Source organism: Ambystoma mexicanum, chromosome 7q (genome assembly GCF_040938575.1).
Source record: "Ambystoma mexicanum isolate Mex_15411 chromosome 7q, UKY_AmexF1_1, whole genome shotgun sequence".
Taxonomy (NCBI): Eukaryota; Metazoa; Chordata; class Amphibia; order Caudata; family Ambystomatidae; genus Ambystoma; species Ambystoma mexicanum.
The window spans coordinates 1059342820-1059414908 of record NC_090941.1 but is presented as its reverse complement, the minus strand read 5'-3'; the positions used below and the strand labels follow the sequence as shown (position 1 = coordinate 1059414908).

At 45.4% G+C, this 72089-nt stretch overlaps 1 protein-coding gene across 4 annotated transcripts; it reads right to left on the bottom strand.

The window, feature by feature from the left end:
- Positions 1-23679: 23679 nt before the first annotated feature.
- Positions 23680-51927, bottom strand: LOC138528608 (uncharacterized). 4 transcript variants are annotated; one of them, XM_069640400.1, is made up of 4 exons: positions 51791-51927; positions 47283-49659; positions 45097-45166; positions 23680-24560 (listed from the first exon to the last, which is right to left on the bottom strand). In XM_069640400.1, the coding sequence occupies exon 2, from the start codon at positions 49391-49393 to the stop codon at positions 48398-48400; it is 996 nt and encodes a 331-aa protein (XP_069496501.1). In that variant the 5' UTR covers positions 49394-49659; positions 51791-51927; the 3' UTR covers positions 23680-24560; positions 45097-45166; positions 47283-48397. The 4 variants fall into 4 exon arrangements, with proteins under 4 accessions (XP_069496501.1, XP_069496502.1, XP_069496500.1 ...); XM_069640401.1 differs by having other exon boundaries at positions 23680-24439; XM_069640399.1 differs by lacking the exon at positions 45097-45166.
- Between the last annotated feature and the right edge of the window lie 20162 nt (positions 51928-72089).

The following is a 72089-nucleotide window of genomic DNA, read 5'->3' as shown; positions in this document are numbered from 1 at the left end:
ATAGGCATGTGAGGAAACTAGTTGGCACAGGGGCAGTACGGAGGCGGCAGCGACTGCAGAAGCGTTCACCACTCACAAGGATTTCTACTGCTTCTGACAGGACCAGGGCCGACTAGTGAGCTTCCCTTTTCTAGATGGCGTCTCCCCCTACACAGAGGTCTAACCTTGAAGCAGAAATCAGAGGGGACGAAATTTCTGCAGCCATACTCCACCTTCAGTCTGGGAAGGGCCCCGGGCCCAATGGTTTCCCGATTAAGGTCTGGAAGAGACTCAGAGAGACGACAACCCTGCACATGCATAACCGCTTCACCCACTCGAGGATGTATGTCCTGCTCCCCCAGACCTTAGAATGGCTTGTATTGTTGTCATCACCAAAGCAGGCAAGCCGCCAGAGTCCTGTGCATCCTACAAGTCAATCTCCCTTGGCACAAGTGTTGGCAGAACACCCGATTGGGGTGACTTCCCTAGTTCATCCAGACCATTGTGGATTTATGCTGACAAGTCCACCCGCATGAACATCCGAAGGCTGTGGATGGCCATATCTCAGCTTCCGGATCCATTTGCTCTTCTTTCAGTGGACTTTGAGAAGGCTCGACTCCATGGAGTGTCTTTATGAAGAACCTTCAAATTGTTGGACTAAGACAGTGTCAGAGATTTTTCTTGTTGGTCCAGAAATTAGAGACGCATCCTTCCTTTTACATACTTTACCAGTTTCAGATACTCTAGGATATCCAGTCTCATTCCCCACTTGAGGCCAATCTCCTCCCGGAGCGCATAGAGGCCAGGGTTGTTGCCACCTTATACCAGGTCCTTGCTGCATTTGGGGCCAAAGAATGAGCAACTCTTACGGCCAGGTGGGAAAGGGACATAGGCCCATTGGAATCGGATGACTGGGTGGAGGCCCAGATGTCACCCAGGAAAATAGGGATCTCTGCAAGGATACGATTTACATAAAGTAATCCACAGTGTGTATAATCCTTGCACGATATTATGGTTCTATGTGATTACAGAGAATGTATTTTCAGCAAAAAAAAATGTGAAAAAATATCAACCAGTGGGGGGAAGGGGGTCCCGTTATTCTATGTGCTTAAACCAACCCCATTATCACCCGTTCTACCCCCTTACCCCATATCTATTTTTAGATATATTCGGTTTGTTTCTCCATTATAGCATTCTCTAATTGTATTCTCCATTATCACTGGATTCCGATATTATCTAGGTTGGGTTGCGTGGATTGTGATGACTGTATTAGGTGCGAGGGGATGCAGGCACTTTTGGGGAATGCCCTCAGGTTTGTTTCTGGCAGAAATGTCTTAATGTGGTTCACTTTGTCTCAAGACTGGTCATACCCGAGGACCCACAACCACTGCACCTCAGGGTGTGGGGTGAAACTGTAGTTACTAGATATGAGAAACTTTACCCAATGAAGCAAATTATTGCATCAATGTGGGGGTGGGGTTGGTGGCGTCGCACCCTCGGCTGAGCCGGTGGGTCATGGAAATTGACATATGCATGGCCCTGGAGAAAATGGTGTGAAAACATGGGGGAAGGGGTGAGGGACCAGACTTATTTACATTTATAAAGTACACAAATCGGCCCTTGCGCATCGTGGCGCTGTTACATTAGGCTTACTGTTACGCTCACCTGGCTCCCACAGAGGCGTCGATCTGAACTGGACAGCTGTGGTCTCCACCAATGTGACGCGTAGGGCCGAGATGACGGACTGGACTGGCCCACCTAGCTTCGTTTGCTTGGCCCGTAGGAATATTCTTCTGCAAATGGAGAAAGGGGATTAACCAACCGTGGAGTTGAGCGTAAATCCGCCCACCCCCGCTGTTCTCCCCACAGATCACCTTTGAAGTCCCCTCTTATAGTCTCACCTGATGGTTTGAAAAGATGAGCTCTCCATCCTGCATTGAGCGCAGGGGCGCGTTGATAACCAGTTGCTTCACTGGCTCGAAGGAATTGGTGAGTTCCAGAACAATATTGACTCCAAAAAAAATATGTAGTTCGTAAGAGTTCACATGTCTGACTTTCACTCTTGTCCGATTCCTTGCAGTTTGCAGCTTGACCCCAGCGAAGAGTTCCTCGTGGTAGCTGACGAAGTTCAGGTAAGGATTTGGCTTATCCTACACAGTTCAATAAAATAAGGCCAGAATGTAACCCGTTGCTTGCTCCCTTATTCAGGTGTGGAGAGAAAATATGAAGTTCGGGGAGTAATGCCTCTGGCGGTAAAATTAGGTAAGTCTATTGTGGTGAGAAGAGTTCCACTTGTTTGTCCCTTTGTCTCACCTTGTTGTCCTTTTGTTCCCCATAGGGGTGGGGGGTACGGCGAGGATGCAATGGAGACTGCGCCGACCCGTGAAGAGGAATAGTACCCCCGGCGGTAATCAGGTAAGTCTATGGGGGTAGTTACTATTGCCCCCGTTTATTCCCTTGGCTCACCTTTGCTGTTCTTGTGTTCCCCTTAGGTGCCAGAGTGGGGCGGGAACATGCAGAAGGATGCAGTGGATCGTGGGGATGCTGCGAAGGCCGGTGAGTTCAGCGCGGCGCTGCAGCAGGCGAGGCTGCGCGCATAAAATGCCTCTTTCTTCCAGCTCAAAGGCGCGGTGAATCCGGAATTCAGGTAAGGATCGAAGGTTTTGCTCTTATTCTAACCTCTTCTCCTTCTGTTCCTCCCTTTTTCTAGGAGCTGCAGACTCGAGGCGGGCATGGCAGAAGACTGGATGCAGGCTAACAGACACGGTGAGCGTTACGCTTCCAGATGCAGAACAACAAGAAGCGTGTGCTGCTCTTCGGGCGTGGTTTAAATAGCCACCGAAGTAGTCCAACGTAAGTATTCCTCCCCAGCCCCACCCGAGTAAAAAAAAATAGTCCCTAGGTAAAATAGTCCCTTCCAAGCCTCATTTGGCTTGGAGCTCTGCAGCATGGTCTGCATCTGGTAAGCTTGCAGCATGGTCTGCATCAGGTAAGTTCTACTCTATAAGCCTGGCGCCAAGGCTGACTCGCCATAGGCGCCAGGACCGCACCCAAACAGCCCCTAGCAGGGGGTTTTGCGCTTGCTTAAAATAACGTGATGCCTGCTTCCGGGGTTGCTGGACCTGGTCTGGTTCCCCAGGGGTAGGCATCATGACACTTACTTAGTGGCTAATAACTGCAGAGGGTTAATAATTGCATGGAAAACGGTGAAAAGAGAGTTAGAGTGACAGTTGTATTGTGAAAGGCATGACGGGTCAGTGGTTACAGGTGACCCGAATTAGCCACACAGACAGTTCTTAGAAAATATGCTAATTACCATTCCAATGGAGTGCAGGGGGTCTAGAGCACATGTATTAGTTGAATAGTTTGGTCTTAGGAGCTTTACGGAAGAAGGCGCAAGAGGCCTCATTTCTGAGTGATGTGGGGAAGGCATTCCAGTTTTTGGGTGCTAGATGTTGGAAGCTGGAGCCCCCCCCCCCCCGCTTTAACTCTTTTGAAGGTGGGGACGTGGATCTAGTTGAAGTGGTGCAAACGAATGGGTCTTGAGGAGGTGATAGGTATAATTTTTTCATATAAGTAGGGGGTACAGTGCGCGAGAGCCACTTGTGTGTGATGGCCATTGTTTTAAATAGAGTGCGCTCTTTGCCAGCCAGTGAACATCTCTCCTAGCCTGTGAGAGATGTTCCCTTTTAGGGATGCTCAGAACAGCTCTGAGGGCATTGTTCCAAGGAAAAGGGCATTATAGTAATCCAGTTTGGCCCCAATTGTAGCCCTGGCTATAGGGAGGCAGTTTTTAGTTGACAAGTAGGATTTGACTGCATTGATTTTGGTGGAGAGTACTGCAGTGGATGCAATAGCACTGACTTGGCACGTCATGGACAGAGTGGAGTCAAGGTAGACCCCTAGTGTTTTGACTGCTGGTGATACAGTGATAGGAGTGTTAACAATGTTGAAGGTCAAGTTTGCTGAGCGTGTCTTTGGTGCCTACCAAGAGGTTCTGTTTTATCTCTGTTGAGACATAGACCATTCACTGCCATCCATGCCTGTATGGCTGCATATATCTTGGTTAGAGCAGCTGTGTCCTGTTCATAGGAGCCTGTGCGAAGGAGTAGGACTTGAGTGTCATCGGCATAGTTTGTGTATGCTATGCCGCGATCATCTAGGGTAAATATATTTTATAGAGTAGGTGCGGTACAGGATCCTTGCGGGACAACAGGTGGGGGGGGGGGGGGGCGTTGAGCATGCAAGGTCCGAAAAGACTCTCATAAATCTCGAGCGCAGAGTTCAGTCTGCAGCAGGAGGCGAGTGAGTGAGGAGCTGCTGCAACCGTCTGGCAACTTGTTTGTCTTGGATTTTGCTTCATTGAATTCTGCTATTGCGGACTGCTGTTGTGGTCTGCGCCTTTAACTCCGCGAGCTCCACCTCCTTAAGAACTCCAGGCAAGTTCAGTCTGCAGCAGTCCGCAGGTAAGTGGCTACGGCAGATAACGGGCCATTAACCCGATTAAAATCAAAGCAATCCCGGGCCAGACCCTTGACAATAAACATAATGTCCTCACAAGATGAGGCTAACTCTTCAAACTGTGACTGGGGGGGGATAGGATTGGTTGCAACAACACTGCCAGGAGACGTGCCATTCTGAAGATGAACTTGTTTCTTGTCAAGTACCTTGTCTAGCAGTGTTGGCTACAAGACTGGTGAATGCGTTAAAGTCACACAGCTCACCCAAGTTTAATATTGTACACAACGAAATTGCCGCAGATGCTGCTGTTGGAGCACCATGGGCAGCGACGGAGGTCACTGGGCACGGCCAACACGGCCGAAAATGCTGGGAAAAGCAAAAACACTGTCACAAGTTCGGCCGAGTGTGCGGCAATGATCGAGATCAACATAGCATCTTTCCAATCACTTTTCTATGTAACTGACATCGAGCTCCTGGAAATGGAAGTCCCCCGCATAACTGCAGATGCAAATCTGTTCAAATTCACCTTCCCATGTGAGGAAGGAGGCAAAAAGGCTGTAGCAACAGCGAGTCTTTTAGTAGGGAACCTGGCTGTAACACATAATGAAACCAACGGCACGAAGACCTGCTATGAGCAGGAAACGTCCCCATTGAAGAAAATCCATAAAGTGCAGGCTGTTGATTCTGTGAGTCATGGCTTTCAAATTATTGTACATGAACGGGATTCAGAGGAAAAAGAAGCTCAAACACAAAAGCCAGGCAATTTTAAATCAACTTCAACAGCAGACACGGAAACGACAAGGGAACAGAGAACTTCTGAGCTGTCACTAACCGAAGTCAATATGCCATATAAAGTGCTTGATTTGGCAGGTCGTGAGGCCAGATTGAAGGAGCGCCTGAAAGCCGACTTCGAGCTAATGAAGGCCAAACTGACAGATAGTTTCTCAAATACAAACACTGCAAATGACCGATTGCCTGGCTCGCGAATCGAGACAACGCAGCAACATTTACAACCAGCACGTAAAAATATGCAAAAAGATCGAACCAGCACGCCCGCATAAGGAAGCCTTAATGGACGTCCAAAACGGAATGACGTGCCGAATCACTACAAACCGAAAGAATTGCGAAAAACAACTGAAAAGGATCAAATGACGCCCAAAACTATAGGACACCACCCCATAAATGGCCATGAGCACACAAATTCGGGAAATGTGAATCAACAAGGACAAATGGAACAAGACTGCATAAATAAATCTAACCTGTCGGTTGCCGCTGTAATCCAAATTCATAACGTTTTAGCTGCAACTTCGTTGGCACTAATTCCGTTTGTAAAACTATGAATCCTTAAACGAAGCAGTCACAATTTTAGGGTCAATAAATGAAAAAAATAACAAAAATGGAAAGGCTAAACACAGCGCTGCAAATGAGATTGGACAATGAAGCAGAGAAAACCGCTTCTTGGCAAAACAGGCTAAGCGATCTGGCAATGAGAGATAACAACGATTAAACTATCCTAATGGAAGCAGTTTTAGGATGTCTGAAAAAATTAATATCAAAACGCACAAGATATGAATCCCCTGGCAAAGAGACATGAGGTCCAAGGTGCGTCGTCCCAACAGGAGGAAAACATTGCAAGCCGGGTAAACATTGTGACACAATCAATTACTGAGACCTTAACTTTGGAGAAACCGGTTGAAATCAGAAGAAATGACCGCCAGTACAAGCATGATACAGGACGTGACTACAGCTGAACCACGGAACATGCAAACTGAAGCGAATATGAATGGCCAAGACAAAGAAATCATGCATGTCAATCTAGCAGCGACTGAGAAAGAAATATCATCCACAGAAGATGCATGTGCTGGCAAAACAATTACAGTTTTGGTAGCTGATGCCTCTGCTCAATATGGTAACAAAAGCAATACACGGTCTATTTCTAAGATGTCATTTGGGATTTTCAGCAGAGAAGCTAAAACCATTCCCAAACCTATGAACACAAACAAACAAGCAAAAGGGTGAGAAACGAGTGAACAAAAAAGTAAAAAAACAACCTCTTGACAGCAAGAAACAGACAAATAGATCTAGGAAATTCATAAGAAATTTATCTACGCCAACTAAACCAGGTTTATTCACACGAGAGACGCATGAGGTACGGAAACAATCGGTACAAATTGGAAATATGAAGAAAACCACAGACGCAACTGAGACCAATGAGAAAAATCAAAAACCGCCTGCGACTAGAAACAAATGATGTCTCGACTTATTCGACTGATTCATCTGTGGATCTCTGCAATTTGCCAACCTACCTCAGTAGACTCAGACGGTGGCATCAGTCTGGATAGGCATGAAATGGTCTGTGATAGTCCTGCAAACACTGAGGCTAAGAATAATCCTGCTCCGATTGTACATAATCAATCGAACAATCAAGACATTCAAAAAGAAAACAAACCGAGGAAAATCTGAGCCATGGCATATTCAGGAAGGTTATCTGAACAGGTAACCAACAAAGCGTCCGTACAAAAGGCAGCTACTTTAAACAAGATGCAATTTACCTTCAATCCGAAACAAACTTCAGCCCAGAGACAGAAAAAAGTCGACCACTCAACACAACAAAATATGGTCGAGTCTAACGCTTGGGCCTGGAAACTTTGAATCGAAAATGTATTCGATGATGATAATGAAGTTAATCTGAATAGAGGGAACATAATGTGTTTACTGCACACAGTGCCAGCTCTTCGTACTGTGACCACAGATGACATATGCATAGTTGAATATGTAACAGAGGAACGGGTTGACAGGGTCCTTTTGCATATAAAATCACAGGCAGTACAAAAAAACTTTACTGGTAGCGAAGGACGAATTGCTCTTCCTTGGTTTGAAATATCAGAAGAAGTGCACAAGGCAAACCTAACTCAATTCCCTAAAATTGATAATTCTTGCAAAGCTTTAATGAATGAACAGAAAAAGAGATGACTTGTGGAAAAAACTGATTATTGTGCCAACCGATACTTCACACAAACAAAACAAATCAGATAAAAGTCAATCAGCCAAATTCTACTCAAAAGTAGGGGCACTCAGGAATTAGCTAGTCCAAGATGACAAAGAAGTCCTCTCTACTCTGGTTCCATGGAACACGAGAGGTTTCCAACACTTGTTCAATGAATTCCCAGTGGAGTTGACCGACAACTTTCCCATCTGTCTCCAAGAAACTTGGCTGCGCACTCCACCAGTGAAAGATGGCTATCTAACATTATTAAACCCGGCTGAGAAAAGTTCATTTGGATGGCCATTTTCTGGACTAATAACGATGATAAAAAACAGCACAAGCTAGGAGGTGATTAAAAAGGAAAATCCTAATAGCTTTGTCCAAAGCACTGTTATGCAATGTCCCTCCAGAGAAATGCAGAAGTCGCAATACATGCTTTTAATTAATGTATACTGGAATCCAGCAGAGATCTCAACAGAAAGTTTCATAACCTCAGTAATGTCCGTAATCGATAGACATCAAAATAGTTATAATGACCTATTAACCATTGTCTCTGGGGAAATGAATCTCACATGGTTCAATCTAAATAATGATGATGATAACCTGTATAAACAGCATGAAACCCACAAAATAACTTCCAGACGAAGGGGATGGGACATCGCAATCAAATCCCATGATTGCAAGATGGTCAATGGACATGTCAATGGTGATATATCACCAAAACCCACATGGAACAATATGGGCACACTAGAAATAGTTTGGTTGTAGAGGTGCACACTACTATTTCTTATTTTTTAATTAAACTAAATTACTCACAGTGAATGTCAGTCAGCTTTCTGGTGGTCCCTGTTAGGATCTATGCTACTAGATCGAAAAGTACTTAGAAAAGAGGGATGGTACCTCGAGATAACTCGGGGTACAAACAGGGGCACAGCTTAAAACAGCCAAAAGGTTGCAAGACGCTGTTCAATAACGTATTCTTAAGTAAAGGAATTCTTCAATACAATGTAAATTATAAAAAGTAATTGTTATTGATAATGGTCATCAACATAAGAAATCTTACTGAATATTTTGATTCAATCCATTCTGAATAACATAAATCAAAAAAGTGAACAAATTCACATACATTTGTATCAGAAATAGTTAATTAAATAGAAGTGCCACAAATATAAACTTCATTTCATTGAAACAGGTAATCAAACGTAATGACAATACATTCAATCAGTTAAATATGTTTGTTTGGTCACAGGTTGCACCCTTCTTCAGGTATTGATATCAATGGATTAATTCTTTCTGAAAAATGTATATGAAATAACATAATTAATTGGCAATCAATCTCTAATGGATTTTTAACTGAAGGAGAACTAAATTAATGGTTCACTTCACTAACCTGTTGATGCAATCAGATAGCCAATATTCGCAATGTACTTGGTAAGGGATATTCAGATTCTACAAACAAAAAGGTATAGTCCCTGTTAAACCAGTCTGATTTTTATTATGCCCATCTAACGGCGGCGACCTGTCACAGGACCAGTTGCTCAAACAAAAAGCGCTGGGTCCCGCTCTGAAGTCGCGGCCGTTGGTAGCAGTTAGTGGTTATTTGTAAATTGGTATCCATTTACAACTCACCTGCTAATTTAAGCAAATCAAATCTTTTTGCCAATAAACTGGTCTACGTCTCATCAACTACTTTGCATCATCTTGAAAGGTACAATGGCAACTAGAATGAAAAATAGGGGAACGTCACTCACATCTACAGTAAATAACTAGAGTGGATATGTAGTTAGTTTGTTAGCGAATGGGTACCTTAGATGGAATTCCTATTGCATCTCCATATTGTACATTGGGATTCCTCGCATGTTATTCGTAACTATGGAAAGTACGAAATAGGTCAGATGTCGAAAATGTAATAGACAGCATCAATCATATGCCGATATTTGCATGAATGATGTCACTCATGTGTTCGTATGGCTTGTCTGTAAGGCAGCCGAGTGCCTTGGCTTTTGAATATGCGCGGTTTCCAAGAATGTGTATAATACGGTAGGAAAGCGACTGTCTGCAAGGTTCGTTAGCTGTTGGAGACAGAAGAAAAGCATCTCTGTATCAGTTATACTGATCCTAGGTGATCAGGACGTTTGTGATATTCTCTTACTAGCTGAATCATATTCTTGCAAACTAAATAAACAGATTACCTGCATGTAGGTGCAGTTTCGCGTCCTCGCGCCATCTGAAGCGCGGCAGGGCGTTTCCTATTTGATTGGCCGTTGATATGCAACACCTCCTAGTACGCGTGTATAATATAGACTACAGTCTCTCAGTTGTAAAAAAAGAGGAGGAGAGATCCTCCATCTTGGGAGGAAAAAATGGCGACTCGGTTCAGTGAAAAGTGTATGTAAGGAGATACTACAGTCTGCATTCAGACAAATCAAAACGGGGAAATCGGTAGAATAAGTAAATATATCAATAGCCCATAGGCTGTAGCTCATTGTTTGGCTAAATAAATTGCAGAAAGTGTGAAATGACCAAACTATTCCCATCTACCATTACAATATTCCGTAAAGATCTGGACATGATATTTTAAGTCTTGCAAAATTACAATTCATCTCCTATTTTAACAAATAACAAGTCATTAGACTTAGTAGTGATGATACAGTTAACCACATACATTAGTTCTTATAATGGGCATATCGCAGCCGGTGCGTGGTAGTAATGTAGATGGATTAACTCCATATTGTTAGAGTACTTTTGGACATAAAATAAGTATCCATTGGGTGTTGCGCGTATTGGTTTGCCAGTGTATAAATCACAGATTGTCACAAATAGCAATATAAATCCCAAATCGAGATTCATCCCCCGTGGGGTCATTGAGTCCAGTCTGTCGATCCAAAAGGTTTCCCTTTGCTGAAACATTTTTTGCAAGTTTTCTCCACGTCTTGGTAGTTGAACAGGTTCTAAAATGACAAACTGCATTTGAGCAATCGTACGTTTACATTCAATGAAGTGATGCGCTACAAGGGATTTAGTCAATTTCAGCCTAACGTTTGTTTTTTGTTCACACAATAGCTGTTTCGCTTTTCTTCCCGTGAGGCCTACACAGTAGAGCCCACTCGGGCATTTGATGCCATAAATGACATTTCGCTTATCGCAGGTGGAAGTATGGTTAAGCAGAATCTTGTTGCCTTTATATGGGTGATGAATGTAGTTTCCTTTCATCACGATAGGGCAACAGTTGCAATTGTTACACGGAACAGTTAGTAATTTGACTCTTCTTGAAACTGAAATCTGATTTAATCAGATAATCTCAAACTGACTTGCTTTTGTTGTAGGCAGAGAGTGGAGGTGTATGAAAAAGGCTTTCCAATTTTGGATCCAAGGATAGTTTCTCCCAGTTTTTTTTTACAATTTTTTTGATCTTTCTACTCTGTTGTAAGTAGTGACGTACACTAGGTCAGTAGCGTCTTTTTTGACGCTAGGTTGTAGAGCTTGATGCCTAGTTACGTTTTTCACTTTCTCCATGTCTTCCTGTAATCTTATCAGATCATAGCCCCTCGAGAGAAATCTTTTGGCAAGTTCATTTGCTTTTTTGCGAAACTCATCTTCCTCAGATACTATTCTTCTGTATCTTAATAGTTGACTTAGAGGAATACATTTGATTGTAGTTTGTGGATGGAAGGCTGTTTCTATCTGTCTGTCTGTCTGTCTTGTAAACACAGTGGTGGATAATTTACCTAGGTGTAAATACACCATCACGTCTAAGAATTTGAGCGATGTTCTACTGATTTTATGAGTGAATTTTATCCCTTTGTTTCAACGTGTTCATAAAGGTAAAGAAGTCTTATAACTCCTCTTCTGTACCTCTCCAAATTCCAAACAGGTTGTCTATATATCGGACGAAAAATTTCAATTCATCTTTCCACATATGATTGTTAAGCACTTTTGATATGACAAATATATTCACATAGCTCGGAGCCATGGCAGCTCCCATGGAGTCCCTGAGATTTGGATGTAGAATTTGTCTTCAAACATGAAGAAATTGTTGTTTAGGACTATTGTGAGTAGTTGTTGATTAACAATCTGTCACTCTTTATATTTTCTGTTGAATTTAAGAGTGCCCACTCTACTGCTTCAAGGCCTGCCTGATGGGTGATATTCGTATAAAGACTGCTTACATCCATAGTAAACATAATATCTACTGTTGGCTCAAAGTGAATCGTCGTTAATCTTGACAAAAAGCGATTGGTGTCTTTAATGTAAGTAGTGGCCTGTTGGGCTAGGGGTTGAAGGATTTTGTCAATGTACTGTGCAAGTGGTTCTAATCCGTTACTTGCAGCTATTATTGGACGTCCTGGTGGAGATTATTTCTTACAAGACTAAAGCATTCCTTACGAATCTGCACCCAATTATGCCAGTGATATACATCTTACCAAAAATCCACAAGCACTTACAAAACCCACCAGGACGTCCAATAATTCAACAGAAAATATAAAGAGTGACAGATTGTTCTTCATGTAGGCCTCACAGGAAGAAAAGCGAAACAGCAATTGTGTGAACAAAAAACAAATGTTAGGCTGAAATTGACTAAATCCTTTGTAGCACAACACTTCATTGAATATAAAAAATACAATTGCTCAAATGCAGTTTGTCATTTTAGAACATGTTTAATGTTCAGGCGGAAGGAGCCGGCATCAGCCCTTCATGCGGAGGGCCGTAGCAAGGGGCCCTGTTTTGCCCCCGTTCTGCGCACGGGAGCGTGGCACAGCTACCATACTGAGGTTCATAGACTAAAAGTACGTGACTACCCAACCTCCACCAATCCTAAAAGCACCTGAGGAACCACCCTCACTGTGCGTCCATGGAACTTACTCTAAAACACTCTATGGCACACCCTGGCTTAGCCTCTGGCCACTCCTCCCTCGTTACTCTGCTACTGACTGTTTTAAAGCCACTCATGCCATCACGTTATTAGCCTCGTGGTAATTGCTTGATTCACCCCACTGAAGATGACTTTGTTTTTTGCTGTGCATATGACAACTGCACCACGCTCAGCGTATGCCAATTGATTGTTATTATCTTCACTAACCCAAGTGACACACCACTACGGGCTTCCCACCCTATTGCTCTTTAAAATAGTATAAATATATCACATACCACAATTGTTCCAAGCATTGCGCCCTTTCATTTGTTAGCAAACTAACTGGAACGTCATTAGTTGATCCTGCTTTTTAGCTGCTACAATGTTCACGAGTTTAAATACAATGCTAGTGTGTTTCAACATGCTGTATATTGCTTATTGTCCACTATCCATTTTCTGCCCACTTCCATTAGCCTATACTATAGCGCATTACCCTATGACTAATTGTTTACACAACTCGCCTTATGATCAATTGTTCTATAAACTGTCTGATGATCAATTGCTAGCACTTGCCACCCACATACACTAGCCTGCACTAGACCACTGTCTACTGCCCAATGTTTTATGACCAATTGCTCAAACTAGCTTGAGAACCAACTGCTGACATTCGCTGCCCACTGCCTTTAGCTCAACTAGCCTATTGCCCTTTGTCCTGTGTTCAACTCGCCACTGACATAAGCATTGTACCTGCCTTCTATTTCTAACCCAATTTAGCCCAAGTATCGAAACGTGCAGCCCGCCTCCTCCATGTGCAGCGCATTAGAATCATTTATACCCACATTAGCCTATCCACCACCGCGAGTACAACGCAGTCCACACTACAGGACAAACCCCTCAACCCTAGGCTCAACCACGCTTAACATAGCTATGCTAGGTTGGCTATTAATCATGATATTCCCCTTCCACATCGTTCAAGACAGCACGCCATGTACAGGCATCCACTTCCTTGCACTCATAAATGGTCTATCTAGACTAGCATGCCCTAGACATCACCTCATATCTTGCCCTCCACTCCACCATTCCCCGTTATCCATGATAACGATCATAGCCCTAGCCTAAACTCTAGCAGCTATACTCAAGAGCACATCCTTACGGTTCAGAAAGTAGACCCCTCACTCAATACCACCTTAACATCAGGTGCCAAAACCAACCCTATTGAAGGTCTCGATAGGATCCACCGCCTAAGATCCCGGACCAAACTACTACACCACGGCCATACTCCTATTCCGATGACCCCTAACCCACCCAAACCTGCTGACCCCCTGCGCAAAAAAAAAGTACAAACCTCCCACGAATCTGATCTCCATAAGCACACCCAATGCCTCCCAACCTCAGTCACCCTTGATCGCCACCATAGAAGCCAAGCCACTCACCTGCTTCAAAGGCGCTCTCATCAACGCCCGATCTCTAGGAGCTCATGCTATCGAAATACATGACCTAATTACTGAATAAAGCCTATATTTACTAGTAATCACAGAATCCTGGCTTCATCAAGTTTCTGGACCTCTTATCCTATCCTTAGGACCGATAGAACCCACACCACAGGAGGTGGTGTAGCCATCATAGCCAAGACAAACTTACAATTAAGACAATGCACTATCGAAGACATCACAGGGTACAAACTTCTGCTAAATAAACTGGCCATAAATGGTAAAACCAAAATCAACATTGTTGTGATTTACAGAACACCCTGCTCTACTAGTCACCCCGAAATAGACATTCCTTTACTTCTTGCCCCACTCATCAAACCCAATACAAAATGCATTATCCTTGGAGACCTGAATCTAGGCTTCAACGACAACCAACACCACAAAGCCGAAGCCTTACATTCAGCACTCGGTGATATGAAATTCATCCAACTCGTTAATACTCCTACACATATCAAGGGTAGAACACTTGATTGGCTCCCCTCACTCAATACCAGACTCTCCGTCGATACTATTACCTCTCTCAACTGGACAGACCACCACTGCATAGATTTCACCCTCTTGAGCGATGAACCTAGCCCTCCCAAGACTAATGCAGTTGACACCTATGAAGCTAGAAACCAACCCCCACAAACTCCCTGCTGAGAACCTTGACCCCATCCTTAACAAAACAATAGCAATGAACCCAATCACCAGCAAAGATCCGAACACCATCGCCGACTACTATCAAAAATGCCTCACCCTTAACATCAACGAAGTAGCACCAATAATAACCAAAACACGTTGAACTGACAAAGACACATTTATGGTTCAATGAAGAATTAGTCCTGCTTAGAAGAACAAAACGTGCCCTTGAACACACCCATAATAAACATCCTACCTCTGACTCTGCTAACGCATACAAGGAGGCCAACAAAACCTATAAAACAGCCATCATCACCCATAAAGTGAATGCCTATAACAATCACATCAGCAACTCCTCGTCAGATTCTAAAGAACTCTTCTCAATCCTTAGAGAACCCCAGCTACGACCTCAGCCAGATCTAGTAAGGAATGGTGTACCACCTTTCAAAATGCCCTAGCCGCCAAAATTGCACTGCTACAAAACAAAATAACCACCAAAAGACTTGCATTAGCAGAAAAAAAACACGATAATCACCAACCCCTGCATTACCCCTGAAATGATTCCTAACACGCTATTCCACTTTGCCCCAGTCACTGAAGAACTAGTACTGGATACCATATCTAAGCTTAAAGCCTCCAATTGCAAAGGTGATAACGTCCCATCAAAAATAATGAAAGCATGTGCCTCCACCCTCACCCCCACCATCACCAACTTTGTCAACACCGCTTTCAACACTAACACAGTCCCAGCTAGTATCAAAGAAGCCTGGGTCACCCCACTTAGAAACAAAAAACATCATTGGATTCCACTGTGCCTACCAATTATCGCCCAACAACAACGGTCCCGTTCTTACTTAAAATCGACAAAATAGCATACACTCAAATCCAAACTCACCTAGAACAAAACCAGCTACTTGGAACAAGACAATCTGGCTTTAGACCTAATCATAGCACGGAAACTGCCCTCCTGGACCTTAAAATCCAGATGGACACTATCAGAGATCAAGGGAAACTGTATACGGTTGCTTTTAGACCTATCTGCAGCATTTGACCTCGTGGATCACGATAAACTGCGTAATTCTCTAGCTAATGACTTCAACTTCTCCAAAGATGCCACTAAGTGGGTGAAATCCTTCCTAGCAGAACGTACCTCTAGAGTCTCTATAAGCAAAGAAGCCGCTGATCCCATCCCAGTCCCTATAGGGGGTTCCCCAAGGATCATGCCTCTATCCCAACGCTTTACAGTGCCTACACAAAGCTACTCTTCTCGGCATTAGATGATATGGGTGTCATCTACACTAACTTTGCAGATGACACCCAGATCCTAATACCTCTATCAGGCAACTATGATCAGGACACAGGAACCATAAACAAAATGTACGCCATTATCCAAAATTGAATGGCGTTAAATAGTCTCTGCCTTAACGATGAGAAGACAGAACTTCTCATTGTGGGATCTCAACCCAAAATAGCCGCCCTCTACTCGGACTACTCCTCTATTAATATAGACGGTACATTGATCCCAGTGCTCAAGCAAGCAAAAACACTTGGCGTAGACGTAGATGCCAATCTTATCAAGACCAAACACATTAGTACCCTCTCTTCTTCCACGGCGTATACCTCCAAATTAATCTCACTAAGCAGACAATACCTGACTCTGACCAATTGCCTCACACTGGCTAGGGCCCTGGTGCTATCTAAGCTGAGATAGTCGCTTCCCTACCGCATTATACATTCTTGGAAACAGCGCACTCAAATTCAAAAGCCATGGCACTCGGCTGCTTTCCTTACAGACAAGCCATACGAACACGTGAGTGACATCATTCACGCAACTATCGGCATATGATTGATGCAGTCTATTACATTTTCGACATCTGACCAATTCGTACTTCCCACGGGTACGAATCACACGCGAGGAATCCCAATTTACAATATGTAGACGCAATAGGAATTCCATCTAAGGTACCCATTCACTAACAAACGAACTACCTGTGCACGCTCGTTATTTACTGCAGATGTGACATCCCCTATTTTTCATTATAGTTGCCACTGTGCCTTTCAAGATGATGCAAAGGAGTGAGACGTAGACAAGTTTATTGGCAAAGATTAAATTTGCTTAAATTAGCGGGCAGGTTGTAAATCAATTTACAAAATAACCACTAACTGCTACCAACGGCCGCGACTTGGAGCGGGACCCAGCGCTTTTTGTTTGAGCAACTGGTCCCGTGACAGGTCACCGCCCTTGGATAGGCATAATAAAAATCAGACTGGTTCAACAGTGACTATTACCTTTTGTTTGTAGAATCTGAATATCCCTTACCAAGTACATTGCGAATATTGCATGAACAGGTTAGTGAAGTGACCCATTATTTTAGTTCTCCTTCAGTTCACAATCCATTAGAGATTTATTGCCAATTAATAATGTTATTTCATATTTTTTCAGAAATAATTAATCCATTGATATCAATACCTGATAAGGGTGCATGAAGCCCGAAACGCGTAGTATGAGATAGGAGGCAAGATACAGAATATGTTTTTGCAGCAATCCCCTGTCTAGATATCAGGATACAACCTGTGCCCAAACAACATATTTAACTGATTGAATGTATTGTCATTACGTTTGATTACCTGTTTCAATGAAATGAGGTTTATATTTGTGGCACTTGTATTTAATTAACTGTTTCTGATACAAATGTACGTGAATTTGTTCACTTTTTTGATTTATATGTTATTCAGAATGGATTAAAGCAAAATATTCAGTAAGATTTCTTATGTTAATAACCATTATCATTAACATATTAACAATTACTTTGTGTTGAAGAATTCCTTTTCTTAAGAATACGTTATTGAACAACGTCTTGCAACCTTTTGGCTGTTTTAAGCTGCGCCCCTGTTTGTACCCCATGTTATCTCAAGGTACCACCACCCCCCCCCCTTCTCACAATATGGGCACACACAAGACCTTCGATCATATATGGATTTCCAGAAATATGTTGCATAAATTAGAAATACTTAAGATAACTCCGACTGTCAATAGTGACCATGACATCCAGAACTTTCCTGGCACTTATATCAGAAAACCGCCACATGTAACTTTAACCAAATAATTCAGACGAATTGTGGAAGGAACAGACGAATAAATGCGAAACAGATCAACTATCCACAACCTTAAAATCGTTGAAAATTCCGGCTGAAAAAGTGATCAACTATCCATCAATACTACTCTATCAAAAAACTGGGTCAACACAGATGAAACAAATCTCACAAGCACACACTCATGACTGAAGCATGACTGTGAATAAGGAAAAGAATCAACTGCATAAAGATATTCGTGATTTAAAGAACAAACTCGGTGACGTAGCCTCAAGTCCAATTAAAAAAACAAACAAAAATATCACAATTGGTTAAAAGCATACCCCTATCTGCGAGATCAGGAGCGCGGAGAGCTAATCCTGTTGCTAATAAAAACAAACAATGAGAGACATTTGGCACATTTTGAACAAGGGTTATGGAAACCAAAATGCAATTATGGCAAATGGGGTCCCAGAGGGCGATTGGATCAAACATTTTACAGAGGTGTTTGTTGGGACTGCTAACATAACCCCAACCGCATAACAGCAAGCCGCAACGAGTTGGGACATACGCGAGAATGAAGACATAATCCAGGCAATTTTAAAAGCTAAAAAACTCGCGAGCAGCCAGACCAGACGGCATCACCAACGTTATGCTTAAGGCAAATAAACAAGAATGGTCCAAATTCATTGCAATACTTTTTGCAAGAATTGCAGACCATAAATGCATGCCATCTTCTTGGGTCTCAGCGATAATTGTATCAATCTTTAAGAGGGGCAATCGGGCGGGCCGGGCCAACTATCGCCTGATTGCCCTGCTGGACACAATTGGCAAGATTCTAGCAACCTTCTTACAGAAAAAACTAACTGCCTGGGCAAATAAGGTTGGTGTCACAGATTGCCGTCAAACAGGGTTCACCAAGGGAGTTGGAACCGAGATCAACTTAACTATCCTAAATCTGCTAAAACTTACAGCGCTGAAAAATAAGAAATCGCTTTCTGGCATTTGTAGATATGCAACAAGTTCGATACAATAGATCGTGAGATGATATGGCGAAAACAACAAAAATGGGACTGCTCAGAAACAATACTGCAGCCGATAAAGGCACTCCATTTAAACACATCAATTGAAGTCTGGATAAATGATAAAGGTGACTTAGCCGAGGTTATTACAACCAACAAAGGAGTAAAACAGGGCTGTCCCCTCGCCGCGTCCTTATTTAAACTGTTCATCGCGGATGTTCCGAACACCCTAACAAATGTGAAATGTTTTCCTCCAAAAAATAAATGGTAATCAAATCAGCTGCGCAATATACACGGATGACCTAGTCCTATTTGACTCTACCCAAATAGGTCTTCAATGACTTCTCACTAAACTGCAATCTTATATGCAAGATAACTATCTACGAATAAAAGGGGAAAAAAACAATCATGAAGATTGGCACCTCTAAAGGCTTAAAGAACAAGAACTTTAGATGGTTCATTAACAACGAACAAATTGAGGCAATTCCTGAAATGCGATATCTAGGGGTTCTAATAAACAAATAAATATGTGAACGGAGTTGGGTTCAATACCTAAACAAGAGAATGAGAACCTTTTCATTACAAGGTGCAAAAATACATTCTCTATATGGAAAATTCACCTTAATTCCAGCACAAACTTTTTATCTGCAAAAAGTAATTCCAGCCATAACTTTTGGTGCAGAAGCAGGTTGGAACATAGAACATGAAATCTGGCCCTATTTAGAAGGGATCTATTGGCGACGACTGTTGAAAGAACATCTCAATGACCATTATTCGCCATGAATTAGCGCTAGATGCTCTTTATGGAACAGTATTGTGGAAATCATTGGCGCTTTTAAGGAAGATTATATGAAATCCGGAACCGGCCTATGAAATATTGGCTCCAACAGACTGGTTTGCTTATGTTATGGGCCAAGAGGTTGAAGGACCTTCTTCAAGTTGCTGATGTAAAAGTAGACACACTCTTGTTCCAGCCACAAATTGTAAAAAAGAAATCGAAACAATGGTCTTGGATACAAAATTTGGCAAAGTACAATACTCTACCAACAGCACTTGAATAAGGACCAACCATGAACTTATTGGAAAATCTACCAAAATATCTACAACAATTCCCGCCGAGACAGCGAGATGGTTTTCTGCGTTTGTGGTTATACAAAACAAAGGAAATGCTATTCATGAGACACGACCAAGACACAAAAAGACAACGTATGTAGATACTTACTGCCTTTCTAAAATAGAATCAATGAAACAGCTAATAATTGAATGTCCAGCCCTCAAAGAGCAAAGGTCATTACATCTGGGAAAATGTGCACCGATGAAAGATAACATGGACTAGTGGTTCCACATGTTGAGTGCCACTTCAGTACATTTAACATGGACAGTTATAAACTATCTCGACAAAATAATGGGATGAAACTGAATTAAGTTTTTCTACATAATCAAAGAAAGCATCTGATACGTGTGGCGCCGTTTTATTTTTCTTAATTTTCTCATTTCCTTAGAGAAATGACATGTAATACAAAGAAATGGTAACATTGCTAGAGGAAAGTTGAGAATGTGAGAAAACATTTGTAGTAAATGTTTGTAATAAAAAAAGTCTCCGCTTCAGGAAGGAGACCCAGGATGTGGCTTCAGGAGATAAGTGGGCAGCATTTTTTAGTTGTTTACATAAGGTATCATGGTCACAGAGATCAAAAGCGGCCGACAGATCTACTAGAAGTGCTGATTTGCCTTTGTCCATTATGTCACAGAGTTGGATCTTGAGATCAAGTAGTGCACTCTGTCCCAGGACCCTGGCAGAAACCAGATTGCCTCTTGCCGAGGATGCCATTTGCTTCCAAAAATTACTTGCGTATAAGCTACTTTGTCCAGAATTTTCAGAAGGAATGGGACCATGGTGATAGGTCTGTAGTTGTTGGATGTTTCAGGGTCTAGGGAAGGTAGTGTGTGAACCCACGCCTCTTTAATGTAGGTAGGCAGGGACGGTGGTGGAGTTGAAAGAGGCAGTCATTAAAGTTTTCAAGAAAAGGGCTAAGGTGCCCGTACACTGTTTGACAAGATTGTGGGCAAACATCCTTTGCATTTGGACAGTTTGATTTTCCGAATGATGTCCAGACCCCCAGTCTGTTACCTCCCTGAATGAGAAAAGTGTTGTCCCTTTGGTATCTGTGCTGGACATATAGGACGCAGGCATGTATTCCTTGGAAAGGGCCTTGATCTTCTGCACAAGATAATTTTTATTATCATGGCTGTTTGGACACTAGTGCACCAAGATTAGTCTTTCACAATATCATGCGTGCTCGTAACCGGTGTGGCCAATTCTTTAAGAAAGGCAAATGATTCCAATGTGGTGTTAGAGATCCTTTTGTTATATGCAGAAGATTTAGCTAGAACGATAGCTTTTTTTGTATTGTGCCACCAGTGTTTTGTAGGCCGTTAGCGTGGAATCCTAGGAGTCCCTTATCATTTCTTCAGCGCTTTGCACTTAAGGACACGTAGTTCTTTGAGCTCAGTGGAGAACCAATAATTAGCAGGCTTCTTTTTTTGGGCTTTCTTGTTCTCTAGTGGGGCAATGGCATCAACGGCAGTTTTGCGCATGGTGTAGAGCTCAGCCAGCACAGAGGGATCTGATGAGAGTGGGGGATTGAGAGTTGAAATCTCCAAGTAAGGACAGATTCTGTCTTTGGTTAGGTTTTGTGAACTTCTGGCTAATCAGGGGGGACAGGTCTGCATGGAGGGATGGAGAAATGGATAAAGTGGTGGTCAGTCCAAGGGGACGGGGTATTGGAGCGGATGTCCACACTGCAATTGTGGTCAACTACCCAGTCTACATTGCAACATTTGCAGTGGGCAGGATTGAAGACTTTTTGATGGAAGTCAAGGTCTTGGGGAGTGTTGGCTAAGGCCTTGGCTGGTTTATCTTTATGATCATTGAAACCCAAATTGAAGTCCCCCAGGAGAATGGATTTAGTGGTTTTTTAGATTTCCCCGAGATGGATTAAATTGTCTTGCAAGTCAGATAGTGGACATGCTGGGCGGTATGCTGTATGGATAGCAATGGTGGTGTTAGGAGAGATAGTGAGCATGACTGCGAGGGAGTCCACATTCTTAGCAAGAAATGATGTGGTTTGTCTGTGAGAGTATCTTTAACTGTGAGGGCTACTCTCTCCCCCACCCCACTTTGGAGCTGGTCTATCTTCTCGGAATATGGTTTAGCCTGGTGGGAGGGCTAGAGATGGGGCACACTGAAGGGGACAGGGCTCTGGCATTGACTTTATTGCATCTGGGTGGTCATTATGCCCTTTGTCGGACTGACTGCAACATGGGTAGATGGCACCACAGGGTGAAAGTGATGTAAAATGGGTTTGAGATAGTTTGCTTCTGAGGCATGGCAGGAACGCAAACCTAAGTTTGTTTCTGGTGCCAGTCGATCTGGGGTACTTGATGAAATGGAAAGACTTGGTGCGGATGCTAAGCCTATGAAGTCTGATTAGTGTAGATTGTGGTAGAGGAAGGAGGTGGTGCGCTGGGGTCATGTGGTTTGAGGAAAAAAGATGGTAAGGCATGGGTAGGAGGCAATGGCTTCAGATTTAGGTGGTTCCTTAGTAGCCACTATTGGTAAGCAGCTGCTAAGATGGTACATATTCATAGGACACAGCAAAATTCTGGTAAGCAGCTACTATGCTAGTACATAGTCATAAATCAAAGCATATGCTGAGGTAAGAAAAACTGAGTGCAATGTGGAGGCTGAGTTTAGATACACGCATTCTAAATTTGACTAGGATTATGGCCAACTCTCTGCAGGTTTAGCTCATAAAAGTTGACAGACGACCTCATGTTAAGGTTAAGATATTTTGGAAGCCTGGGAACACACAGGAGGTCCAAGCTTGACAGATACCGGGGCGGAGGCCTCATTGAAATCCTTCAAGATTTAAAGGGTAGAAACTTTACCATTACTGGGCTGGGAGGAAAAGAGACACCACTCCCCCCCCCCCACCCCTTGGAGACCAATGTTCTTCCGGATCGCATCCTTTCTAAGGTCACACCCACACTTTATCAGGTTCTCAACTCCTTTCGTACCCAGGCGCTCACTAGGCATGTGCGGGTCCGGTTGGTCCTGGATGCGAGTGGCCGAGTAGCCTCTACTTGCTTTACTTCCTTTTCCTTGGTTGCAATTTTGCCCACTTGCTCTGTGTTATAGTTTCTTTTTCTTTATTTACAAAGCAATAAAAATGTGATAGGACACACCAGGATGACCTGGCAGTAGGGCTCACTGGAACCACCTTAATTGCAATATATCAAAAATTAAAGCCAGGTTAACCTCAGTAAATAGGTTGAAAGGGTTGGGTCAAAAATTCTCAATAAAAAGCTTAGTGGTGTACCTTTCCCACGACATACACCATTCTGCACATACCAGACACAAATGCGTTTTGGCCCATGAAAAGGAATGGGTTTATAAGTTGTAAGACTGAAACGTCCTTCAATTGGCTAACCCACCTACCTCGTTGGTTTCTGAAACTTTCAGAGTGGCTACAACAAACGGCTGACAGGAAAAGAAAAACCATGTAGAAACATTTGTTGAGCACACAGCTCTTTATGTCACATACCAATACTCGACCCTGAGCATGCCTTCAGATCTTTTATGTTTGGCAAACGGAAGTATTAAGGCCAAATCTTCTCTTTTGGTGTAGCTCTAACAATATTGGTGTCAGCAGGTATAATATGGTGCCGAGCTTCTAAAAAATAAATAAATAATTGGTTGCACAATTGGTGTGGGCGTTGGAGTCAGCGACTGTTCCAGGGAAATGTCATTCGACTAGTGTCATATTTTTATTAGCCAGGTTCAACTTGGTCTGATTTACCTTGTATACCTGAAGGCCACAACTTGTGCAGCAAGAACATAGATTAATGGGCAAAAGAAATATCATAAGACCACTTCCACGAGGCGGTTTAGAGTAAGCACAGCAAGTAAGCTAGTCTAGCAAATTGAATCTGGTGGGTCAATGTGTGGTGCTCAAGCTCCAGGAAATCACTTAGCGAAAAAGCACCTAGCTTTTAAACAAAAGGCATTCCTGGGACACTAGGTTGACTTGACATGGCAGGAGTGGCAACACACTTATTTGAACATGCATTAAGCAGAACATGTATAAAATGTTTGCATGCAATTGTGTCTTCTGAAGGACCGCTCACAAATAGCACGATGTGGCCCTGGAGCCCCAGGAGAGAATTTTAATCTTCACACCTTATATCCAATATGCATTAAGCAAGAACAAAAAAAAAACTGGTAGCAAGTGAAAACATACATTCAGGCTCCAAAGTTTGCCAGCCACCAGTACTTTGATGAAACTTGCTAAATGGTTTCTATATACTTTATGCTGCAGCTATTTGACCATGCATTTACTACTAACATTCTGCATACATTCAGATAATGGGGTGGTGGGAGCACATTCAGCTTTAGAAAGTAAAGCAATACATAAAGTTTGTCCTGCAGTGGATATAAAAAAGTCACCCACTTTATTGCCATCAAGTACATTTTAAATCAAATGGGTCAGACAACTTCCATGTGGCTCGGACATGTACAGATTTTGAAAACTCCTCCAGACTTGGTCCTTCCGACAGCTTGCTCCAGTAACAATAAAACATGTTCACTAGTGTGCGTGAATGGGCTGGCACTAAATACTTTGTGAAACACCAATTTGATTGAACAGAAAATTGAGATTCCTCAGGATCAAGGCTTCCGGTAGTAACATTTTCAAGTCCAGTGGCAGGTTTATAAACCAAGCCACAGAATAGTGATGTTTCAGTGTTCGGTTTAATTCTGTAGGTCATGTGGTTTCAAATCTTGAGCATAATGGAACATGACTCACTTCAAGCCACCATTCCCTCGAGTCTTCTTCCACATGTTGCTGAACCATGTCCCCTTTCATCAGTTTTCCAATACAGGTGGGTGCTGCACCTTCCAAAAAATGTGCAGAGGCATTAGGGTCTGCCGTATACCACAAATGTTTCATGCATCAAAACAATCCAATCACCAGGACACTCCCTGCATACACTGCTGTCGTCCATCAAAGAGGCACCTGCAATAGATTGACACATACTTGAACAATAACAAACATGAGAAATCTCCCAAACTACCCCCTCGTGTTCAGAATCCCAACTTTTTTTGTACACAAAATGTTTCATGAACATGGCTGAAATCAATGCCTCACCATTAACCAGGTCAATTCATTCAAGTTGGTGCCTACTCTGATTATTTGGGCAAGTAATTAAGTTGAGTTGGTAATACAATCGAGAAGGGATTTGTGCAAGCCGGCTGGCCTCCCAAGCTAGTGCCGTACAAGCCTCCAACAGATATCGCCACAGTCTTTTAATGGGATGGGCATCAGAAACACTGCTTCAGCAAACGGGAGCCCTGGTGCATGGTTACATTGCAGAATAGATCTACCAGTCAGCCAACAAGTACTATAATTTCCTTATAGTAAATTACACTATGCAAGCTACCACAGTACTCGACTGGTGAAGGGGTGTATTGGGCCCATGCCTGGGTTTACAAGACTTGTGTCTGAGGAGAAAACAGAATGGGAACTGAGTTTGAACCTATAGCAAGGGAATTGGGAAGATTAGAAACTGCTAATTTCTGTCTGGCAGGGGGCACTCTTGGAGCTAGATGAAGCCAGAAGTGTGGAGAAGAGAAGACTGTTCAGTGTTTTATGCAGATTTATTTACTCTGTTACGGTAACATTTATATAAGAGTGGTTGCATAATGGGTTTGAGGTTTGCCTAAGCAGACTCACGAACCACACAAGCTGACGATGTGGGATTTTGTGCATTCCCCAGACCAAACATACAGTGGGCCTGCAGTGCCTGATGCTGCAAAGCACAGCGGAACCGCCTAGCATTATAAAGTACTGAAGTCAAGCAGGTAGAGGTCAACATTTTGTTTAGCAGTTGAAGTGTCAGCATATGCAGTTTGCCATTTTTATGCATCTACAGCTTTAGTGTATTACATACAAGTAGGCTTATGTGTAGCCCTTTAATGAGAATATATTTTTCATTAGCACCTGAAACAGGGGGCACAGCCAATCAGGATCGCAGACTGAAACCTTCTCAGCCCACATTACACGGAACCCGGCGGCTGCCTCACCCACCCCACTATCTTCCTTCCTGACCGTTCCTTTTTTTGGTACTTATTTACCCAGCCCCCTCCCCAATTGCCTTCCTGTTGCTGCAGCAATCGCCCCCGCTCTTGCCGACCGCCATGGTAATGGAAGGGGCCTCTGTGAGGAGCCCACGCTTCCATTACCATGGCGGCCATCTTAGCAAGAGAGTTTAGTTCATTGAACAGGAGACATGCAGCATCCTGTTGAATGAAGGAAAAGCTAGCACCCGTGCTGCCAGCCCCCCCCCCCCCCCCCCCAGCCCTTGGGACATGGGATTAACGCCGCAGGAGCTGTAGTGCACTCGTGGGGTGCCTATAACGGCCCTATTCAAACTCCCTTGAGTGAAGGAGGACTTCATTGCCACAGCTACCACTAAAGCGTGACACCAATCCTCACCAAAAACGCTGTGAAAATATTTACCAACAACCCCCAGAGGCTAAGGGCCACATGGAAATCTAGAGCTTCTGATGACTCCATCTGGATTCTGGCAGCCATGGGGCTTGTGTAGAAGATAGCTGTGTTCTACTAGGCTGTTCAGGTGTTTCAGGAAGAAATGTATATGTGTGCAGCTAGGCCGAAATGATTCAGGGGTGTAAACGCGTTCCGTTTGTTGATGCAAAGTGAAGCGTGAGCATATTGGTAGGTGCGAGTGTCTATGGTTAGCGGTCGGAGGCCCCCGTTCCTGGGTTGCTTTCGGAGCTAAATGTGACATCTGTGTCGGTTCTGGTGGTTCATGGTTTTCTGAGCACTATAGGCTGGTCTGTGAGGGTATAAACACTGAGGACCAGCCGACAGCGCAAAAGCCTCCTTACTACCAGTGTGCCATGTTGAAACCACAAGATCCTACAGGGTAACCCCCCCACTATATCTTGCTACAAGCGCTGCTGTGTTTGTTTTAAAATCTTGATTTTTTTTTAATCTCACCCACATCTGCATTCAGGGCTAAGGCTAAGATGGCCACCGCCGAAACTGCGCTCCCCCGACCAGGCAACTGGGCATATTGTTGCCACACCAATGAATCGAGCCTCCCGATTGGCTTACTAACGCCATTTGTTATCACAGAGGAGACCAGAAGGCTTCAGCCGGCCTGCAGACAGCCAAGGCCTGCTACATAAGGCCAGGGTCTGTCTGTGCCTGTCCGTGACGGTATACAAACAGCCGACCAAGAGTACTGCCAAACCGTTGTATTACTACCCCCTTTAAAGAGTTCAGCATAAACACTAACTAAAACGCTCTGGTGAGCAAATCCCTCTGAGAAAGCCCTGCATCGCCTGTATCCTATACCGAAATTCAACGAGCCAGCACATCTACGGGTGCTTCAGGTACCTTGCTTCGATCCCCACTACACCTCGCTCTCTCTTCCTAAAGTGTATTGCTCTGAAATCTACTCGTCTTCTCATATCTTCCGCCCATCTACCCCACCCTATTCGAGCCTCCAAGCACGGCACACTGTCACGAGCACCGCTCTGCTTGCCACTACTCGACTTACTCATGGCCACAATCACATCACCCTGCACCTACGTCCGGAACCTTTTGCGTAAACTCTCCATGGAGGACGCCAATTTACACCAGCATACCACCTACCTACTGACTGGTAACACCTAATTCTACATACTGCACTATATGAAACAGTACCACCTCATCACTATGTGCCCCGGGACCTAACCGCATATTAGCATTGACGAACCAAGGAACAGTGACTAAATTGAACTGTGACGTGCCACTGCATTACCCTGATATCACGCAAAACGCATGCATCGCTTCCCCTATGTGCGGCACTATTACCATGTTTATCTAATGTTTGACTAATAACACTGCATCTTTTGAACCACCATTGCCATCTTGTACTAGCCAACTTTTGAACTAGACCATCTCACTATAAACAATCCCAGGACCCTAGTAAATTATACTGTTAGTATTGTATTTGTTAAATTGCCATCTTTATTCTTGAACTAGCCTATGTTTGCTCAACAGCCTTATGCAGGCCCTCTGCTTAACTACCTCTATTGATGCAACCTTGAACCAGCCCATTCTTGAGGTCTCTACTGTTGACAATGCTTTGAACTAGCCCACTCTTTCCATAGACATTCCTAGGCGTTAAGTGAATCATACCGCCTATATACACACATTTGTAGAAGTATGAATAATACATTGACCAACTAGGCACTGTTCGCTTCTCACTTGGGTAACTCACTGCAAACAGCATACTCCTGTGCCCTTATCCAACTACTTTTCTCTCTGACCTACACTGTTACTCACCATAATTCAGCCAGCCATCCTTCTAGGAGGCTAACTATTTACCTCTATCCCACAGTGCCCACCTACCATGCACATTGTCTCTCAAACCTCATGCACGTCACTCCCTGGGCCTGTCCAGGGTGTGCCCATAATGCCATGCACTCTATACTTATGTCAGTTGCTACATCATGATTAGTACACTTTGCACCACTTTCCCGATACTCCCCATCATAAGGCCTGACATTAGACCACTTAACCGTGCTAAAATGAAGACCCCAAGGGACCCCTTCCCTAGCTCCATCACTACTCCAACACCCTTGATTAAGCCCACCGTCTTCCTACCGACACAGAGCACCGCTAACTGGGATTCCAGAATTAAGCCAACATCATTCCTACCCACACTACACATCAACATATCCAAGAGTGTGTCACACCAATGCTCTGCCAGTTGCCTAAAGTATGAGTAGGTATACCTACCACTAACCCGGACACCATAGACCGAAACAGACTAGGCACCCCACTTACACTAACCCACAAGCCAAACACAACCCCAAGACTACCAGCAAACTGCATACAGAACGCACCAATCATAAACAAACACGCAAAGGTTCCCACCCTAATCTGAAAGAGCCTTATCAGCAATAGCCCCAGCCCCACTCAGGATTTTCAGAAGCAGCCCATAAAGGGGGCATTACTAAATGCCAGGTCCCTTGTTGCCCACGCAACAGAGGCCGCAGATGTCATCCTGGCTAACAATCTTGACTTCCTTGCTGTGACAGAAACTTGGCTGCATGACGCAGCTGGCCCGTCTCTAGCCTTAGCTCTCCCCGACAACTACTCCATACTTAAGAGTGTATAGACCCAATGCTTGAAGAGGCGGCACTGCCATCATCTTCAAATCTACTCTAGACATGAGATTGGCCACCTCCTATCCTCTTGCATCTTGTGAACTCCTTTCAGTCAAGCTCCAAACGTCACCTAAAAATACCATTACTATCCACCTAATATACAGGCCTCCAGGTCCTGCAGGATCGTTCGAAGAGGACATCTTATCGCTAGTAGCTGACAACACCAAACCCACGGCGCAAAACATTATCCTAGGTGATTTCAACCTTGGCTATAATTACCCTAACGACCTACCCGCCACCGCCCTAGCTCCAGCCCTATCAGAACACGGCTTCTTACAAAAAAGTAACCAACCTACCCATGAGAAAGGTAGGATACTTGACTGGGTAACAGACCTCAATAGCAATATTACCTTAAAGGACTCCTCACACATCTTGTGGTCTGATCTTCGTCTCCTATACTTCGAAATCAATGTTAATAACCGACAGTTGAAAAAGTCCCCAGTTGCACCACCTTGTCTCACTAGAAACAAACGTAATATCACAGCTGAGGCCATCATACCCTTAGTAATCCCCATACTTAATGCACTACCCACCACAAATGACCTGAATTTGTTGGTTGACACTTACAATGACTCCATGGCCAAAGCCATAGACACAATTGCCCAGTGAAAACTGTGCAAAGGTAAACCAAGAGCACATCTGAACTCCTGGTTCAGAAAAAAAGGAACTCTAAACACTCTGGAAAATGATCCCCTCCTTAGAGAACAAAATTAACCTAACAAACATCACTGCCACTTCCGACTATGCCCGCCACCGCATACTATAATTCATGATTCAAATTCACTAATGTATCTATACCCGATGTACAAAAAATCATAGCATCACTGAAACCATCCAATTGTAAAGGAGACAGTTGCCTAGCAAAGATCAAAAGATGCGGCCAGAGATTTAGCCCCTTTTATCACCAAATGAATGAACTCATTCGCCAGCAACGCAGTGCCTACTAATCTGAAGCAATCTTGGGTTCTCCCATTACTTAAGAAACAAACATTAGATCCGCCTATACCAGGGGTGCACAACTGATTTTGACAGAGGGCCGAAAGTACCTTACATGAGGGCTATAGTGGGCCGAAAAGTAAATGTGGGCGGGGCGGTATGCAGGGCAGGAGGCTTTTTCAACCCCCAATTTGTATTAAACACATGGAAAAAGAATGTTTTTGAGGGGTAACGATTTTTATTTGCATTTCAAACTTACATTTTGTACTACACATTTTCCATTGTTATAATTTATTTCTATTTAGTTATTGTATATCGTCTGTTTGATTAAATTATATATATTTCATTGACCCTAGATTGGACATTCCGTTATTTTGGACTGCTAGAGTTTGCTGTTTGGGTTGCCCAAGAGGAGTATGGCCTTCGTTGAGTCAGGTTTCCTCAAAAAGCAAAAGGATGTACATCTCCTAACTGTGCCCATTCTAGCTTTATTATTGGGTTCACTCTTGGAGTGCAACACTATGCCCCATGTCCCTCACCCCCAACCAAACACTATGTCCCATGGCCCCCATCCCTCAACCAAACACTATGCCCCATGGCCCCCACCCCTCAACCAAACACTATGCCCCATGTCCCTCACCCCCAACCAAACACTATGTCCCATGGCCCCCATCCCTCAACCAAACACTATGCCCCATGGCCCCCACCCCTCAACCAAACACTATGCCCCATGTCCCTCACCCCCAACCAAACACTATGCCCCATGGCCCCCTCACCCCCAACCAAACACTATGCCCCATGGCCCCCACCCCTCAACCAAACACTATGCCCCATGTCCCTCACCCCCAACCAAACACTATGCCCCATTGCTCCCTCAACCCCCAACCAAACACTATGCCCCATGGCCCCCTCAACCCCCAACCAAACACTATGCCCCATTCCCCCCTCACCCCCAACCAAACACTATGCCCCATGGCCCTCACCCCCAACCAAACACTATGCCCCATGGCCCCCTCACCCCCAACCAAACATTATGCCCCATGGCCCTGTCACCCCCAACCAAACACTACGCCCCATGGCCCCCTCACCCCCAACCAGGCACTATGCCCCATGCACCCATACAGACCAGAAACCCCCCCACCCCAACGCAACACTCGAGCATGCACCATACAGACCCAAAGACCCCCACCCACCAAACTCAGCGCACTCTCAAGCAAGCACCCATACAAACCCGAACTCCCCCACCCCCAACTCAGCACACACTCAAGCATGCACTCATAAAGAACCCGAACCCCCATCCCCCCAACTCAGCACACACTCAAGCAAGCACCCATACAAACCTGAACTGCCCACCCCCAAATCAGCATACAAACCAGCAAGTATGCACACATACAGACCCTGCATCTCAACATACACTACACTTCCAAAACAAACATTCATGCACATCCGACACCCCCCACCTCAACATACACAACCATTCAAAAACAAACATTCATGCACATCCGACCCCCTGCTGACCCCCCATCTCAACATACACAACACAAACATACAGCAGAACAGACCCGACACACAGACAGACCACTTACCGGATGTGCTGGAAGGCAGGCTAGCTGGAACGCTGGCGAGGTAAGTGGAGTGGTACTACGACTTGCGTGGCAAGCAAGGCTGAAATGCCTTCCGGCATCAAGCCTTATTGGCCACGCCAGCCGTAGTGCTGGCCCTCCATTGGCGCAGCACACACGCACTAAGTGGCTCGTAGTAGCGACGTGGTGCGTGTGTGCTGAGCCAATGACGGCCGGTGTTTTGTCCGGTCCGGAAGACAAAGACTTTCCTAATGGGGGGCGGCCGATGCCGCTTGCGGGCCGCCCTCCATTAGGAAAATCTGTGCGCCTCGCGGGCCGGACAAAACAGCATAGCGGGCCGCAACTGGCCCGCGGGCCGTATAATTGTGCACCCATGGTCTATACCCACTAACTATAGACCGATCACAACAGTCCCTTTCTTACTGAATCTTATAGGGTTGCATACTTGCAAATTCAAGACTACCTTGAGACAAAAAAAACTACTAGGAACACGTCAATCTGGCTTCAGACCCCAACATGGAACGGAAACTGCCCTTGTTGACCTCAAAAGCCTAAAAGATAAGGCAGAGTTGCCATCCTGCACCTAGACTTATCGGTGGCCTTTGATCTGGTTGACCATATAATACTATGTGACCACCTGTCATTGGTAGCTCATTTCTCAAACTCTGCTGTCACGTGGATTCAATCTTTCCTTGCTAACAGAACTATGTGTGTCTTCTCACCCACAGCAGCAGCCGATCCGATTCCCATCACCTGCGGCGTCCCACAAGGCTCATGCGTCTCGCCTACTTTGTACAATATCTTTACAAAGCCCTTGATCGACAAACTGGACCTTCTGGGTGTCACCTACACTAATTATGCAGATTTCACGCAGATACTCCTTATCAGGCACCTACGAGATAGATGTATGTCATAGGTCTATGGTGTAGATGAAGTCTACACCATCATTCAGGCATGATGGCCACACACGGCCTCTGCCACTAGTATCTACATAGATGGGAACATACCTATTGCTAAAGATGTAAAAAAACAGGATTTTACCTTGATGCCAACTCTAAACTAACCAAACAGATAAACATGATTGCCTCAGCGACCGCCTGCACTGGCAAGCTGATTAGGGCATGTAGGCCCCTACTGTCACCCAATAGCTGTCTCACACTGGCCAGAGCACTCATACATTCCATACCAACGCTCTCTGCTTAGGCGCCAATAAAGCTATACTCTGCAGATTTTGCAAAATAATGCACTAAGAGCAGCATTAAACATACCCAAAAGAGAGCATATCTCGGCAACCAGAAAACTTTGTAAATGGCTTTCCATACAAGAAAAAATAAAAACCGATAACAACAAGAACATTTTCTACCAGACCTTACTCTCCCCATTTATGCTCCTATTCCCTTTTGTATGAATGTAATTTATGCCCAGTCTTCTAGCATTAACTATATCTCCTGTTATGTATTATATGCTTCTGTATGTATCTTTGCATATTATTATCCTTAGTTTGTATCTTATGTCCCATTTATTATGATGGCATAAGCTGTATCCTTTAACTGCTATCTTCACCTTGAGCGCCCAGATACGTCAGGCGCGCTATATAAATTAAACAAAGTGATAGCTCGGTTGGGCAGATTATTTCCAGACACTTAGTACAGGCGTCTCCAACCTTTTCATTGGCAAGAGCTACTTGTAGTTAATAACCAACAGACGGGAGCTACTAGGGTGGTGCTATCCATGAGTATGAGAATTTCGACCAAGATGTTTTGGCCAGTTTATTTGCTCTTCATATAAAAAATGAATACTGTATGTATTTACTGTGATATATTAACATCAATAACTTCAAATGTTTATTTTATTATTTTTTACTAGATGCTGTTTCCTAAAAGATGTTTAGCATATCAGAAGTAGGAAACTAACTGGGACATTCATTGTGAAGGCTTAACCTGCATGCTGTCCACCAGTGCACAGTAATCTGGTGTAAAGTTTGAAACAGCAACAGCACTCAGATGCTGTCAGGCAGGATCAAGGTTTTGATTTAAGGAAGTTTGTCTGAAAAAGGCAGATTCACAGAGACGGGCAATCACATTGGTTGATAGTGCAGATACCTTTTTAGCCTTAGTGATTGCACCCCCGACATGGCAGACATACATTCCGGACAGTTAAGCTTGCTTACAACAGACTCTGCCATGGGAGTCACTGTGCCCTTCACAACTGCACCATCTGTAAAAGAGCATTTGTTTTTCATCAAATAGCACCTTTTGAAGAACAGCTCTGTAACAGCATTTGGATTGCAGCAATTAGTTTACCTACTTTTTAGAATCACAGACAAATTCCTTTTGGAAAATTATTTTCATAATTTGTGTATATTACTGCAAAGTTCCTATCAATGTTACCATTTAATTCCCACTTTGACTTGACTGCGCCGTAGATTAAAGAGGTACATTTTCTTTTTGCACTGGAACAAAAAAAATGGTTTCCCATTCTGGATGGAAATTGCACATCTTTTGCCTTTTTTTGGATGGCGAGTCTGCAGTCTGACTAGTTTTTCAATAAATGTGGTATACAGCTTTAAAACAAAATCCAGCATATACCAGATTCTGCTTTGTCAACAAATATAATCCACTGCCGGTTTAGCATATCCCCAATTCAGATACATTGCTCACTAGGTCACAGAAGTCAGCCAGGGAAAAGTAAGCCAAAGCCTACTTTGTTGATTACCCTTAAACGTTTTTATGTCAATAATTGTCAAGATTGAAAAAATGAACATTTGGAAAACCATGTGAGCCAGTTATATGCAAAAAATTGTTGAAATGGCAGGGCTAAAATAACGTTCAGTTTTATAGTGATGACGTGTAGCGTGCACACATGAGACAACATATGAGTCTTTAAATTAACATTTTGAGCAAAGAGTATGGTTGTAACGAGGGGCAACTTATTCAGAATGTTGGCGACATACCACCTGGCTCCCTTTTAAGAAGGAGGCAGTATCAAAGGGACCAGCTCACAGGATTGCTGCCTTTTCCTGCAGGAATCATGTTATTCTGGTGCATGACCAATGGGCCATGCTTGGTTTGCACGTGCAACTCTCCGACATATTGGAATTGTTCACATATTAGACGATTACTTGTAAATTATGTTTTGCTGAATTCTTTGCAAAAACAGTGCTCATAAATTGTGTCATTTCAGCCCAGTATTGAAAAGCTGGAAAACCTTTGCCAGAATTTCAACATGTGTACAGGTTCCCCATAGATCTCTATAGATCTTCCGATTTGTCCACATAGCTAAAGGGGATCAGCCCTGTTAATTGTTCTCCCATCCCAGGTCTCACCTCTATGTTCTCTTGCTGTATTCACCACCCTATTTTGTGCAGTGCTCTGTTACTTAGTAACTACGTTTAAGCTATATTGATCCTATGCATATCAAAATATATATATATGCAAACCACTGCTCACATTTCCCACTTAATTCCAACTATGGTTTTGTAAAACATCTCACATTATGTTTTTTTGAAGTCCTGGCATTGATAGACATGTCACTTTACATTCCTGTTTAGTTTTATAAGTGTAAGTGGACAAGCACCAGAATGCAGTGCAGCTAGTAGTTTTCCATGTTTTCTTAAATGTAAAATTGCAGTTATTGCTTGAATACCTGTTTTGGGATATCCACAGAGGTGGGCTCCTCCATACCACGCCATATTCCATCCTAAGCTTTAATAGAGTTTGGGTACTTTACTAAAGCTTTAAAACCGGGATCTCAATATAAAAAATAAAGGACTACCATAAACACACAAAGCTAGATGTACCTTTTTTCTGGCAAGCTGGGACTGGCACGGATTGTTATTTTTCTATGCACATACACACATGCGCGTGCTGAGAAAACGAGTACAGCTGTATGTTTCTTCCCCCATTCTGATTGAAAGCCTACAATTACTAGCATGCATAGTAATGCTAGCTGAAATAAATCTAAAGAAACACAGTGAGACTGAAACAATCACAGACCCGGCTTTGTTTTACACAGCATGCAGATGTATGCACCCAGGCCCTTTCTAATCCACCATCATTTGCACCTCTTGGTGACAATGGCCACACACATTTCCCATTTACTTTGGTTATTGATAGTTAACCCCATGTTGGGATGCTGGCCAGGCCCTTCAACCCCAGATGCAGCCCCTCCTCTCACTGTTCACATAGCTTTTGACTGTTTATTTTACTGGAAGAGGAGTGGGAGGGGGCAGGGGAAAAGTCCCAGGGACTTCAGACAACTAAATCAACACAGAGTGCTCATTTTGGGGACTGATGAAAGAGCTACTGGCAAGCCTCAGGCGAGCTACCAGTAGCTCACGAGCTACTAGTTGGAGACCACTGCTCTAGTAGGATTCAGATGGCACCTATTTCGGGTCCCTTGTGGTAGTTTACAGTGGGGGTGCTTCCTGGTTTATCGCAGCAGGCGAGCCGAGCATAGTCAATTCTGTGCCTCCGGAGGGCAGTGTTTGGTTCTTTTTTCTAGGTCAACCGATTGACTTGGAAGAGCTTGATTGATGGCAGGGCAAAATTAGATCAAGTTTTTAAGAAAATGGCCCCAGAGATCAACAGTGGTATTAGCACGGCCCACATTCACAGGGTTACACTTCATCACAAGCCATGATGAACGTTGAAAAATAAAAAGCGACTGAGCACTTATAGGCTGGATTGCGAAAAGGACAATTGTTTGCATTGGGCTTCCCGGTCCTGTACCCCTTTCAGGAAATTAACAGCACGGAAATGCAGCAGTAAAGATAAAAAGGGAGGCAAGCCCTGGAACTGTGGCACACTTCCCATAGCATAGATGAAGAACAGCACAGAGGAGACGCAATGAAGTGGGGTGACAGAACAAAGAACCCAGATTGGATAACCAGGAAAGATGATGCACGTACTTAGAGGTGATCGATTGCAAGAGGCAAAGCGAGACAACAAAAAGAGTAGAGGCAATCAGGACTGGCGTGCTCCAAGCGATATAGTACAGCGGCAGTGACGGAGGAAAGGAGGGTCGAGAAAATGGGAGGGGAAAGAAGGGTGCTCCATTGTAAATCACACACTTAACCACTAACTTTTTGATTCTGCCTAGTTGGGGCTCCTTAGTTTAGTTTATTCATTTGTATTGCGCACCAGACCCGAGGGTATGAGGGCGCATGAGCAGCAAGGTGATTCAAAGCTTGGTTACAGGATGCTTATACTTTACATTACATAATTATACATTACATTACATAATTACAGTGTGACGATGAAGGAACATGTGTACAGTTTGGCAGGAGAGAATGCAGTAGATGTATTTAAAGAATTACAAATATATACAAGTTTAGTATTACAAATTTACAGATTCTCTTAAAGCATGCAACGCGGAGAGCAGCCGTGTGGTGTTAGAGGTGTTAGTGGTTCGTGATCTTTAACCAATGGATGTAGTTGCGTCTAAAAAGTGAGTAAGGTTGGGGAGTTCTGAGCGATGGTGGTAGGGAGTTCCAGTGTTGGGGTGCTTTCACCTGGAAGCTGTTGCCACCCATTTTAGTGCGTTTAAACCTGGGGACGGTGAGCAGATTAGCATTGGAGGTTCTGGTGGGTCTGATGGGGCTGTGTTTGCATATTCTGTCTGCCAGATAGCGTGGGGCAGCATTATTCAGGCATTTGTGGGTGAGCGATGCTACTTTAAGCAAGATTTTGTCTGTTGTGCTGAGCCAGTTATGGGATTTCCTGATATTGGAAATGTGTTCCCTCCTGGGAATATTGAGTGCTGCCCTAAGGGCGTTGTTTTGTAGCGTCTGAATTTTGTTGGTGATTTGTTTGGTGGCTCCTATGTAGAGGGCGTTACAATAGTCCAGTTTGGATAATACCAATGCTCTGGCAAGTGTAGTGCAGCTGTGGGTGGAGAGGAAGGGTTTGGCTGCTCTTATGAGCTTACATGTGTAGGCCGTAGAGGATGCCATCGAGCTAACCTGTTTGTGGAAGGTTAGGGAGGAGTCGAGGTATATTCCTAGGGTTTTTACTTCTTTCGAAACCTTGATTAGGTTCCCATCTATGATGAAGTTGGCATAATTGTGGTCGAGTTTGGTTAGGTTGGACGTAGAACCAAGGATGATGAGTTCAGTTTTGTCATCATTCAGGCATAGACTGTGCGAAGCCATCCATGCCTGGATGATGAGATACACCCTGTTCACCAAGGCCAAATCCTGGTTGTAATCTCCCGTCAACGGGATGAGGATCTGTGTATCATCGGCGTAGTTAGTGTAGGTGATACCCAGGCCGTCTAGATCATCAAACAGGGGCTTTGTGAACACGTTGTACAGAGTGGGGGAGACGCACGAGCCCTGTGGGACTCCACATGTAATGGGGATGGGTTCGGCGGCGGCAGAGGAGGAGAAGACTCGCATGGATCTGTTGTTGAGGAATGACTCAATCCAACTGATGGCTTCTTGTGAAAAGTGAGCAGCTGAGTCTAAATGATTACATAGGATTTTATGGTCAACTAGGTCAAACGCCGCAGAGAGGTCTAGCAGGAGTAGTAATGCAGTTTTCCCGTTATCTCTAAGGTCGTCTATTTGGGCTTTCAGATCTATCAGGGCTGTTTCAGTTCCATGTTGGGGTCTGAAGCCGGATTGTCTTATTCCTAGAAGGTGGTTTGTTTCAAGATACTTTTGAATTTGTAGGTATGCTGTCTTGTCTAGTATCTTGAGCAGGAATGGGACGGTGGTAATCGGTCTGTAGTTGGTTGGGATGGACGGGTCAAGGGAGGGTTTTTTGAGGAGAGGGAGGACCCAGGACTCTTTAAGGTTACTGGGGACTGTTCCTGAGGAAAAGGAGGCATTGATGAGTCTGGTGATGAATGGCGAGAGGTCTCGTGCCGCGTCTTTAATGATTTGTGGGGGGCAGAGGTCACCTTTGCAGTTGGAGGGTTTAAGGCCAAGAATTATTTTTTCTACTTCGAGGGAAGAGACTTTGGAAAAGCTGAAGCGAGCAGAGTTAGGTGTGTGGTGTGAGGGTGGAGGGCTCGAGTGGGCGTTGATGGGGTTGGTAAGATTGGTAAGGGAGTCTTTCTTATTTTTAATTTTTGTTTGAAGGCCAGTGACTTTGTTGTTTAGTGCATTTTGGACACTGGTGCACCATTGTTTGTTTTTAACGCAAGTATCTGGGATTGTTACCGGGGTTTCCAATTCTTTCAGGATAGTAAATAATTCTCTGGAGCTGGAGTTGGATTGGGAGATTCTCAGGTTATAGGATTCTTGTTTGGCCGCTATGATTTCTTTTTTATAGTTGGCCGTTATTTTGTTAAGCAATAGTTTGTTGTGGTCAGTCGGAGATTGTCTCCAGACTTGTTCCAGTTTACTCTTTTCCAATCTAAGGGTTTTAAGATGGCTGGAGAACCATTGGTTGAGGTGCTTTTTTGGTTTGGATTTTCTAAGTTTCAATGGTGCAATGGCGTCTAAGGCTATGCGCATGGTGGTGTTATAGCCTTCTACGAGGTCATAGGGATTAGAGTCTTGGAGTTGGCTTAGTGTAGGAAGAATGAGTGGGATCAGTTTTTCTACTGTGATATTTTTTTTGCTTCTCGTGTGGATGGCTGGGGCTAGTGCCATGTTGGTTGTAGGGCTTGAGGCCTCAAGTGAGAAGGAGAGGAGGTGGTGGTCGGTCCAGGATTGGGGAGTGTTGTTAGTGATCGATACGGCACAGTTATAGTCTGCTATCCAATCAAGGGTTCTCCCTTTGTTATGGGTGGGGCTGGTTACTTTTTGTGTGAAGCCTAGTTCAGACAGGGTGTTGCTGGTGAGAGTGGCTTGATTGTCTTTGGGGTCTTTGTAGCCTAAATTGAAGTCTCCTAAGAGAAGGCATTGTGAGGAGTTTTTTAGGTTGTCGGTAAGGATGGCATTGAGGTCTTCCTCGAAAGATCCCGGGGTCCGGGAGGTCTGTATAGTAAGTGAATGGATATTGTTTGGGAGTTAGCGATGGGTAGTTTGGCTGTAAGTGATTCACATGATGGGTGGTGTGTGGCGGAGTTGAGTCTGATGTTAAGGTGGGTCTTGGCAATGATGGCCAAACCACCGCCTTTAGCTTCAGTTCTGTCCGCTCGGATGATGGTGTAGTCAGTGGGGATGGCTAGCGAAAGGGCTGGGCCTGCGGCTGCATGAAGCCAGGACTCTGTTATGGCTAGGAAGTCTAGATCTTCAGCTAAAATGAGATCAGCGATGTCCGTGGCATGGGCAATCATGGAGCGTGCGTTGATGAGGGCACCTTTTATAGGTAGGGTTTTGGCTTTGGCAGGGGTGGGGGTGGTAGCTGTGATGAGCGCTCTATTGTTGGTTGTAGTGGAGTTGACGGGTTTAGGTTCGGGTTTTTTTAGCGTAAGGTTAGCGCAGGAGCTGATGGAGGTTCGGTGTGTGAGTATGGATTGTGAGGAGTCCCTGGCTCTAGGCTCGTGTATTTTTGGAAGTCTGGATCGTAATCTGGTCAGCCTGTCCGAAAGGCATGGGGGAGCGAGTAGGCTAAGCATGATTGTGGTGCTGGGCTCTGTGAGGGTGGGTGATGCGGTGCCTAGGCTGGTCAAGTTAAGGGGTGAGCTGGGCAGGCATGCGGAATTGGTGATGTGGAGAATGGTTCTCAGTAGTATAGAGTAAAGGCCCGGGAGGAACATTGTGTGAGGGGGGTAAGGTGCAGTGTGTGTCCTGTCTAGGGTTGAAATCTAGCAGTGGACAGTGCGGCCTGCTTGGAGTAGCCGAATACTACCTAATCCATGTAGTGCAAGGTTGCAGATTGGCATCTGACTCAGGTACAGGTAAGCAAAGTGGTCATAGTAAGCGTTTGTCAATTAGCACAGCATTAGGTTTAGAATTGTGCCAGTGTACCAATTAACATCTTGGATCAGAGTATCATGTATTCAGAATAGCGGCTGGAATGGGAATAGCACCTAGGTTCAGAGTAACACTTAGTTCAAGATAACACCTAGAATCAGAATAACCCCTAACTTCAGAATAGCACATAGAGCAGATTAAGCACAACATTGAGTTTAGTGGCTATAAAAGTATGTTGAGCGGGGGCACATTGGGCTGCAGGTCAACAGATCTAGAGGCAGTTGGTGAGCAGATCAGCAGAACAGGGCAGATGGTCACAATGTGGTTAAAAATGGCAGCTAGAATTGCATAGGGTAGCCGAGCAGTAGTGAGGCACAGTGCAGTTATATGTGACAGGGATGATTAGCGACACAGTAGTCTAAATACGAATGAGCACCTATGTACTGGAAATGGCAGCAACTTTGGGCACAGATACAGCATGCAATAAGGCCTGAGTGCACGAGAGTGGCAATAAGTAGCTTGTGGTAACAAAGCCTTTTCCAGAGTCTAGGCAGTTCAATTTAAAAGCGAAGTGGTGTTTACCGTTCAGGTTTGTCTGGAATCCGGCAGGGGGTCTGGGCAAACGGCGAGGAAGGCTGAGGACAGGTGAAGACAGGTATTGGCCTTGTTATCCTGGGCCTTGCTGGGAGTGGGCCGGCTTCGCCTACCGGCTGGCGATAGGCTGCTTAAGGTGGCTCAATGGCCAATCGGATGCGAGGACAGTCGGATGTGCTCAGTTAGGCACTGGGGTTCCTTGAGACATGGCGGGCGGCCATCTTGGAAGTGTAAAAACCTCGTGGTGGCTAATGGTGGCAGGGGCAAACAGCAGCTGTAGGCATCAAGTTTAAAACATGCAGGCTGAGTAGATATTCTTGCAGGTCGGCGGATCACTGGTGCAATTAGCAGCAAGAAAAAACGAATCTCGCACGGAATAATGATTCTTACCCGAATTCGAGGGCAATTCAGGATGGATCCAGGAAAGGGAGACCACTGCTCCTGCAGGGTCCGGGGGAGCTCCTGCTCCTCTGGTGAAGGAGGGGGTCTGCTCCACGGCTGGGACAGGTGAAGACAGGTATTGGCCTTGTTATCCTGGGCCTTGCTGGGAGTGGGCCGGCTTCGCCTACCGGCTGGCGATAGGCTGCTTAAGGTGGCTCAATGCTCCTGCTTAAATTACCATGTTTTCATAATGAAGAAACCTGAGACAAGTGCTGGAGCAGGTGTTACACCCAAACGTTTCCACCACTATGCGTATGGTCTCTAGATAGCTGTACCCACGTCCTTGATGACCGTGGGGGGGCTGGGGGTAGGAATGAAGAAAGGGGGGGTGGGTGGCCTACTTCATTGAGCTCTGCCTCCTCAGACTACCAGAAAGAACCTTCTATGCGCTCCTTTCCACATATCCGACGGGGACAACTAGATCACAGTTCTTGCTCTAAAAACCCTTCCTCCCTGAAGCACCCGACCATGTGCCCCAAAAAGATAAAATACCAAGACATTGCTGTACCCAGAAGCAAGTGCCCATTTCGCAGGAAAGACTCCAAAGGCTCACTGCAAAACCAACCACAGCCTTCATCACATGACATCAGGGAAGAACCCTATAGTTCCATCACCGACTGGGGAACCTCCAGGGACCGTCCCCAACTCAGAAACTGCTCCACCAAACTGAGTTCTTCCTTCCATGGCTGGGTCGTCTCCAGCCAGCTTCAGTATTTCTTCATACATGTTCTTCCTTGAGGCTGCTAGAAATCAGCCCTACCATCAGAAGCAGAACCCTGTGCGCTGAAGGCAATCTGGGAAACACAGCATAGACCACACTGCCATCCTCAATCACAAACCTAAATAATCATTCTTGCCAAGGGGCTAGGAGGTGTCCTTTCTGCACAAGTTCGTAATCACTGGAGCCCATGGTGGCCACTGAACATGCACAGAAAGAGCCTCTGGAAACACCACCCACATAAGACTATGTTTGAATCTTCAGCATAACTGGCAAATCTTTATGTTTCTTCAGCTCATCCTTCACGTCTCCTGTGAACACTCCCATCAAACCCCAGATCCTGCTCTCCGAGTTTCAGCTCCTCCCTGCCAAAGTGACCCAAATCCACAACATGGGTCTCTAAATGTACTGGCCTTTGAGTAAACTGGATACATAACTGTTGATGCATCTTTCCTAGGAAGGATTTTAAAAGTTTTCCTTACCTGAAAGTGCATAAAGGAAGTGTGCACAGTATTGATTAACTACACCACCGCCCTAATGTTAGGCCTGGATTTGTCATAGCTACCCCTTGGGAGAGCCTGGTGAGCTTGAGCGAATCACTAGCAGTGCCCAAATTGTAAGATAAACCCAAACCCGAGAGGGGGTGAGGGGGGGGGGGAGTGTACCCCCCTTTCCATCCCAACTGCAATCTGTGTTAAGGAAAGCATGTAACCAACCCTTATTGAAGTGCAAAGACCTAGGCCTGCACCTCACCCTGCTAGCCCAGGCACCCACCCCGCTGCCAGGTTAGCACAAACCGTTCTCACGAAGTTCAGCCATTCATTGTTGCAACCTCTACTGCCGCCACAGAACAGATGAGCTCACTGCACCGCGGGAGACCAGAACAGGCCCGAGTGCCCATCCATCTCCACTAACCTGCTCATGCCCCTTGCAACCCCCACCCTGCTAAGCTGTAGTCCACCAGGCCCATGCCCCTCCGCTCTTTGATACAGATACACATCTGACCTCCCGTAGTGGCCAAACGAGGTTCTTTCCAAATGTGAGGAAATGGTCAATGCTGCGACATGGAGGGGCAGGGGTGCTTGGGCAGAGAAGGAGGATACTCCTAGTGCAGCTATATTGGGGTGATTACTAGGAGAAATGCTGTGCCAGATCAGAGTGTCCTGGAGGGTAGTGTGCAAATCTGTCTTGGAGGAATTCTGAGGTGGTTTTGTGGATGGCATGGTGAGTAATGCACGTGTATTTAAAGGTATTTGGTCAACCAATAGGGAACCTGGGTGGAGGGGAGGCCAATGAGCAGGTGGGCTCCAGTGTTTTGAATTCTTTGCAGTTCCCCAAGTTGGAACGTCAGTGCGACTCAGATCTTTTCAACTTCCTACACATTCTTCCGCACTTCTCTCAAGTCTCACCTCCTCCAATCTCCATCATAATACCTGAGCTCTCTCTTCCACGTTGGTCCTACCCCGCTTCCCACATTTTCACTACCTCCCGTTTCTGATATGTAATACCATACTGTTCATGTAAATTGTAAAGTACTGTTTTCGGATACTTGTTTCATTGTTACTACGCTTGTTATGTATTCTCCTGTTTTCATGTAAAGCGCTTCAGGTATAAGCGCGAAATAATCCCAATAAAATACAAAATACAAAAAGGCAGTTTGCACAGTCCTAAGTGGGAGAGGATGCCAAGATAGATGAGGTACGGCAAGGTATGTCCAGCGCGAATCGGAGGTTTTGGGGGGGTTGCATGGAAGGGGGTAGGTTAAGGTGGATAGTTTGGATGAATGCAGATTTTCCACAGACTAGTTTTCCCAGGGTCATCATCCGTCATCAATAGCTTTAGGCATTGGATAAAGGATGTTTTGAAAGCTTCCGGGAAGATTCCCAATGTGAGGGATTGGTTAAGGATTGCGCCTGCAATACTCCCTCGCAGGGTTAAGTTAGATGTTTGAGGAGAGTGGGTGTGGGGGAGGCAAGGGTCCTCAGGGGGATCTGGACAGGCAGCTTCGTGCTAGGAGAGAGAGAGGGGAACTTCTGGTGTGAGATTTATGCAAAAGAGGCAAAAGTTTGCATCACAAGGGAGTGGGGATAGGGCACAGGAGGTGGGCGCATTAAATTACTTTTAGTTATTGAGACAAGACCCTGTCAATAGACTGGCCTCAAAGCCGGGTTCAAAGGGATACGTGCACACCCCTATCAGGCTACCAGAATATCGACTCAGACTAAAAAGTGCGGCAGACAGGCGACTGAAAAATACCAACACAATTCCACCACTCCACTCACTGCAATGACTGCCAATTAAAAATAGGATTCACTTCAAAACCCTATCTACTGTCCATACTGGCAAGGAATCCACCAAGGAAATTCCAAGACTACGTGGTCATGTGAGGACCAAGATGCAACACTAGAAATGGTTAGCCTTCCACACGAAAAAGCCACTCAAACAGTTCCCCTCCTAACAGCCAAATGTTGAAATTATGCACCCAATATCACACATGCAGAGAAGATTAGCTGGCCTCTACTAGGATTGATGCTGTGTACCCAAAGGTAACCAAATACATCCAACACACTACCCAGCTGTTCCTCTAGCAGGTGCATACAATTCCCTGATGCCATGAACCTCATTCTACCTCCCCCCAATCCCCAAACTGATGGCAACCAAAGGTCTAGGCAGCAAAACAGGAATACTACCACGCAATGAATTAGACCTGTCCCCAGCTATAGCACACAATACCCCCATTAGAAGGCAATACTACACTACATCATTTGACATCTTTCCATCCATTGGTTCTTCCACAAAATAAAAATTTGCTCCAAAACAACGCAAATACAACAGAAGCAACACCACCACAGGAATTTCATATCTTTGACATGCACCCACCAACACTGCAGGTTCTCACATTCATGTCTTGTACCCCCCCCCCCAAATCAGCTCCCCTTCGCTGGCACAACCACATGCAGCAAGAGCTATACAAGACGACTATTACTACAAAACTAGTTTCTCTAGCTAATCTCAAAAAACCTCATGACACTACTGCATGAGGCTTTTGAATGCCTTCAGGATAGATGTATATTGCACTTCATGATGCTTAGATAAAGGCCTATGAATATAATACGCAGTGCCGGAGCAATTTGCTATGCAATTCTGTAGGTTTGCTAATTAAATTGGCACTTGTGTAGCAAAGATAGCTATTTAAGTTACCCTGTTCAATAAAAGCACAGCTCACCATGCATTCCTCTCTTGCCTTCGGAGCTCTCTCCACTTTCTTTTCTCTGCTCACTGCAAGTTCGAAGGGGCTAATGGAGAGAGAAAGTTTAGCAGTTATCCCCTTCACTCATGTGCCAAAAGGCATGTGTGGGAGTGCTACTCACATTTCATTTGTCAACTAATTAAGCTAACTGTATCATGTCTGCCAAAGACAAAAACGTTTTTTTTAAAGGCGTTCAATTCCTTTTCTAAAAATGTAATAGGCTACATAATGCATAATTACAGTATTGCTATTGTAAAACTGTGCATTGTCTCCATGCTTTACATTGAAGTGTATCTAAATCTCCATGCCAAACTAGATTTAATTTTGTGTTGGGGGGGGGGGGGGGGGGTGAGAGATGCATCATATTGACGAATGGACACCTTTGAAAATGTAAATGAGCATGCAGCCAAATGCTTTGATGGCAAACCTAGTCCTGTGGGTGGCTGGTTACATACAGTTTGCAACTGGTGCTCAACCCATGAGCTGATCCCATACTCATTGACATTCTATCTTACCATGTTGGTTTAGTCCCACTCCACTGAAGGCGAGATGGCCGCAAACCACAATATTCTGCCTAGTTCTCTGCCTGCTATGCCATCCACTCTGCTTAGTCTTTTACATAATGACTACACAAAGCTAACTTGATATTTGCTTACATCTACAGACCTACTGCAAAACTATACACTGTAGTTAGCATCCAGAGCTCACTTTGCTCTAAGATTATGATTGCATTATATATTTGCATCTGCAGTAGAGAGCTGGCCAATCAGTTTTAAGAGCCTTTTTTTATCATAAATGTGTCCATTTATGCAGCTAACCTTTTTACAGACTCTCATCCAGTCCTTGCAAAGTATTTTAGCCCACTCGCTTAGTCTAGTAGATTTTAAGAAGGGCCAGAACCATTTGCAGGGGGTTGGAAACTTTTATTTAAACTTTACTTTGTTTGCAGTAAATGTTGTTTCACTGTGCATGGCTGGCCTCTGGGTGGTGGCAGCAGTGTGCCAAGCGGGCTTGTGGTGACATGCATCATTGTCCTACTTCAGCAGTATACAAAACTGCTGTATTGTTGCTCACGTTATATATTAAATATCTTCTGGTGGCATTAAAAACATTAGTACAAAATTGCTAGTCAAATGGGTTGGTTTGCTATAATCAAGATAAATGTAATTAGTAAACTCTGCTAATCAATTTTGGAAAACTAATTTATGCCGTGCTATGTGTATGCTGTTCGGGTGTAATTTCACCATTCTAAGATGGCCCGTATGCTGCACTCTGATTTTTTTATGGGGGTTTATGGTGAATAGACATTGGGATATAACTCCACTGGGGATAGAACTTGTGCACACTTTGATTGACTTGGACGACAAGGCCAGTGTTGGGTGAAATGCATTGTCAGAGAGGGACCACCGACAGGTTGGCAACAAAATATTTTGCATAGGACAGTTGTGCCTGGATACCCCGCCCATCCCTTTCGAGTGCCACCAGAAACTTCTGAGGGAACAATTTAAAAATAAAAGTTTAAATTCAACAAGGTACCACAACTGGCAAAAAGGGAGGCTTTCTGAATGATCCATTGATATATACCCTCAGAATATGGATAACAAAATTCAAAAAGAACTTAATAAATGGAATATTTCAGAGATGTGCTGGTAAGAGCTGTACCAACCATGAAGTATATTTCAGCCCCATTAAAACAACAATGGGCATGTTAGTGAAGTAACTAGTTACTAATGCCAAGACCACGCACAATACATGGATACACGACTTTAGTGAATCAGCATGTATTCTAGTTGGTTTATTTTTATACCAGTAGAGGAATTCACAGCGGTTTAATTTTTCTTTAAAGCGCAGGAAGGCCCACTGAAGACTGCCAAGACAGCATGTGCCCCTGTTCTCCAATCAAGTACATTTGGCACATCTGCATTTACAGATGGACTAGAAAGTATGTCGTTCTGCACTGTGGTTGAAAGCAACTGAGGTGCAAGATAAAAGAATCCTACTATGATAAATGAGGGACAAAAATCAAGGAAAGGGGGTAGTACTGGATTCAACGAAGGAGCCAAACATTTAACTGTTGAAATGCTGAATTGGAAGAAACATGAAATGGTAAATGCTGTGCAACCACAACCCCATTAACAATTGCCAACAAAATATCAACTTACTTGTGTTGCAGACACAAACTTGTATCCAATCCTTTCAATAAATGGTCAGAACACCCTCGGTGCCAGTGGGGAGGGTGGATGGTGCAGAGACATGGATCAGCAATCTACTTCCAGGTCCGAAGAAGCAGTGCATGCTCAAGGAGAATGCAAGGAAGATCGAGGAGACTTGCCTTTTTTCGAAAGTGGACCTGGAACCAGCAGATTCTAGCACTCAGAAATAGGTTATTCTAACCATGGGGAAACATCTCAAGAAGATGGATGGTTCAATTATATTATGTCCAAGTAGCCATTTGAAATTCCAAAGCTTTGCACAAGAAAAATAAGGCAATGTTGTGCCAACTCTGGTACCACAGTAAAACCTATGCTGTTCACCACTCATAGCAAAATATGAAACTTCAATATTACAAAGTAAAGCTCTGTCAGTTTTCCTAAATCATTTGATGCAAAATTGTTCATTAGGTCAACCCACGTTTAGATTTACTCAAAGTAGAATTTGATGGATCTTTGTCAAACAAAACAACCACAAAACCAAGAAATGGGAACCAGAAGCTGAGGAGGGCAGGCAAGAGCATCCCCATTACCCACAAAAGGGACTAACTATTCAGAATTGGGTTTCCCCCACAGGGCAAAGAGGTGATCATTGACCTTGCTTCTGTGGAAACAATTTTAAGAATTAAAAGTGTCTTCAGAGAATAGGGTAAGCAACGGCAAGTGGAGATTAGTGACCAACATATGTCACATGGGCAGCCAGGCGTGAAGCTCATGTTAGGACAGTCAACAGCCTCTTCGGGGGGCAGTGGAGATTAAGACCCAAATAATGCATTATCAATTTAGTGGCTGTAGAACTGTCGGAAAGCAGAAATTGTGGCCTAGGTTTTAGTCTAATCCAAACTATGTGCACCCTAAGAGAATTTAGTTTTGCTATATTGATATCAAACAGCAAGAAGGGGGACATTGTTCATTACAGACCTTCCCTGAAAACACTACTGGGATACAAAAAAATAAATAAAGATCCTAAATCACCAGTTAAAACTGTTTTACAGTAGGATGGGGAGGAGTGGACCCATCAGCAAAGGAGTGCTAGGATCACTGACTGGGAAGGGACTGTAGAAGTTTCAAGCCCTAGACTTCTGTGCCCTATACTTCACTGCCTTAGACTTTTTTGCATTGCGGCTGAGGTAATTGACTCTTCTCAAAAAATTCCCCCTAACGGGCTCCTTCTTTGCATGCTCAATCACCTGCTCTGTCGTTGAATGAAACAAGTTACTGCCATCAAATGGTAAGTCTATAACCCTACTCTCCACTTGAGGGGACAGTCCTGAAACACTGAACCAGCCAATTCGTCTTTGGAGGATGCCAGTGGCCATCGTCCTGGCAGACCCATCTGCCTGATCGCAGGCCATTTGAATGCTTGAGGCAGCAACAGCCAAGCCTTCTTTTTGGAGTTCAACTGCTTTGTCCTTTGTTTCTTCTGGCAGGCCCTCCAAAATACCCGAGAGCTGGGACCACAGGTGCTGATTATATCGACTAGTAATAAGTGCCACATTTGCTGCTTTCAGGGCTATCCCGCCAGCCTGATACACCCTTTTCCCAACAGTATCTAAGGTTTTGATCTCCTTTCCAGGGATTGAGAAATTCGTCGCTTTGATTGTGCGGCCACCACTTGCTGCAAACACCACAACAGAGTCTGCTGGAGGGTGTGATATGGTAAGGTCGTCCCCATCCCCCTTACCACGGTACTTCCGCTGCATCTGCCAATCAACAGGTTTCAGAGATGCTGGTCTCTGCCACACAGAGTAACATAGCTGAGATATGTCTGAATCAAGTGGTATTAACAGTCTTTTATTACCTGCCCCATTTGGGAGGCCGTGTTGGTCTACCTCAGTCACTGTGTTCTCTAATTTAAGGGATTTAGCAGCCCTGAAAAGCAACTCATGGAACACGTTTGTTATATTTTCAGTGTTGGCCCTTGTATCTGGCTTTACAAGTGAACTATTGGGTGGTAAAACTCCCTCCTCTTTAACCGTTTCATAAACAGTTTTCACAAAGCCAGACAAAACCTCCATATTTAACTCATCATCACTCTCTGAAGACACTGCAGCTTCTGCCATGCTCAGTCTATATGGGAAGTGTCTACTACTAAAAACGCTGTACACTACACCCTGCAAGAACTACTGTTCAGCAAACAAAATTCACAGTTCTTGCCAAGCACTGCCAGAGTCCCTTGCAAGAAGGAAACAATGTGATGCGTGGGTCCCAATGTATCCCTTTGGTTAGCACAGAAAACGGTGAAAGGGCTAAGCTGATATTGAAGAGGCCTCTTGCTCTACAGAGAGCAAAACTGAACGAGTTTTCAGGCTGCATCCAGGTTTAATCCCTAGAGGGAAAAAAAAAAAAAAAAAAAAGAGGGTATCCAATTAGGAAAATAGATCACAAAAGCTAAAATACAGACATTGCTGGAAAGCTAGTGGTATAAACAAAAAACATGTCCCATGACTGCGCACCAAATGGATTCTGAATGCAGTTTAGACATTACCAAACCATGCTTACTAGGGTCTTATCACTTCTACAAAACGAAATCACCAAGAACATTCAGAAGTTGTAACCTTAAATTTATTGACAAATGGTCCGGGGCCCCTCTACCGACAAAAACCACTGCCAAATAACCAGTCGTATGGCACGGTGCTCACTCGGGAGGGTCTACAACCACGTTTTAGCCCCCTGTACCTTGTATATCCGTCTGGCCCCACCCTCTTGGGCAGCCCAGTACCGAAATGCCTGGCAATTTTCTGAACCATAACTAACTAAAACCCCGGACACATGCTTTGACCTTGTTGGGCCTCCTTAGTGAGGTGTAGTCGAGCTTCTCTAAGCACAATGAGGAAGGGCTCCACGTCTGTACTACCCTGGGTAACTTATGGTGATACTCAAAGTCCATACAAATGCACAAAAAGGTCCGGGAGCCCATCCAATGCCCTCACGGTGCGGAGAGAGCGACAGCTTCACCCCACAGAGGCAGTCCAATAAGACCAAAACATGTCTCTGAGTTCGCTGTTGGTACTCGTTTTGAGAGAATAATGTAGCATTCTGGTGCTGGACTGCCCAGGTGGGTGGGACCAGACTGATAAGCAAATGGGTAATTTCCCTCTGTGAAAGGTACAGTGAGCTAAAATGTGGCTGTAGACCTTCCAGAGTGGGAACCCAACCAGAAAAAAAAGGTTATTTGGCTGTGTTCATTCTCAGTCGAGTGGCTCCCAGACCCTTCTTAATTTGAAACTAAAGTGCGCCCACACTACAAGCTATACAAATCCAGTATCACGTGATAAATTTAATATAATAAAATGTAGTCTCATTGTATCAAAGTTTTTTAGTTTGATCTATTGGAATTCTACAAAGTGCATCTACACAATGTCTAGCGATCATAATTTAGTTCTTGAATTACTACATAACTTTTATACAAAAAAAAGTATACACTTAATTCGTTTCTATCATTTGTTGCAGACCAATATGATGCTGCTAGGCTTTTTCGCAGCCCCGATTGTAATAGAATGATCATTTATATCCAAAACAGACAACGTCAATTATATATGCAAAATCATCAAATAATCAAACTTTCAGTTGTGAAGACCACACATTGCTCCATCCAGAGTTGAAGACTTTTTGGATGTGTGGGTATCAATGTCATAACATACGTTATTTATAAAGCGCAGCATACATTAAGCATGTGATAGAAGGCTCTGAATTCGGATGCCTGGCAGTTATTTTAATTGGATTGCATACGTTGCAGTGGGACGGATGTGATTTTGAACTGAAGCATTGACACTTTCCCATTACATATACATGGTCTGAAATTTTGAGGAGTGAATTACCATGATTGATATAGCAGCACCCTTCACCGTGGGGATGGGCCCTCGTGGGACTGAAATACAAGGTATGGGAAAACGGGCGGCACTACAGTGCTGCACCAGCGTCTTCCAACTGAACAAAGAATCAACAATGAATGGCACACCACGTACACACACAAGGCACGTGGAGGAAAGAGGGTCATCTGACCAGCGAGACCTGGCCCCCACATTACACACATGAGATGGGTGGGCTGGCAGGATCCTAGACAAAGAATGCTGCTTCCTGGAAGCAGACCCGCCCACACCAAAACCCGGGTCCTATTAATATTAAGCGCCACTGCTCAGCCTGGGAAGGAAACACGGGCCTCCGGCCTCCAGCAGCGTTAAACTGCCCAGTAAGACCCGTTATTGCACCACTGGCGGCAGCACCCCGCCATAGACGCGCTACAGAAAAGCGGCACTATACCGGAGAACGGTGGTTAACGGCTCACTGACCAAACAGCCGTGGCCCACCCTGTGCACACGATCGCATGTGGCGAGTTCAACACTAAGGACTGGACCCCAAGCGTCGGGAAACGGGTGCACGTGCAGAGACCTGCAACTCCTCGACGGTAAGAGCCTGGTTGCAGCCACTCCGCTTCCGCGCCCCCCTCGGGCTCTTACCTCGCTTATCCCGCCGCTACCGCTACGGAAAACAAGTTCACATGCTCCCTATTCACAAACCACACTGCAAACAGAACGCGGAAAGCAAGCAGCCATACACCGGAAGCGGAAGTGTAACTGGACAAGACGAGCGCGACCCGTGCATCGACACTAAAAAAGGGCTTAACATCTGATCGGCGGGCTCGGTGGACATTTTGTAATGGCATTAGTAAACATGCCCTTATAGAACTCCCTCCATGTTCTACATGCTTGCCAACATTCTGCGACAGAAAGATGTATGATTTTTTTCAAGTTTAAAAAATAATAATTTGCATAACAATTCAGATTTTCCACACATTCGTTACAGAAAGTCATAATTCTATTAAAGACACAGAGGCGAAGGATTATGCTTTCTCTTCATCTTTACTGTCAGCAGCAAAGAAAACCAAACATGTAAAATAGCATACAAAACCAAGAAAAAACTACAATAGCCATGAGGTTTTTTGGATTTTGTAGTCCATCCCTATAGGTCCTTAAACTGACCACTGTTCTCAACAACCAATAAACAAATATCAGTCCTCTCATAAACCCTTGTCCTTCCTCTATTCTCCCTCTTTCTTTGCTGCTGGCAGCAAGTTAAGTACCTTTTTTCTTCTTATATATTGACATAGTTCTCAACTCTCACACTTTTGGGGGGTGTCACCCGCCTTGTAAACAGCTGACTCACCCGCCAAGCTTCCTGCACGCCCATTCATTTCAATGGGCCTCTCATCCGCCAAAAATAAAATCGGGTGTTTTCACCCGCCTTTGCGAAACAAATGGTTGAGAGCTATGTATTGAAACGTGTGTGTGCTGAGAGTGTATTTAATTATACGTTGATAATATATCGTGCCTGTAGGCGGCGCATATCCGCTACATTCACGGTTTTACAGAAGTTGCGGGCGCGACGGGGCTGGGGCACCGGCGGCCGCAACTTCGCAGAACCGTCAAAGAGGGCACTGCGGTACGGAAGAAGGAGCGCGACGGGACCGCGTAGTTCCGGCGCTCACTTCTTCCGTGCCGATTCATTTTGAGAGGAGATTGTGACAGACAGTGTCGGTGATTTTAGTCATTAAATCCTTTTCGAATCACAATTTTGATACCATAACATTACGCACCGTTCATACGAACGTAGCGTAGCGTCCTGTGTGTCAGGAACATTACAGCGCCCCTGCAGGCAATCGGTGATACCGCAATCATACGGGCACAGTCCCAGGTAAAACCTGTTATTGGATATTAACATATTTGTATATATTTATATACTCAGAACCAGGGAATTTAATTTCTACTTTTTTTGGGCATATTTTGCTCTCTGTACTGAGAGAGTGATAATCCCTGGTATACAAATATAGCATTATTATTATTTTGCATTCCCCGGGGCCTGAGACTAATGAGTTCCTCCAGTGATGAGGGGAAGGCTAGTGTTAGCCAAAAGAGGAGCCACACGGCCATGACGGACGTCCTACACAAAGCCCTAGGGGCTTCATTGGGACATGATCCTCAGCAGAGAGCGCTGATGGAGGATTGGCTCCGTTTTTCTCAGGGCCTGGAGGAGGTCAAGAGTTTGAAAGCTCGAATGAAATCCAAAGGGGGCAGTAAAACAGCTCTGCCACTTGCCTTCACTGGTGGTACACCTAAGGGTTGTACTAGCAAGAGTGTAGGACAGAGTCACATAGCTGTCAGTGGATTGGTCTGAGCCCAATTGAAGTAATCACCTAAGAGCCCAGACAAATTGTTCATGTGCTGCATGCTTTGTCCTGCAGCCTGCCCTTGTCACATAAATTACCTGCCACTGTAAAAAGCAGTAGGACCTGTCACCCAAATCTGTAGGCGGTAGGACTGCTTAAAAAGCAGTAGCCTACTGCCTAAATCTGTAGGGTTGGCAAGTATGGTTCTATTCCATCTCTGAGCATTCCCCATACAGCTCTTTTATAGAACTAGGGTGCAAAGTTTGCACTGCAAACATTCCACCAGAAACGTTGACAGCTCTGGACGCCATGTTAGTGAATAAAACAGCCACGAGAACTCTCACTTTGCTATGCTTCCGGCAGCGTTTGCAGCTACAAATGATCCTCCGCTGCTGTCATGAATGTTAAGAATAAGGGGGAACCTGACAAAGTATTTCATATGCATATCCGCCATTTTTTCAGGTGTTTGTTGTTGCTATTGAAAAATCCTTATGAGTGTTACCTTGGTTAAACCCCCCCCCCCATATCAGAAGGGTCCCAGATCTCATGGGTGCCTGTATTCTTATGTTGCTTCTGCTGTGCTGCAATCAGCAGAGGAGCTGATGAACGGCAGTGTAATGTGTCACCCCTCCTAGGAGCATGGTATCTCCCAGGAGCTTGTGACAGTAGCCATATGACCATTCTCAATAAAAAAGTAATGAGCGTCTTCCCGCTCTTCAGTCCTCGTAACTAACCATGGTGTTTCATGTCTTTATTTCACAGCACCATGCTGGTACTGCGTAGCCTGTTGAGGGCCTGCCATGCCAAGCCCTCCAGCGTGACAGTGCCGCAAAGCTGTCCCCCATGGCTGCAGCCATTGCTATAGAGACCCTGCCGGGCAACTCTACCACTGGAAGCCGATGCCCCTGCTGGGCAACACCAGCATCATATGACCCTCCAGGCCTAGGAGGAACCCGTGTGCCCATGGGCTGACTGGGTGCCCCCAGTCTGGAGCTGCCTGCTGGGTGCCCCAGCCTTGATGTCATGTCGGGTGCTCCCGACATCTGCAGGGTGATCCCTGCCTGTAACTCCGCTGCGGGACTGCTGCCCACAGCATGTCGGCAGGGTGCCCCTAGCCTTGGTCCGCCTGGTCTGGGTGCCCCAGACCAGGACATAACATTGGCGATGAGGAGTTAGGGCCCCGTGCCATGTACTGACAGTGGCATGCTTACCACGATGGAGGAGGAGCCTGCCCATACGCTGTGGCTGTCTGGTGTTCTCCTGGGCCCTGCATGGGGTCTGAGGCAGCATCTGCCGTGGAGTTGAAGAAGTGGATCTGCCCCCCCCACCAAAAAGAAAGGATATGCCTGGCAGCCCTCTGATGCGCGTACATGCCCCCATGCGTTGTCGGCCGCAACAAAGGTGAAAGCGGCATCGGCCGCGAATATGGGAGGTGGAGGTCGCCGCACGAATGAGGATCTGGGATCCCCTCACCCTAGGAAGGTAGCTTCAGCCACGAATAGGGAGCAGCTGCACCCCGCGGCATCTTCCGCAAAGAGAAGTGTTCAGCTGCCCCCCGCCCCTCCAAGAAGAAAGATCAGGCCCTACGGCCTGGAGGTGTGCAGGCCCAAAGCAGTGGTGCGGCGTCAGCCGCATGGCAAGAAGGTGCGCAGCGAGTAAAAACAAAAAAAGAACCCACAATGCGCTGTGGCCTGTCATGTGGCCGTGCGTGCCCCTGGTATGTGGGCCATCACCACGCCGAGTGAGAGGGGAATACTACATCAGCAGTCCTTGTTGTGGTCCGTGGCTGGCGAACGGTGCTCCGCCCAGGGGAAGGTGTTGGTGTGCTCCATGTCGGAGCAGGAAAGCAGGTGAAACTGTGAAATCCCTTGGCCCACCAAAGGAAATGGGGAAGACAAGGAGCTCCACATCGGAGCAAAAGATAAAGACCAGGGCACACTGGCGGGGACTGGAAAAAAAAGGGAGGAAGAATGGAGAGAGGAAGCGTTGCAGCTCTGAGTGCTTGTGCACCCTCCTGGGCCTGTTGCCCAGACACCATGCCATCTGTGTACCCCTGCCAGTGGCCCTAAAATGAGAGAGAGAAGTGCAATGAGTGGCCTACCTCCCTGTCACCAGTACCCCTGGCCGATGTGGCCCCTGGGCCTCCCCAGGTTCAGCTTTGCCAGCCTTTGAAATGTGGTGTGACGGCCCTGAATTCCCAGTGGTGAAAAGCATAACGGGTTTCCCGCAACTCCACTAGTGCGTAAAATGGACACCGTAGACATTCCCATGAAGACTGGGAGCCTGCAAAACTGGACTTGCTCTAAGTGGCCCAGTCAAGGGGTAATGCAAAGTTGTGGACATCCGTAGGTGTAGACATGCTCTAAGCGGTACCAGGGCTCTCATTGGTGTTTTCAGTGGGATTAGATCTCACACACCCAGGTTAATAAAGGGTCCTTTGGTAATGGGTGGAAACCCCAAACGTATTGCTAACCCTGTCACCCTAGTAAATGTGTACCTGTTAAAGCATCAATGTAAGTGGCCGTGATGTCCTGAATATTTGTCATTTGTTTGTTCCCTATGGAAAAGGAGGAGTGTAATGGGCCACCCCTCCTGGGAGCATGGTATCTCCCAGGAGCCCGTGGCAGTAGCCACATGACCATTCTGAATAAAAAAAAGTACCATTCTGAATTTTAAAAAGTCTTTAGCGGCTTCCCCCGTTTCAGTCCTCGAGTAACTAACCATGGTGTGTCATGTCTTTTTTTCGCAGCACCACGCTGGTGCTGCGTAGCCTGCTGAGGGCCTGCCATGCCAGGCCCTCCAGAGTGACATCGCCCCTGCTGGGCAACACTGTCCCCCATGGCTGCCAGCCATGCTTGTAGAGCCCCTTCTGTCGCATCCCTCCTTTTTCAAAACAAAACATTTATTATACTCAACTTTTAAGATGACATATAAACAAAGAATTATCACCAGCAGTATCTGGGCCCAATGTGGGCAATCATCATCGTCCGCCGGCTTTCTTCAATCCGGGGCCAGGTTGTAGTCCTTGAATCTCCATGGATGCCTCCGGCCTTCCCGACAGAGATATTTCCGTTGCTGTGCTCTTCCTCACGTTAAGGCTCTTCCCTTTCGTGACCCCTCAGGCTTTCTTCGAGAGTAAGTCCTCTGTGTGTCGCTCGGGGCGGTGGCATCTGTCGCTGATTCAGGTTGTTGTTACTCTCCGGTGATCTTTTTGAAGAAGCATGAGTTGCTCGTTACTGATCCCCATTGGTCTGCGGCCGTCGCCATGGATGCTTACACGTGTGTCACGCACATGGGAGTTGGCTCATAGTTGAGGGATAATTTCCCTTCTAGGGGTCTGTTCCTCACCAAAACCATGTCACCCACTTCAATGTTAGGCGGCTTCAGCATGCATCTGGCATTTTCCTTCTCATTATGCATTTGCCTGTCATTGGCCGTCTTCCGGTCGTCAATGACCCCTGGTGTTCGGCCATCCACTTCGGGGATAAGTTCTCTTGGGCATCTGCTAAATAACACTTCTGCTGGAGGAACGCCTGTGGATTGGGGCGGGGTGGACCGATACTCTGAGGAACTGATACAAGTTTCGCTTAAGTTCACCTCCTTGTCCCTGTGAGATGAAAAAAGATTTTATTAAGCGTGCGCATAAAGTGCTCTGTCTCCCCATTAGCTTTCGGCCATCCCGGTGTCACCTTTCTGTGCAGGATACCATAGTCCTTCATAAAATCAGCGAATTGTCGGCCTTGAAACGGTGGCTCATTGTCCGAGCATAAGACACGGGGCAGCCCATGGGTTGCGAACACCTTCTCTAATGCTTGCATGATTTGTTCACACGACGTAGAGTCAACTAGTTCTACCTCTGGATATTGTGACCATTGGTCTATTAGCACCAGAAAGTACATACCCCTCCCCATTGATCCAAAATCTGCATGCACAGTGTCCCACGGGCTGTTGCTTCGCTCCATGGACTCAATACAGGGTTATTTATTCACAGGGGCGCTTGCCTGGCACCAAGCACAGTTTCTCACATTCTCATCGACCCTCTCCTCTAGTTCCGGGAATCACAGGTTCTCAGCCTTACTTTGGTCTTTGCAGTGCCTTGGTGGCCACAGTGGGCTAATTTTATCACTTTCCCGACAAGCTTTCTTGGTATCACGATTTGTCTCCCTCGAAGGATCCGGCCTTCTGTCGACCTGGACAGTTTGTGTCAGACTTTCCATAATTGCTGGATCTCTCGTTGAGTGTCTTTATCTTTGCGGGACATGTCGGTGAGTGTCTGCCTCCTGGATGAGTTGGAAACATTCATCCCCTCTTGATGCGTCAGCCACCTCCTCCAGTGTCATGGCTACCGGTTTGGCCGTGTCCACGACCAGGGGGATGTAATCCTCACACTCCCCAATTGAACTCGCTCCCTGCACTTCATCACCCCTTTGATGATGGGACAGGTAGTCCGCTGGGTTGTGAGTCCCTGGTCTGTACTGAAAGTTCACCCTGTTAGGGAGAATTCTCTGTTAAGGCTAATTTCCCAAAGCTAGTGAGTCCCCCAGCAGCTTTGCTGGATTTTTGGGGTTTATTTTTTTTCTCCTGCTAAGAGTGAGACTTCTTTTCTCCCACTCTTAGACATGATTTGAGATATCCTTTGACTTTGTAATGTGTTTTATGGGCTATGGGGTCTTTTACTCCATAGGGTTTCATGTGTTTTTTGGTAAGTGTGTTACACAGCACCCTCAGTGCAGTAACACAGCGGTGTCATGATGACCCCCAAACATAGACTCCATACCCTGGGACTGACTACTGTCTCCCAGGGCATGTAAAGTCACCATTGACTTTACTAGTCTTAAATTAGGAACAGAACCAGTACAAACCATCATATTGTGGAAGTACTGGTAGGGGTAATTAAATTGCCCCTGGGTCTGTTTTTCGAGGGGGCACTGTGCAGTCCCCCCTCGTCGAGTTTCTGGCTGGTGGCAGTGGTTACCACGCAAAATATTCCTTAAGAATATTTACAATGGGATTTTCCCATTCATTTTAAACGCACCACTTTTTGGTGCAATGTTAAAGATACCGCCGGGTTATTTATTTAATATTTACTCCCCGGTTCGGTCTTTTTGCCAGGACCCGGTTTTAAAATGGCGTTTGTGTTCGCCTCTGTAACTCCAACCAAAGGCGAGTCCTTTGTTCCACTTTTTGGTGGGCTTCTACACAGAAGCCTCCAAAAGTGGTGCCACTCTGTCTGGGTATACAGGATGTGTGGGAGGGGGGTTTAGGCACCCTGGACTGAGTTGCCTCGGCAACTCAAGTCGCACTCTTGTGTGATTGGCCCAGTGGTGAGCCGCCCGGCTCACCACGTAGCATGTTTGAGTGACAGCTAGGACTGATGAATGGGGGTTTTCTGCATAAAAGCAGGGCTTTGGGGACTGGAACTTCAGAAGTCGCCACAGGATCAAAGAATCTGAAGAGGGAGAAGCTGAGCCGACCTGCACCGGTGGAGCCCTGCTGAACCGCCTCACCACTTCTTCCAACGACAGAGGAGATCTTCATCCCGAAGAGTCTTCTTCCTTTGACTGGTGGGGATAACCAGTTTGCCCGCCTTTTCGCCTTCCTGGATCATCTTGTGGCCGCCTTGCCTGTGCCAAGCACCGCGGCAACCGGAATACCACTTATTACCACTACAGCAAATAAAAGGGTAGTACCTTTTAACCAGAAAACTCTGCGGCTGGTTTCTTCCCTGGCAGTGCAACGACCTTCAGCTTTCCTCCACGTCGAGATCTTCTCTTCCTCTGGACGATGCCGTGACTTGCACCCGCTGCCAGGAACAACTGCCCCCCGCTGGAGGAATCTCTCCACTTTCAAGGTACTGTGTCCGCCTGGACTCCCTCGCAACGGTCTGTGTGGGGTGTCTCTTAAATCCTCAATTTACCACTTGGGTTGGCCCTAGGCTGGCTAACTGAACTTTTCTGAGCTGAACTAATTCCTTTTTGAACTCTCTGCAAGACTTTTCAAGCCTCTTAAACTGTGTGATCTTGGGCGCATTGGTGTTCTACTCTCTCTAAGAGGGAGTCTGGCCTCTGAACTTTTTGCTCACAAGTAGACTTTGGACCTCATTACACGGATGGCGGTAAGGATTTACCGGTACCGGTAAATCCTTACCGCCTTACTACGAGGTCCCTTTGCGGGTTGGGGCATTTAACGCCTGCTTTTTGCAGGTGTTAAAAACCAACCCACAAAGGGACCCAGGGAGCTAATTACGCTACCACAATTTGCAGTACCATAATTAGCACCTTCCCTATTCCCATTGAGCCCTATGGGGCAAAAATGGGAATGGGGAAGGGCAATGGTGGAAGGGGGAATTACCGCCCCTCCAACCTTGGAATGGGGCAGTAATTCCCCTTTCCGCCAAGGCAGTGCCGGTATTTTACCGGCATGAACCATGGCGCTAATAGCGCCATGGTTCTCCGCCATCCGTGTAATGAGGCCCTTTGACTTTCCTGCCTTGCTGGGTGCTTCTAAAGTATTGTGTTGTGTGCTTTTCTAATTTCTGCCTTTTCCCTCCCTTTTTTGATAACTTATTGGAGTGCCATCTTTAGTTAAGCGCTCACCTCTGTCTGAAAATAAGTGGTGTTAACTAAGACTTGTCTAATAAGGAATAAGGGATGTATATATATTAATAGTGACTGTGGGCCTCATTACACGGATGGCGGAGAACCATGGCGCTATTAGCGCCATGGTTCATGCCGGTAAAATACCGGCACCGCCTTGGCGGAAAGGGGAATTACCGCCCCATTCCAAGGTTGGCGGGGCAGTAATTCTCCCTTCCACCATTGCCCTTCCCCATTCCCATTTTTGGCCCATAGGGCTCAATGGGAATGGGGAAGGCGCTAATTACGGTACCGCAAATTGCGGTACTGTAATTAGCTCCCTGGGTCCCTTTGCGGGTTGGTTTTTAACGCCTGCAAAACGCAGGCGTTAAATCCCCCAACCCGCAAAGGGACCTCGTAGTAAGAAGGTAAGGATTTACCGGTACCAGTATTTTACCGGTACCGGTAAATCCTTACCGCCATCCGTGTAATGAGGCCCTGTGTTTTGAACTTGCTTACAATAATAGTGCTGGAGTGTTTCTAAGTGCGTCTTTAAAAAAAAATAATTATATACTTTGATACCAAAGCTCTGGTCAGTGTTTGCTTGTGCTACTGTATTTTGGTACCTATCTTGTATACTCTATATACTGTCTAACTCTTCTTGAGAGAAGTCTGGCTGCTCAGCCACAGCTACCAGGTAAATCTGGGTGGTACAGACTGCTACCAATTGGGTTTACTGCCAACACCTGTAGTCTTAAGCCTTTTGCAGTGGTCCCTAAGCGAACTGCACAGGTTTCTGCCTAACACACCCCATATTCCGTGAGGGCTAGCATCCATCTCTCTATTCTTTGTGGTGAGGGATCAGAGGCTTGTGGTCGGTGATGACGGATACTGGTTTCCCAAGAATATAAATGCAAAAAATGTGTACAACCCCCAAGTATGGGCAGCGCCTCCCTTTCGATTTGGGAGTATCTTTGTTTGGTTGCTGTCAGTGCTTTTCTGTCATATGCGATGGGCCTCATTTGACCGTGTAGATCAGGCTGAAGTAGCACGGCTCCAAGCCCCACAAGGCTTGCATCCAGGACCAAATCGGATTCCTTCACGGGGTTGAAAAACGCCATGGTTTCACCCCATGTGAAGTTGGCCTTTATAGTGTTGAAAGCCGTCTGTTCAATGTCTGACCAGACCCATGCAGTGCCTTTCTTCATCAAGGCTTGCAGGGGTTCCAAAAGAGAAGCTAGGTTTTGAATGAATCTTCCACAATACAATACCATACCGAGGATACTCCTCACCTCTGAGGCATTTTCCAGCGTCCTTGCGTCCTGAATGTCTTTCACTTTCTTCGGGTCTGGAGAGATTCCTTTTGAGTGAAAAATGAAACTGAAGAATTCTATGCTGTCTGGGAAATTCACATTTCTCGCGGTGTAAAGTTAATCCTAAATCCCTGATCCCCACTAATGCCTTCTTCAGCTGGATCATGTGTTCCGTCTCTGATGCTGCATATACCAATATATCATCATTTAAGTTGATTACTCCTTCGAGGCCAGCGAGGACCTCTCTGCTAACGTTTTGAAACATTTCTGCTGCCGAGGAGACTCCAAAACATAGGTGCTTATATTGGTATAGTCCGTTGTGGGTGATGTATGTAGTTATGAAGCGTGAATCCGGGTGCAACTCAAGTTGGTGATATCTGGAATGTAGATCAAGCTTCGAAAACACCTTGGCTTCTTTCAGCTCACCCACTACATCGTCCAACGTTGGCGTGAGGTGCCGTTCTCGTTTTATGGCGAGGTTAGGTAGCCTTATGTCCACGCAAATATGTACAGCACCTGGCTGTTTGTGTTTGGCCGCGGCCACAATGGGGGACACCTTTTTCGATGATGTCTGCGTCTTCAAGGCTTTTCAGTTCTTTTTCCACTTGTGCATGCAAATGGAAGGGTATACACCTGTGTATGAGCGCCATCAGATGCACTGTTCCATCAATATGTAGCTTGATAGGTTCCCCTTTCAACTTTCCAACTCCCTGGAATATGACTGCAAACTTTTCAATTATGTCTCGGATGTCTGCTTCATATACTGAAAGCGCAAAATGCACAATGTCTAGTGCCTCTGAAGTGGCACAGCTCAGTGAGTGAGGGCTGACATACATCACAAAGAATCTCGCTCTAATGGTGTTATTGGCATGTGTAACTGGAGTTGTGACCACTCCCCTGAGAGGAAGTGGTCGGGCTGCTTCAAATGAGTCTATTTTTGCTTTGGTCTCATTTAATGCCGGTGGTCCAGGTAGTGCCTCGTAGTGTTGTCTCGCAAGTACGCATACAGATGGGCCTGTGTTGATTAGCACTGGGGTCGGAGTCTTGTCGATGTTGACCAAGCACGTGGGTTGTCGCCATTTCTTTGCCTTCAAGTCAATGTTTGAAATGAAGAACACCTCTGTCCTCTTCTTCTGTGATGTCCAGATCTTGGAACTCATCTTCCACCATGGTTACACTTTTCTGCCTGGGTGTCGCTGAATTGGTCGCTCTGCTTGGCCCCCTGGGAATGCCAGTTGGGGCGGCAGCCCGGCACATTCTGGTGAATTGACCTGCAGACCCACAGCGCCCACAGCCTCTCCCTTTTGCCGGACAGTCACTAGTGTGCAGGAGATCATAGCCGCATTTTGAACAAGGTTGCGAGGAGTACGACTTTTTCTGGGGCCAACGTGGTCGTGACTGGCTGGCATTCGCTGTCTGTCCAACTGCGCATATCTTCTCACTCTTTACTACTTTGACTGCGCATCCATTTCTGCTGTGCGGCTATGAGCAAGCTCATAGAACCTTCCCATGTCCAGGATTTGTGTTAGAGTGAGCTCCGGTTCTCAGAGTACTTGATGACATAATTTCCCAGAGCTAAAGCCTTGTATCCGTTGGTTGCCGATCATTCCCTCTTCGTTCTGCCAGCGGCACATGCTGGCCAGCTGACGCAGCCTTCAGCAGAAATGGTCAAGCGATTCTTCATCACATTGCTTTTTGCTACACATTACAAAACACTCAAAATCTTGGTTAGCATGTGGCACAAAAAGGTTCCTTGATCGCTGCTTCCACGCCTTGATATGAGTCTGCGGTGGGAGTGAGAGATTTGTATATGCGGTGTACATCAGATCCTGCAGCATACAGTAGCGTCGCCACCTTTGCCTCATCGTCTGTTTCTCCCTTTGCCCGAAAATACATCTCTAGTTTCTTGACCCACAGCAGCCATTTTGGGCTAAGCTTCGATGGTGAACGCGGGCATGGGGGCCAGTGTGCCTTGTTGTCTGGATATCTTTCTGACTTGTGGGGGAGCAGCAGCCCCTTGAGCGTCGTCTGTAGAGTCACTCATGGCCACGGACCACACAGGCACCTAACACCTTGAGTGAAAGGCCGCAAGTCTGCCTAAGTGACAGTGCACTGTGGTGCAGCACACACATGAGCACCTTCAGCAGGTATGTAGTGAGCCTATGCGAAAACAGCATGGAGTGCCCTCCCTCCTTGGTCCTCTTGTCAGAAGAAAAGGAAAATGAATTTCTCTGTACTAGAGAGTTCAGTTCTCTTGCTCTTCTCAGCATGTAATCTGCATATGTTATGCCCACAAGAGAAAACCATGTGACGTTGAGATTGTGGCTTGTTAAAAGGAAATATATGTATATATATACATATATATATATATAAATATATTTGTTTTTTAAAAATTGCGGGCCCCGCAGTCCTTTCCTGGTGGCCCCTGGTGTTCTTTTCTAAAGTATAGCCCTGGTAGGCTCCCAACAATTGGCAGGATGGCGCACAAGCACCCCACGTGTGGGTCCGCAACCATCAATGGCTCAAAATGGTGGTTGGGAAACTTCCTGCATGGGTAGCGCTCCTGGTAGGCGTTGGTACAGTAATCTGGACACTGATTCTGGTGTCGGAATATAGAACCCCTACCCAGTTGCGTCCTCAACGCCAGTGTGAGGTTTCTCAATAAGCCCCTGGGGCCCCCCATTAACAGCCTTGGGCCTCCCGTACCTGTAATGAACACGCAGGGCACAGGTCTGCTTTGGATGGGTACCCAGCGCGCTCTGATGAGCATACCGTGTAATGAGGCCCCTTGAGCCTAAAAACAATTGTAGACTGTTAATCATAGCATTGGGGGATTTTAAAGTCCAATATGAACCCACCGAAGTGCTGGAAGGTTTGTGGGCTTGAGCAGGACTTAGCTTTTGGGATTCCTTCATTAGAACCGAGTAAACCCATTAGGACCCATCCCTTTGCTGTGCAGGTTGCTAAACTGATACATAGAGCAGGCCTGCGGTCGTGCAATGGGCGGATCTCGCCGGATAAGCCGGCGGTACTCACTTACACTGAGGAACAAGGCAGCTCTATAAATGTTTATGTCCTATTTAGTTTGGCTGATTGCGATATGGTGATGAGTCTGCGATAATTAAGTGCCGCAACAGGGACCATTATTCCCTATGCTGCGTTGTTCGCAGTGATTGGATGAATAATTGTAAAGTCGTAGTCCCAAGGAGAGCGAACCAGATTTGTGTATCGGGAAACTCAAAAGTAGTGTTTAAACGTTCCAGTATAGATCTGAGTGCTATAAAGCCATCTATTTATGCAACTATTGATTTATATACCGCGGATTGTTGCTTTGTTGATTCTTCAACTGTCAACATAGGTGTTTTATTTAATGTTATGATTGAGTCCTTATTTATTTATTTATTTGTTTAGTTCCAATATAACTTTCACAAAATACAACATCACAAATCACATATACTTATAAAGACATATTACAGGGTATAAGTTACAAATTCTCAAGTTCACAGAGTCCACGGGGTAACCATGTACTATACAGACCGAAGGCGTACATTCATGTGCACGTGTACATAGACAATTACTACCTTTCTTACCTTCTTTCTTTCTTTGCTTGGTATCTGGTGTATGATGTTTGGTGTTTGACCATGCCCAAAAGTCGAGTTACTGCCTTAAAACATTAAAAACATGTGAAACAAAATCTCTCGCCATATGCTGCTACGTCTGTGTGTCTTATAAAAGAGAATACCTATGTCCACCTAAAATCCATTATCTACGGTCCGTCATATTAAATGTGGAATTATACAAATTATAATTCAGCATGTAGTAATATAAAGCAGTATAAAGTATTAAATAGTGATAAAATAGTAAGATTTCCTAAATCCATTCAATTAAAATTCCTATAAAATCAATGGTAACCCTCGTAAATCAGTTTCCATTGGGTAGTCATTTTTTAATAATAAGATAGTCGATATAGTGCAATGTGTACGCGTTCGGTCTCGGTGTTGAGGCAATAGTTCCAAAATGCACCTTGCCTTATCGACTCATAACAATGAACCATACTACCCAGGATGGTCATTTATTCAGGCCCCAAAGCTGCACATTCAGTGAAAAGATGTTTTGCAGTCTCCACTTTTCCAGGAATTGTGCAAATGCGGCAGCACCTATCATTAAGTGGAGTCCCCAGGTGAGCTCCAAGGAAAACATATATTGGCAGCTGGTTTCTATGCACCCTCAAACGGAAACTCTGCACCAAAGGGTTCAGCACTGTCTCAAGTATCTCTGGGGCTGGAGATACTTGTGCACGACTCCTGAGACATAGGTATAAGTACGAAGTGAGGCCCAGTCAGCGTAGTTAATAATCCAGTCCCACTGCTTAACTTTGCATTTAATAATGTGTTTTAATGTGCCATAACTTGTTCCTCTAGGGCAGTCAGGGTACCATCCAATGCTCTTATAAAGGCGAGCAGTTAACTTGTCAAATCTGTCTTCCGTATTACCATAGGACAGATACACCCCCTGCCCTAGTAGCGCGAGCAGTTGACATTGAGGTTTCATGGGAATTTTCCTTGTCTAATAAGCAGCTCTCCTTTAAGCGAGACAAGCCCCAGGTCTAGCCGGATGTATTCCATTGTAGTTGCAGCATTTAGTGTTTTTGTTGTCAGCTTTGCCACCTAGAGTTTAGATAGCTATTGTTGGTCATTGTGTATATAGCTTGGTTGTAAGGCGCTGTTGGTGATGAGGTAAAAGCCAAAGGTGGATGGTGTTGGAAGTTGTATACAGGTGTAAATAGAACAATCCTTCAGTGGAGGGGGTGCTTTTAAGGTAAATGTGATTTTATGCTTTTTTGGTTAACGCATCTTTATTTTTTAAGTTGTTGGACATACCATTAGACCATATGTGTAAATGGCTAACACAGTATAAGGAAAGAAATCTTAAAATATCACCTGGAATGTGTCCAAGGAACTGTGGGGAAAATGTTTTCACCATGGCCCAAAGAGGACCCACATGAAAAGAGTACAGAGTACATTGGAACATGTGCATATCTATTTGTTGTCAATTTCTAAGGGAAAGCAATTGAAAATATTTTAGATTTAGGGAAATGTTTGTAGAAGAAGGGAGAGTCTCCCAAGAGTGGGAGGGAGGGGCCTGCCATCAGGAGTGCACAAGTCGTTGCCCCTCCTCCCCCTTATGGGTCCTTCACATTGCAGTCTGCTGTAGGATACACAAACCTTCAGTTTTCTCCCCCGGAAGGCGGGAAGGGGAAGCCGGGAAAGTCACGGGGTGCCCCTTAGGAGTCAGAAATCTTAGCCATCAGTGGTAGGATGCACAGGCACATAGAGGAAGCAGAACAAGAACTAAGGGAAACATTGCAGAGTTGGAGCAACAACCAAGAGCACAACACAACCGTAGGGACCGAAGAGTGGCGAGTAGACAGATATTTTTTAAAATAGACAGCTAGGCAGTCTAAGTCCTCCCAATAGGGACAGGGGAGAGTGAAGGTGAGGACCATAGACACAAGTACAGAGGGGCACCAAAGTGGGATTCATTTTATGCAATGGGTGGACAAGATGAAGATGACAATGAGTGCGAGTCAGATGCCTCAGAGGAATATACCTTTTGGAGCAAGAAGCTTCAACTGCCGTTCGGTCGTCTAGCCTTAGCTAATACCAGGAAATGAAGAACGCATTACAATCTAGGAAGCGAGAAACACAATTCCAGCTGCTACAGAAGTAAGTGGGGGAAACACAATATGTGACCGGGCCCCAAATGGATTGGGTCAATCTAATGCCTATGTTGCCCTCACTCGGAGTAGCTGCAGGCAGGTGTGTCTATGTCCTAGTAAAACACAGAGCAGGAGTCACATTAGTGGTAGGGGATATGAAGAGCGTGCTTGCCTCTGTGCTCTGGGCAAACAAAGACGAAATTTGGAAAGGGGTAGGTTTCAAGGGGTGACGCAGCGTGACACCGCACAAAATGGGACACCCTTTAATAAATGTCGAGCACAGGTGTAAAAGGTTTTGAGGGATATATACCCTGATATGGCAGATATGAACTCTATTTTGGCCCACACGATGAAGGCAGGTGAGGACCCTGCAACGTACATACAACAGATATAAGAGATATGTTGATTAGAGACGGCAGAAGCCTGGGACAAAAACTTAACCATTTGCTATCACCTGTTAAGTAAAGACCTTCCCACAGAAGTACAAGTAGATCTGAGTAAGGTGGTTGGGATAGAAGCAAAACCATAGCCTGAGATACCTGCACCCATAGTACACTATTGTTGACAGAAGCAGGAGAAGAATAAGGATTGGGAGGAACACGCGCAGAGAGCAGAAGCACAGTTAGTGCAGACGAAATTAGCAAAGATGAGCATGGAGTGTGCGTCGATAACCTGCACCATGGATGGACAATCCAAGCCCAGCCCCATACAGTGAGGAGCACCGGAGCTTAGAATGGGCATGGGAGGACTTCAGAGAGGATAGGGAAGCTTTTAGAGGGGATGGTTCACAAGCACGATATCACGAGTGGGGCAACCATGTTGATCATGTGGGAAGATGGATCATTTTGCACGAGAATGCAGGAGCAGTCCATCCATGCCCCTTAACCCTAGCACACCAGCGTATAACCCTGCTTACCACCCCCAAAATCGGAAATATGCCCCCGCCCATTATGCCCCGGGTCCATTACCTCAACTGCTGGCACATCCCCATCAAGTGCAGCCATGGCGCAAACCTTCATCCAGGCACCGGCTCCGTTGTGGGACAAGAACACTGTGAAACGGCATGGTGACACATTTCACAGGGGCGAGCATGTTGGGGGGCAGTCCTTTCCCGCTCTGAGGGCCCTTCTCCACTACTCATTAGGAGAGGCCATAGAGAGCTTTAGAATGCACAGTGCTATCAGTTACTGCCAACCCGGAAGAGGGGTCCCGAGTGGGAGTGAAGATAGGGAATAGAACATTTTCTTTTCTGGACAACAAAGGGGCTGCCAAATCCAGCATTAGACAAGGGTTGTTCCCACTGTCAGACAAAATAATGGAAAAGCAGGGATTCTCTGTGGCTGGTATTTCCTAATCACTGTAGGAGCAACTGACTCACAAGACACGCCAGTAAATCATCTGAGTAAGGATATCATGAGTAAGTTAAACATGACCATTTCATTTTCTGAAGAGCACATATTGTGCTCCACACCAGGCACTTTCAACACCAGGGCGATTGCGGGAATCCAGGTGTTGTGTGCACACAGTGCATTGAGAGGGACATCGCTTCACTCAGAGTTATTCCTCTGCGGTGTAACATTATTGGTAGGGCAGGTGACAAGGATCCAAGGAAAGATTTTGTGCATACCCTCTTAATTCGTATTTAGACCAGCAGTTCAACAAGAAATAGTAACAGGTTCCATTGTTATGCTGCATTTAGCCACAGTTATCACCACGGTTGACCATGTCATTGTGTGTGGTACCAAAAAGGATTACCTCAAGTGGTACCCCATCATCTACATCCATCCCATATAAAGGTTGAGGGATGTGTCTGTGGGATTTAATGACAGCACGAGCAAAATGTTCAGAAATGTCATGTTGCAAAATGCATGCATTTTATGGAAAGGCACACTGGCAGAGTGACAAGCCAGCCTTAAAACTTTAACACTGCAAATGTGCCTAGCAAATTCAAATACATGTACTTCTGCAGTTGAAACAAGGAGTATATTAAAGGGGAAGCCAGATTTCAGAGAGGCCAGGGAAAGGCACATTGTGGATGCCAAATGAACAGCAGCATTTAACTTGCAATTGGCACATTTAAACAAAGTCTGCTTGTAAACAAAAAAATAAATATACTTTCTGCTGAGGCCTTGCAATTGATGAAGTTGAAATAATAAAGACATGGGGAACAATGTTGCTAAGAATGAACATATCATGGTGGGTGGATCATCAATTTCACTTCAGAACCCTCAGCGCCTATTGGCAGAGAGGGGTAGAACCTTGGAGTACCATGAAGGTCCAATGTAAATTCAGTGCTAATAAGTTAGTACCTTCTGATCTCAATATTTTGGGTGGTGGCACATAGGGTAATGTAACGCTCACCTGATTCCCGTAGAGGCGCCGTTCTTGACTGGGCGTATACCGTATCTTCAAAGGTGATGTGTAACACACGGCTGGCTCTTTGGGCTGGACCTCTGTGCACTGTATGTTTGACTCGAAGGGTAAGATGTCTGCAGATAGAAAATATGGGATTAATGAACTGGGTTATTGAATGTCTCTCTCTTCTTCCCTTTCTCTTCTCCTGTAGAACCCCGAAGGTTAAAGCTCTCACCTTAGGTAAGTGAACGCCGTGCTCTCCATCTGCCTCGGGGCAGGGTGCTGTAACCAGTTTCTTCACTGGATAAGGGGAGCAGGCCTCTTGACTTCAGAGGACTGCTGTCCGTCGTTTACTGCACGAACGGTAAGTTTCGAGTAATTCTAATGTCTTTAAAGTCTTTAGTAATGATGTCTCTTGTTTTGCAGGGTTCCGGCGATGGTGGATGACGGGCTGAAGTGAGTTGAAGATGGAGCCCGTGTGATGAATAGAAGCGCCTGGAAGCACGTAAGTAAGCGCTTGTTGCCTGCTTCACGATGCGCTCTAACTGTCTTTTTATTTTGCAGGTACAAGTTCGGAGCGGCTGCAGGGTGCCGGAATACCCACTGGGTTAGATGTGGAAAGGAGTAATGGCACGTGAGTATTAAAGTTCCCCAATGTCTTTAAACGCACCTTGTTTTGTCTTTCAGATGCGGGATGCAGCGCCGAAGGCCTCCGGAGCGTGCGAAGAGTTGGTAAGCTTTTGTCTTTCAGATGCCGGAATGCAGTGTGAAGACCTCCGGAGCGCACGAAGAGTAGGTAAGCCTTTGTCTTTCAGAATGCAGCGCGAGGCGTTGGTGACAGCCGATGGCCCAGGTAAGTGAAGAGCTGTCACTGAAGACCGTAATGCTAACCTGTTCTTTCTTGTCTTTATAGGTGTTGCTGAAGACTGGATTCAGGATGGTAAGCCTTTTTCCTTAGGCCCAGGATCAGATGCAGAAGACACGATGAGCGTTCTGCTGCAGAGGATGCAGATTAACGCAAAGCAAGATTCATCCATCGGGTGTGGTTTAAATAGCCTCCTGTAGTGCTTAGGTGTCTCCTTCCACAGCAGACCAGGTAAGAAAGAGTTCCTGCTTTCCAGAAGAGTTCCAGTGTTCTGAACCTAGGGAGTGGCTCCTGCCCCACCCAACAGGAAAAGTAGTTCCAAACAGAAGAGGATCAGAGGCTTCAACTGGCAGGCAAGTAAACAGCATGGTCTGCTGCAGGTAAGTCCACCCAAGCATTATGAGCCCGGCGCTTCCAGCGCTGGGACTGGGCATATTTATGAGCCTGGTGCCACTGGCGCCAGGACTGGGTCCAAAAGGTCCCAATTGGGACTAGTTTGCACTCGGAACCTGGGTTATGAATCTGCTTCCAAGGGAGTTGGGAAAACCCTGACCTTTTGGAAGCAGAGATCATGACAGTACCCCCCCTCAAGGCCCCTCCCAAACCGGGCTTCTCCGGGGGTTTTGGCTTGTCAGGAAATGTTCGGTGAAATCTTTTGATTAGGCGAGGAGCGTGGACATATTCAGCAGGTTCCCAGGATCTCTCTTGGGGGCCGTAGCCTTTCCAGTCAATTAGGTAAAATAGTTTAGATTTGGAGATCTTGGAGTCCAGAATGCTTTTGACTTCAAAATCAAGTTCCCAATCAACTAGGATAGGTTGTGGAGATTTAGTTAGTCGGGTTTGAGGTTGCACGGGTTTTAATAGAGAGACGTGGAAGACCTGATGTATCTTCATGTGCGGGGGCAAGTCCAACTTGACCGCTACTGGGTTTACTATGGTAGTGATGGAATAGGGACCAAGGTATCTTGGGTTGAATGTGCGTGGCCCTTTTAGAGGTAGATATTTGGTGGATAACCAGACTTGATCCCCTACTCGATATTGAGGGGCTTCCTTCCGATGTTGATCTGCTCCTTTCTTGTATTGTTCTTTAGCCCTTTGAAGGTGAGAAACAGCTTCCTTAAAGGCTTGGGTGATTGTAGAATGCAGGTAGTCTACTGCTGGTGTTTCAAGATCTTGGAGGGGATCCAACTCCGAGGTTCGAGGGTGACTGCCGTACAAAAGAAAAAACGGGGTTTTCCCAGTTCCCGAATGGACAGAGTTATTGTAGGCATATTCGGCTATCCAAAGGATGTCTTTCCAAGTTTTTTCAGTTTGTTGCAGCATGCAGCGTAAATACTGTTCCAGAGTTTGATTGGTCCTCTCGGTTTGTCCGTCGGTCTGAGGGTGGTGACTGGTCGATAGTCTCACATCAATTTGCGCTGACCGACAGCAACTTCGCCAAAAATGAGAAATAAATTGACTACCTCGATCCGAAATTAGAACCGAAGGAAAACCGTGCAGTCGGACGATGTTTTCGAGAAATTCTCGGGCCAGAGTTGCTGCTGTTGGCAAGCCTTTGAGCGGAATGAAATGCGCCATCTTGGAGAATAAGTCCACGATTACTAGAATCGTATTGTATCCGGAGCATGGAGGTAGATCGGTGATGAAGTCCATAGAAAGCGTATGCCAAGGGCGAGGTGGGATGTCAATAGGGCGTAAGAGGTCTGCTGGTCTTTCCTTTTGACTCTTGTTTTGGGCGCATACTCCACAGGACATTATAAAGTCTC

What these genes read in the sequence shown, in the direction of transcription:
- LOC138528608 (XM_069640400.1), bottom strand. Translation starts at nt 49,393, where the DNA reads ATGGCAGAAGCTGCAGTGTCTTCAGAGAGTGATGATGAGTTAAATATG.